Source organism: Pelobates fuscus, chromosome 12, assembly GCF_036172605.1.
Source record: "Pelobates fuscus isolate aPelFus1 chromosome 12, aPelFus1.pri, whole genome shotgun sequence".
Taxonomy (NCBI): Eukaryota; Metazoa; Chordata; class Amphibia; order Anura; family Pelobatidae; genus Pelobates; species Pelobates fuscus.
The window spans coordinates 82872256-82944344 of record NC_086328.1 but is presented as its reverse complement, the minus strand read 5'-3'; positions in this window follow the sequence as shown (position 1 = coordinate 82944344).

Below are 72089 nucleotides of genomic sequence, written 5' to 3'. Positions count from 1 at the left end.
AGTTTTGACCTGATTATTAGAGATAAAAATATTAAGATCTAAAAAGTCTATAGAAGTAGAGCTAACATTTTTAGTCAATTTAATCCCCCAATTATTAAGATTAAGTTAATTTAAAAAAGTAATAAAATCATTCTCCGTTCCTTTCCATACCATAAAAACATCATCTATGTACCTTTTATAGAGGACCAGGTTTGCCCCAAATTCATGTCCCTGGTATACAAACATCTTCCCCCAGAAGGACATGAATAAATTAGCGTAACTCGGGGCAAACCTGGTCCCCATAGCTGTACCACGTATTTGAAGATAAAAATCATTTTGAAACCAAAAATAATTATTGGTTAAAATCATTAAAATCCCTTTAGTTAAAAACTCAACTTGTGCTTCTGTAAATTCTCTGGACTGTTTGAGATAAACTTCTACAGCTTCAAGTCCCTTTTGGTGTTCTATGATGGTATACAAACTTGTCACATCACATGTGACTAAAAGATATCCTTCTTACCACTTAAAATCATCCAGGATATTTAAAAGACTCATAGAGTCCTTCAAATAAGCTGGACAAGATTTTACCAGTGGTTGTAAAAAATAATCTATATATTGAGATAACTGTGTTAAAACTGAATCTATTCCTGAAACTATTGGTATACCGGGTGGGTTTTCTAAGCTTTTATGGATTTTAGGTAGAACATAGATTACCAGTATTTTCGGATGTTCTACTTTCAGGAAAGAATATTAATTTTTATTTAAAACATTATTGTCAATTCCTTCTTTAAGAAAATCATGAAATTTAGCTATTATCTCCATAGTGGGATTTTTTTTTCAATTTTCTTAATGGCCTGTCTTTCCTTAAAGGTTAGATTCTGTTCATATTTAGTTAGAGGTTTTATTTTATACAGTTCTTCCAAACATGCTTTTTCGAACACCCTCATACTTTGAGTTTTTAAAAACTGGGGATAAAAATTAGATTTTTTCTTAAAATTTGTGCGTTTTGTTATATTCTCTTCTCTATTTATATCTTCAACTACTTCTTCAATTTTCTCTTGAAAACATTTTTTAAGACATAATTTTCTAGTAAACTGGTTAATATCGATAAAAGCTTCAAATTTATTTATTGGGCAACTCGGTGCATATTTAAATCCCTTAGTTAAAACTCTTATTTGTGTCGGGGATAAGCTTACTTTAGATAAATTAAAAACTTTTATCTCATTACTATATTTTTCTTTTTCTGACTTATCTCTCCCTCCTCTATTTCCTCTTCTAGTATTCTTTGTCTTTTTGGTGTTTTGAAGGTTTCTTCTCCCCTCCTCCTTTGATCTAAAAAAATATCCTCATCATTTTCATTTCTCAGTTTTTCAAATCTGTTCCTAGTTGGAATACGGAAGGACATATCTTCAATTCTATGATCTCTATCACATTGTAATTCCCTTCTTGGTTTTGGATCAGATTTGGGTGAAGTTCTTTGGGATGTTTTAGGTCTAGTTGATCTATCCATCTGGGGGCATTTTAAATTCTTTATTTTTCTTGTGCATATGATAATCACAAGCGTGCAGAGCCACAACAGCATCTGCTCGCGTTTACAAGACATTTCAAGATTGTGGCATTGTAATTGGCACATTTTTAGATAGTTATGCACTAACAGGTTGAGAAACATTGCTTTATGTGATATAACATATTAAGCAGATTAAGCATAGTAGAATGCATTTCATAGATTAATGGAAGTGATTCAACTTTATCATGTAAAAATAGTTTTATAACATGCTAAACAGTGCTTAACTTGTGAGTGGGGGGTCCACTGGGTACGTATTGTATGACTATATAGGAAATTACTTTTCACCCAGAAACAGGATGTGGTATGGTCTTAGTCGGTCGTGTGTTGTGGGTAACACATTAGATTAGTGCGACCGGTCATTTCGCATATTATATCGAGTGTAAAAGTTAATATGAAAATTAAAGTGTAATGTCCACTAAGATTAAGATTAAGTGTGATCATGTATTGTCTGTGTTCCTTGTATGATAGCTGTTTATCTTACAGATCATATTATACATCCAGCGTGTGCGCAAAACCTCATTTTCTTTTATCCAATTCTGCATTCTGTGTTTTTAAGGTGACTAAACACTGGTTTGGTTTTAGACGCACTGGGATTTATTGTTTTAATTGATTACATATTGTTTAGCGCCATTTTACCCATTTTCTGTGTGTGTATATTTTCTGGTCACCTGGTGTTAAAGGCTGCTTACTGCGATACGTCACTTTTTGAATCTAGGAATCACTGGTTCAAGTCCGCAATACAAAAATTTATGTGTGAAGAACCTCATGTGGAAGAAGAATTGATTTTAAGTGATAATTTAGATCTTATGATTGATCAATTAGAAAAAATGTTGGGCAGAGAAATTAAGGTAAAATGGGAAGTATTTACACTTGAAAAATATCTCAAGGATAAAATAACACAGAGAGGATTGAGATTTACCAAATTCCCTACCTTCGACGTAGAAAATGACAAATTTATGAATATTTGGACATCTGCCATTTTCGATAACAATGATAAATATCATCATAACACAAAGAAAGGAAGATCTTAAAGAACTTGATGTAAACATTAACAAATTACGGACCCAATTAGAACCCTTTGTTGGCACTAGAGATTTTGAAATGTTGTCCGAAAGGGTAAAACTTAATCTTGCGAAATTGGAAAATTCTATAATTTTGAATAAAAAAAAGAAATTCAAAAGAGATACAGATGATTACACAAATAATAGGGTGAGAAGAATTCCTAAAAATCATAAAAGAGATCAAAGTCATCCTAGAATTTTACCAAATAATCAGAGATATGAAAAAAGAAATTATAAAACTCAATTTTATGAGAGTAAAATTTATAAACCATATAATCAGCATGGTCAACAGAAGACTAAAACTCCAGCTAGGGCTGAAAGTAGGACATACTCTAGTGCAGTACAAAGAGGATTAAAAAGCCCCCAGATGGATAGATCAACTAGACCTAAAACATCCCAAAGAACTTCACCCAAATCTGATCCAAAACCAAGAAGGGAATTATGATGTGATAGAGATCATAGAATTGAAGAAAAGTCCTTCCGTATTCCAACCAGGAACAGATTTGAAAAACTGAGAAATAAAAATGATGAGGAAATTTTTTTAGATCAAAGGAGGAGGGGAGAAGAAACCTTCAAAACACCAAAAAGACAAAGAATACTAGAAAAGGAAATAGAGGAGGGAGAGATAAGTCAGAAAAAGAAAAAGATAGTAATGAGATAAAAGTTTTTTTTTTTTCAATCTTTGTTTTATTGAGGCATATTAGGTTTCGGGTACAGAATAAAGAAGGGAAGCCAAAGCAATGCCGAAGACATCCTGCATCGCCTCGAGGAAATCTTCCTCCGGTTCTGGGAAAGGCTGGACCAGCGTACGCAGACAGCACAGACCGACTCACGATCCAAGCCATGCGCCGGTGAGTTGGGGCACAAGCAGCAGGGAGAGAGGAGGGTGTCCTCGGGCAAAGTGATTTCACAACCACGCACCCCTACTCCACGTAGCCCACCTGGGCTGAAGGCCACCAGGGCTAAAGCCCGAAAGCATCTACCACAGCAGCGGAGGTCCCAGCGCCGTAAATGGCAGCAAAACATCAGACCCCCCAGCACTCCCACAAGAGGAGGAAACTCGGACTCTGGCAGTCACCGGGTTTGTGGCACAATGATGCAGGCCTGCTCACCAGCCTGGGGCTGGAGGATCACCTCTCCCCACACCCGCACAGTAGAGGCCTTACACAGCCAGCCGGCGTGCACCAGCGTTTCCCCAGAGTCGACTGCCAACCGCGAGAGGCACATTCCTGCACTGGGTATAGGCTGAGACCGACTATCCGACTGAGGACAGGCCGTAATTGCACTTGGAGGGCATGATTGCGGCAGCTGCGGCATGGGATCTTGATCCACGCAACTTACAACTGTAACTACATAGACAATGGGACTCAGGAACCTCATGAACTCTGAGTTTGCCCAGACGCTCAGATAACCTAGCTTGATTTGTATAACACAAAGTCTAACACGTTGGATTACAGGACACAGCCAATAACTTTTCGTTTAATCTGTTTCATATCTGTGTTGTCTAGTGTGTTAAGTTTCAGTATGCTATAGTATACCTTGACTAGCTAGCCGGCTCGACTAAAATGCAAAGTACTTGCATGCTGTACAGACATGTGGGTTCAACCTGTGTTTCATGGTTTGCCTCTTATGTTTATTACCAGCTTCAAATCAGTCAGACTACGAGTGTTCTAGTTTTTGTTATTACAGATGAGTCAACCGCTCCATGTCTCATATAACCTATATACAAATGTTGATGTTTTTACCGTTTTTCTCTGATTTAGTGTTCATCTTATACTCCCATGTCGCCATCACTCATTTAAGCAATTTATTATGATAGCTGTAGCTATAGCATGCACCTAGCTTGTATAGTTAATGTAACTTTTCCCAGGGGTCTACAGTGTGATACCCAGTGTGTACTTAAGCAGAATTGACACGAATATTCGCATCCGAACCCTACCAAGCTTGTAACCTAACTTTAACGCTAATTTAAGCGACCACTCCGTCAGCGATGTATAGCCTGTTCAACGTGTTTCACATAATCGTTGTTTTAGGTTGATTCTTAACATAATTGGTTTAGTATACGCTTCTGTTCAAAATCATATAAAAATACAAAATGAGGCATGTTTATCTCGGAAATGTAAATAACATTGTTACAGCTGTATTAACCCTCATCTTTTGTGGAAAACTTTTGCATTTCCCTTTCTCTATTCTGTACCCTTCATATATGCCTTAATAAAACAAAGATTGACAAAAAAAAAAAAAAGAAAGATGGTTATACGTCTGCCTAGTCTGCTGAATTTCGAGTTAGCTTAGTTTTAGTCTGGATGCAGTAGCAGTCCAAAATATTTACCCCCAGTAATATGCCTATTTGAGTAAGTCAGGGGTGCGTCTCATGCGATTACAGCAGAAGTACACTGGAAAATGCCACCTGGTGGCTGCATGAATTAATTACACAACTTAAATAACTAGTAAAAACGTAAGTGTAGTAATCGGTAACGCAAAACATGAGGACTATCGTATCCCTTAAGTAGGTTGCTGGGGTAATATTGCGCCATGTTGTAAATGTCCGTCAGCTTGTGTTCTGGCCCATTATTTCTGAAATCTTGGAACCATTCAGCAGATTCCGGTCAGGATCAAGGTTGGTGTTGGACGGAGGGATGGTCGGTTGTTCAGCAGCGGAGGTGTCAGGTGGGTAAACGTGGAGGAGGATCGAGTGCGGTGTGAAGCTTCACCCCAGCTCCAGGCTTTACATTGGGCCCACACCTCGTGTCCACAGACTCGGGTACCTCTCGGGGCCGGGTCTTTCCCATTGTGGGCGCTGTGGAGGGCCCTGATGGTTCTCCGCCGCCGCCGGCGGTCGACCCTCCTGCGGTGTGGTCGGTGTTTTGGAGAGATTCTCCTGTTGGGCCCCTGCCTAGAAGGGCACTCCGCCAGTGAGTATGTGGCGGCCATGTCCGGGGTCTGCCCTCTCCGGCTCGCGGCCTCCCGCTTCCCCACTACTGCAGATTGGTTGGGGGTTCGTTGTACTTGCCGCTGCTCCAGTTTCTCCCAGAAGCTGTTCAACAGAGCATCCAGGCGTTCGTGAAGGGGCTGAGTGGATGCAGGCTCTGCGTTAAGGGTTGTGGTCGCCATTTTGCGGTATACAGCTTGCTGGTGCAGAACATGCTGTGGAGTGTCGTCGTTTTTTGCATCGTCTGTGTGCTGATGATACATGCTGATGGGGACCGGGATAACCCCCGCCGGTCCTGTGGGGGGGAGGGAGGTCCGATACTGCTGTGATACTGCTGTGAGGTTTGGTGAGCTGGGAGAGTGGCCGTCTCTCTCCAGCTCTGCGAAATGTAGGCCTCGGCCCTCCGGTTCAGCATCACAGCGGGCATGTAGGTTTTCAAGGTGTCCCCCGGTACCCCTGCCCCTGTGTAACAAGGCAAGGTGAACTGGGGTGCAGGAATTGTCGATTACCCACTGATTTCTGCCGAAAACCGGGCTCAGGCTCAGGAGCTCTCAGTAAACGTGTCTGTTCAGCTCCCCGGTCAGGCTCCGTCCCCCCCATGAGATAAAAGTTTTTAATTTATCTAAAGTAAGCTTATCCCCGACACAATTAAGAGTTTTAACTAAGGGATTTAAATATGCACCGAGTTGCCCAATAAATAAATTTGAAGCTTTTAACGATATTAACCAGTTTACTAGAAAATTATGTCTTAAAAAATGTTTTCAAGAGAAAATTGAAGAAGTAGTTGAAGATATAAATAGAGAAGAGAATATAACAAAACACACAAATTTTAAGAAAAAATCTAATTTTTATCCCCAGTTTTTAAAAACTCAAAGTATGAGGGTGTTCGAAAAAGCATGTTTGGAAGAACTGTATAAAATAAAACCTCTAACTAAATATGAACAGAATCTAACCTTTAAGGAAAGACAGGCCATTAAGGAGTTGAAACAAAATAGTTTTATTGTAATAAAACCGGCCGATAAGGGTGGAGGTGTGGTTATTATGGATAAGGATATATACTTAAATGAAATTAAAAGACAGCTTAATGAAGTAGATACATACAGAAAATTGAAAAAAGAATCCCACTATGGAGATAATAGCTAAATTTCATGATTTTCTTAAAGAAGGAATTGACAATAATGTTTTAAATAAAAATGAATATTCTTTCCTGAAAGTAGAACATCCGAAAATACTGGTAATCTATGTTCTACCTAAAATCCATAAAAGCTTAGAAAACCCACCCGGTAGACCAATAGTTTCAGGAATAGATTCAGTTTTAACACAGTTATCTCAATATATAGATTATTTTTTACAACCACTGGTAAAATCTTGTCCAGCAAGATTTGAAGGACTCTATGAGTCTTTTAAATATCCTGGATGATTTTAAGTGGGAAGAAGGATATCTTTTAGTCACATGTGATGTGACAAGTTTGTATACCATCATAGAACACCAAAAGGGACTTGAAGCTGTAGAAGTTTATCTCAAACAGTCCAGAGAATTTACAGAAGCACAAGTTGAGTTTTTAACTAAAGGGATTTTAATGATTTTAACCAATAATTATTTTTGGTTTCAAAATGATTTTTATCTTCAAATACGTGGTACAGCTATGGGGACCAGGTTTGCCCCGAGTTACGCTAATTTATTCATGTCCTTCTGGGGGAAGATGTTTGTATACCAGGGACATGAATTTGGGGCAAACCTGGTCCTCTATAAAAGGTACATAGATGGGCCGAACGGTCGCACATCAGGAGTGCTCCTCTCAAAATAAGCCTAAATTAAGCCAAAAATCTGCGCTGAGCCCTAAAACAGCCTGCCTTTCCACACCAGAGACGAGGGCCCAGCACGATAACAAAACTTAAACGAGACCGCGGCTGAAACCAGCGACGAGAACCCGGGGATCGATCTGAGGCCTACAAGCGGCCTACTCAGCTGGCACGGGGGAAACGGCCGACCCCTCTGCGGACTGCTGCCGACCTAGTTGGAGGTCTCCCCAACACACTCTCTCCCCCCCCCCCCTGCCGGAGGGGGATATCCCGGCACACAGCTCACAACTCGGGTGCACGGCACCAACTCAAGCATACCTGCACCGTCGGTCCGGCAAAACACAACATGGCGGACGCCACATGCCAGACAGTACAGGGTCCCCCACTGCTGCCACTCTCAGAACGGCTGGACCGCCTGCTTGCCGACTTCTGGGCCAAGCTCTCAGCCCAGAGGAGCACACCAGCGGAGGCACCAGCGACAATCAACCCACAGGTTGCCGTGCTGCAGCACAAGGCAACAGGAAGGAGCCAAACTACAATTTGGAAGGCTGGGAGGAGAAGGAGGCAAACTCAACACAAGCCTCAGAGGGTCGGCAACAGACCACTGGCGGTGAGTCAAACGACTGAAAAGCGACAAACCCCGGGACTGCCTACCCAGACCCCCCCTTCCCACACTGAGACCACTATATTTCCTGGGAGAAAACACCCTGACAGGGGCTCCCCGATTCACAGGCACAACCCAGCCCGATACATCTACACACGGGAGCAGGAGTGCGAAGGGGAACATCCCAATACCCAACAAGAGGTAGAGGCTTCCAACCAACGCAAGCACCACAGTCCCTACCACATTAAACGGGTACACAACGTGCTTACCACAAGACAAGGGACCTGTACTGCTGTGCACTCGGACTGCATACCGGCAGGAAGATGGAGGGGCCCCGAGAGGAGGGATCCACAAGCAAGCCATCACGCCAGCTACACCCTCACAGCATCTGGAGTCGGGTGAAGGACCCGGACTGGACACTAAGCACCGTGAGCGCCAAGCTGAGCAGTATATGGCCTCACGTAATGTCATGATAAGGATACATTAGCGGTTATTAACCCTTACTGTTTCAGCCTATACCGTTTCCTCTACTCATACGGTCAATTGCATGTAAAACATAACTATGATAAAAGCCTAAGTCTTAGTAACACACAACAATGTACCACTACTCAATTGCCACACTATGCAAATGCTTGCTATGTATTGTCTCTCTAGCTAATCAAGTGTGATAGAGTAATTGCATGCCTACCAGCTTAGTCAGAACGCACTCGGACTGCCGGGGATGGGACTTGGTGTCCAGTCTAATCTAGCATGTACCCTACGAATACCACTCGCTGTTTTTTCTACTATGACCTCACATACTACTTATTTACTATATGCCTAAGTTTTGCCTAGCCCACTGTTACTCTCTAATAGTCTATCAGAATAGGCATTGATACTAGCTACAACACGCTTTTGTTACACGACACGTTAACACAATTAAAAAATGAAGCATCATCACTCAGGAAATGTAATTTTTCAAGCAAACGATGTACTTACCCTTTAATGTAATCAGTTTTTGCATTTCCCTATCTTTGTTTCTGTACCCCATCTAATATGCTTCAATAAAAGAAAGATTGACAAAAAAAAAAAAGGTACATAGATGATGTTTTTATGGTATGGAAAGGAACGGAGAATGATTTGATTACTTTTTTAAATTAACTTAATCTTAATAATTGGGGGATTAAATTGACTAAAAATGTTAGCTCTACTTCTATAGACTTTTTAGATCTTAATATTTTTATCTCTAATAATCAGGTCAAAACTAGGACTTTTTTTTAACCAAGTTGATATTAATAGTTTTATTGACACTAAAAGTTGTCATCATGACCCTTGGCTGCAGAACATACCAAAAGGACAATTTTTACTCTTGAAACGCAATTGTAGAGAACAAAAAGATTTTAATGAACAATCTGAATTTTTGAAAAAACATTTTTTACAAAAGGGTTATAAGGAAGATAAACTTGAGAGGAGTCTTAAAAATGTTGACGCTACTAAAAGGTCTGAGCTGCTTAAATATAAAGAAAAGAAAGAGACATTAAAATCATATCAAATTCCCTTTATTTTTAATTATTCAAGTAATATCGTTTTTTTTTAAAAAAAAGACTATTAGTAAAAACTGGCATCTTCTTCATCAAGAGTATGATATTAAAGAATTTTTGGGCGATAAACCAAAATTCATTTTTAGAGGTGCTAGGAATTTAAAGCAAATTTTAACTTCTGGTTTTATTAATGGTGAAGAAAAACAGACATTTATAGAGGACTGGTCAAAGAAACAAAAAGGTTTTTTCCATTGTGGAAATTGCAACGCTTGTAAGAGCACCAGGGTTAGTAAAAGAAAAAAAGAAACCTTTTTATCATCTGTAACTAAGAAGCAATATTCTGTATGCTCTTTTATCTCTTGTGAATCAAAACATGTTATTTATTTGCTACAATGTCAGTGTGGTCTACAGTATATAGGGAAAACATCTAGATCATTAAAAATACGTGTGAATGAACATATTAGAACTATAAAAAAAGGTTTTCCTAACACAGTGTATCTAAACATTTTTTAGAAGTACATCAGTCAAATCCAAAAGATTTAGAATTCATGGCCATTCAAAAAGTCTCAAATAATTGGAGAGGGGGGAATAGTGCTTTAAATCTTAGTAAAAATGAAAGCTCTTGGATTTTTGATTTACAAACCCTGTACCCGAGAGGTCTAAATCTAGATTTTGATATAGGTCCTATTTTATAAGCTGTTTATTTTTATTTGTAAATGAGTGTTTTTATAGATTTATTTTTATATATATAATTTTAAGTATATTTTAATTGTTATTTGTGTGCATTTTATATTTTTAGATACATGAATCTTTCACTAAAACATTCTATTTTCTCTTTTTTCCTATATTTCTAAAATTTGGACTTAATATGGATTTTTGGTTATTAACCAATAGTATTGTAAGAACATTCTGTTCCCCTTATTATTCCGATAAAAAACGGAAGTGACGCCTGCCTTAAGCGATATTGAAAGTGCTGTATGCAGGTACCGAAGGACGGAAGTGACGTTGTGTGGAACCAGTAAACGGAAGTGACGTATCGGCACGAATACCGGAAGTCACGTGAGCGGCAACAAGTATCTGAACCGCACGGCCATTACGAGGAGGTCGACTCTCATAGTTTGCATGGACATAGGACGCCATATTGGGAGGGAATAGATACCGGAACTCCCATATATGGCAATGAGGGGTTCCTGATTGTATCCAGACGAAATTTGATGTCCGTTTCTGGTGGGACCAGTCTGCACAGAGCACTTTTCTGGGAATATTCTATGTGCTTTTACAGTAGAGAGCCGACTTATATGGCTCTCTAAAGTGTGAGTGCTCCAAGTTATTCTTTATATATAAATATATTTTTTTTTTTTGTCAATCTGTATTTTATTGAGGCATATTAGATGGGGTACAGAATAAAGAGAGGAAAGTTTCCAATACGAATACAGTATAGGGATCAATAACAATGGCATCTAACATTCCCTTAGCATCAATACCTCTATTTTATATATAATGATTTAGAGTCGCTTTTGTAAGCAGGTTTAGTCTATATGCAATTGAATTCGCTTAACGTTAACTAGTTGCGAGGGATTAGGTGTGCAAACTTTGAACAGAATAAATGCGCAGGTTCAGTATTTCCATGTCGCGCAAAATAAAGTAAAATAATAGGAACACGCTTACACATTAAATGATAAATTGCTTGCATAGATGGTGATAACATGCTAGAACATGAACAAGCTAATGCGGTTGCCCGGACTATAAATGGCGTACGTGTGCTATGAGCTTACTGTGTAGCCAAAACGCTTTACTTATTAGCGCTGCTGCGTAGAATCTGGGGGCTATTCCCATGGCTATGTGGGCTGTTGGCATCAGGCAAGGAGGTGTTGTTTATTAGTGGCTGTGTGTGTGGGCCGGTTAGCTAAACATGGAGGCGTGTATGTGGTAGCACCATTATGTCACTAAGTGCAGGCCCAGGAACATCAAACTGCGGGATCAATACGGACAAAAATTACGAATCGTACAGGGCTTGAACTAATATGACCCCACCACCAAATTGGGAGTCTCCAGGATGCTGCGCACACAGTAGTCGCTATGTAGTAAATGAAGGCAAGTGCAGCTTAATGTAATAGCGGTAGCTTCTGCGAGTTTAAGATTATGCATTTAACCAAGTAAACATTAACGTGATAAGAGCAGGAGAGACAACATATACATATCAGTCAAAGGTAAGGGCGCCGTGTTGGTTCTTGCAGGTGGCAGACCCGGAAGGTGCAGAGAGGGCTGGAGAATGTCCATCATGTCTCATGAAAGGTGAGTAAGGCAGTGTCGGGGCTCTGGTGTCGCAATTCCTGTCAGGATACATAAAGTCCCAGTGGGCTACTCAGCCGATGTCCCCTGTGGTAGGCCGCTGTAGATGTACAGCTGGTAGGTTGAACAGTCCCATGTGCAGCGTAAATCTGGCCCTCCACTTTGATGTTCGGAAGCCGGGGAGTCTGTGTCAATAGGAACTAGAGGCTGGTGTGTACTCAAGTGTTCTATATGGTGCGGGTGTGTGCTCGCTGTCGCCTCCCGAGCTGACCCCAGGGTGTGGGGATAGTTTCAACCTCACCCGACTCCCGTGGTTGGCAGTTGTGAAGCAGTCGCTTGGTCTTCCTGTAGGTCATTCAGGCGAGAGGATAGTGGTGGCTCCATGCTCAGGTCAGGAGGGAGCTCAGAGGTCTCTGCGGCTCTGTTGACGAAGACGGAGCTACGTGTGCTGTGGCAAACCCCGCTCCAGCCCCGGGCCACTTGGAAGGGCCGCATCTGTGTGCCACAGACTCGGGTATGCAGTGCAGCCGGGTCTTCCCCTTTATGGGCGCTACGGAGGGCTCCGGTGGTGAAACGCCGCCTGCGGCGCGTGGTCCTCCGGCGTTGTGGGCGATGCTGTGGGGGTATACCCCATTTGGCCTTCGGCCCAGGTGGACAGATAGCCTGGGTGGCGTGTGCTCCAGGACGGAATCTGCCCGAGCGGGGTTCGCTCGGCCCCTTCTTTTTGGCCTCTCTCTTCTCCCGTACGTGCTCTGGCGGTTGCAGTGCCATGCGCTGCTCCAGTCTTTCCCAAAAGCGCCGGAAGGCCTCATCTATCCGTCGGAGGGAGCGCACAGTCGGGTCCTCGTTAGGGTCCGTCTGTAGAGGCGCCATTTGTGGTGTGGCCTGTATGCGAGATCCGTCTCGCAGCGGGCTCGATTCTTCACGCGAGGTGAAAGTGTAGGCAATAGCTTGTTGCTGAGTCGCTTGGTCACCGGTGCAGGTTGGGGTGGACCGGGATAACCCCCGCCGGTCCTGGGGGGGGGAACAGGGCTCCATTCAGGCTTGGGAGGGCACTAGGTCGCACAGCGCGGTGGATCGGCCGCCTCACCCGTCCGGCGATACGGCTAGGCCTCACTCCCCGTATCTTCGACGGACGCTCCGTGCACCCGTGGGTTGCAGTCCCGGGGCACCTCGGTTGGGTCCTGAGGAGAGCAGATCAGGCTCCAGTCGTTTTTACGTTTCCTGGCTGGCTGGAGTGCGATTATGTCGGCTAGAAAGAGGATTGAGCTCGGAGCTCTCACGAAGCACGTCCAGCCGCCATAAATTTGTTTTTTACATATTGCCCTATGATAGCTGTTTATGTTACAGATCATATTATACATCCAGCGTGTGCGCAAAACCTCCTTTTCTTTTATCCAATAAAGGAGTTATAGCTTGAGCATACATACAGATTAAGTGTTGGCAATAGTACGTTACAAGTATGAAACATTTGCATAATACTAGAAAGAGAAACATGAGAGTTAACTCCTGAGTAGTGCGGCCTCATTTTGAAAAAATTTCAAGGGTAAATCACCATGAAAGTAACTAGTTAGGTCATGCATTAAGTACTGTGGTACATTTAAGCGAGGCTAACTGGTCAGCAGTATTCAGAACACACAAGTAATCAATAGTTGTAAGGAATCTCAGGGCAAATCAGGCATCACGTGGCACTGTGCGTTGAGGGTCTGGCTAAGTGTTTTAGAAGTAATGTTATAGCTGTGGTTAAGTAATAGTGTGTAAGTGGGGCCCCATGCTAGGTAAACAAGATTAAAAAAAAACACATGTACAAACTGTAGAGAACTGTGTTAGGTAAGCTCTAATAATCATAGGCATTGGTATACTGTGCAACAGACAGGTATTGCAATGGTAAGACAGGATCATGTCGGAAGGATGTCTTATTGGCCGGCAACGTGTTGTCAGTCCCAGACCCAGGTGGTTACGCACAGTCCATGCCGAAACAGGTGAATGCAGTCCTGAGGTATTGCTGGGCAAGGGCATTGTGTGGTTACCTTCCAGCCCCAGGTCGTGTTGTGGGCCCGCATCATGACACCACAGACTCGGGGGCTCGTGACAGAGTCCAAGTCCTTCCTTGAGGGGATGTGACAGAGTCTGCTGGTTGTTTGGCGCCGCCTGCTGCAAGGGGTCTTCTGCCTTCGTGGTCTATGCGGCTGGTGAGTTCCTTGGTTGGCCCTTGGCCTAGGTGGGCCATGCTTGCGAGGTACTGTGGCTTGTTGGGTGCTTGCACCCAAAGGAGTTACACTCGCCCTGTGCCCATCTCCTATTTGTGCTTCCACCTCACCTTGAGCCAGTGCCATCCCGGTCCGTGCTTCCAATTGTGCCCAGAAGTAGGTAAAAATCTCGTCCAGATGTTGCTCCAAGCTGGCATGTGGGTCCGGCGCATCCGGTGATTGTCGTTGCTTGGATGAGGGAGGCCTGTCCTCCATTTTGAATGTGAGCATAGCAGCCTGGACCCACACAGTGGCTGACGTCTGTAAATGACAGAGGTAAGTGGGTTCAAGCAGTTGGGACCGGGATAACCCCACGGCAGGGGTGTATTTAGCCCAAAGCAAACTAGGCATTTGCCTTGGGCGGCACTATTAAGGGGACGGCAAAAAATGCTGCCCTCAAATGCCCACTGAGGCATCCCCTGTGCTTCCCCTGTTGGGGGAGGCAAGAGCTGACCTGCTTGCCAGCTAATAGAGACACCCACCCTCCGGCGGGCGGGCGGCTTCCCATCCGAGGCGGTGAGGGAGCTGTGATCTCTCTGCTCTGCTCCCTCGCGCGCCGTTTACTGATGCAGTGGATGCTGGAATATGACGTCATTCCGGCTCCCAGCATCAGTAGACAGCCCGCGAGGAAGCAGAGCAGAGAAGCAGATGGGAAGCCGTCTGCCTCACAGCAGCCCCACTGGACCCCAGGGACGGATCCACGCCAGCTCTCCAGGTAGGGGGGCTGGGTGGAACATTTTTAATTACATTATTAAGTTGTGAGTGTGTATGTGTGTGTATGTCTGTGAATATATGTGTGTCTCTGTGACTGTGTGTATGTGTCTGTGAGTGTGTGTATGTCTGTGAGTGTAAATGTGAGTGAGTGTGAGTGTGTGTGTGTCTGTGAGTGCATGTGTGTGTGTCTGTGAGTGCATGTGTGTGTGTCTGTGTTCATGTTTGTGAGAGTCTGATTGTGTGACTATCAGTGTGTCTGACAATGAGTGTCAGTGTGTGTCTGTCAGTGTGCGTGTGTGTCTGTCAATGAATGAGTGTGTCAGTGAATTTGTGTGTGTCAAATCAGTGAGTCTGTGTTTGTCATTGAGTGTATGTGTGTGACTGTTAGTGTGTATCTGCCAATGTGTGTCTGTCAATAAATGTGTGTCAAATCAGTGTGTTCTACTGTCAGTGACGTGTGTATGTCGGTCATTGTGTGTGTGACTGTCAGTGTGTATTTGCCAGTTTGTGTCTGTCAGTGAATGTGTGTGTCAGAGTGTGTGCTTAAAGGGACACTATATGAGCCCAGACCACTTCAACTCATTGAAGTGGTCTGGGTGCAGTATCCCAATCTCTTTAACCCAGAAACTGCAATAATTACCTTGAGGGGTTAACTCCACCTCTAGTGACTGTCTACCAGACAGCCACTAGAGGGACTTCAGAATTGATGCAATGCTTTCCTATGGGGAAGCCTAATGCAAGCGCAGAGGAGGAGCTTGATGCAGCACCGACTCTACCATGCTGTCCACCGGGGGGCTTTGGTATCTTTCTGCATTATTCTGCTTCCTGACTCTCTTGCCTGGATGGAGCAGTGCTGATCCACCTGCAGCCCCTTTTCAATTAGGGTCAGCTGCTCCTAATCAACAGGCTGTAAAAGCCAGCTCTGCCTGAGACCTAGTATCTGGTCATTTTGTTTGTTTGTTTTTTCCTGACGGATCTTTGCTACTCTGCTGACTGATTTCCTGGACTCTTACCTCTGCCTGCTTTACCAACTACGTTTCTCTGCTGCCAGCCCTGACATCAGCCTCTCGTCTGACCCTGCCTTTGGCTTTCCTCTGTGACCAACATATCCAAAAATTACCCAGATCAGCTCAGAGGTTCAGGAATTTTATGAAAGTCACTTTTTGACCGACTGCAGGCATGGTCCCATGCCCAAAACACATGCCCAAAACAGTTCCAGAGAATGAGAGCTTGCGGTCATTCTAGTTCGATAGTTTGAAAACGAACATACTACCGAACAGAGTCAATAGTCTTACCCTGGAGCTTGTTCCCCTCATCCAGTTGAATAGAATTGAACGCAGGCAATGATGGAAGTCCAGCGGTGTTCGGGAGTTTCTGTATCCAATTTAGTTCCATGAGATTCATGCCCAGACACCGCTGCCTGCGTTCATGCGAACAAGGTGGGCGCCATCTTGTGGTTGTCCATAGGAATTGCGGCCACCCAGACGAACAATTAGAACACTGCGGTGAGAAACGTTCCAAGTTGTTAATAGGTTTTTTAAAATGCTCCAGTGTGGTCTCTGGTTCGTGCAGTTGTAAGGTAATTTGAAGTGCCGCTTCGAAAATTCGAAGTGTGGCCATACAAGTCTAAAAAGGCACACACAGTGGTTTTAATCAGGGTTTAACACAGGGGCCATAGTCACAGGGTAGGAGGCTGGCAAACAGCCCCCTCCATAAACCAGTGGCGATTATTAGAGAAGCTCCGGTCTGCAGGAACGAGTGGTCAGGCAGTGTACCCCGATTTTTGGCTCCAGACTCGAGAGCTTGTGTTGAGCACATCTCCGCTCAACAGTCAGGCTCCGCCCCCCTTCTTATCCTTTTCTAATAGAAGTGGATGCCTCTGAGACATAGGTTGGAACTGTTTCTGAGAAACCACTACATCCATTGTGGCGTTTCCACTGAGCGGTACGGTTCGATTCGGTACACTATTTTGAGTGTTTCCATTATGAAAGTGGCCCATACAACCGAACCGAACCGCACCATTACTGGGTCCCCTTCAGATGAAGGTCCGTAGGAAATGGTATGGTATGGTTAGGGCGGAGCTACTAGCATCACACTATACAATCCATCCATTGGCGGACATGAAACCGTCAATGCTCACGACAAATGACATGCTAGGCATTTGGTCTAAACCTCACATGCCCCCTGTCGGTCCGACTTGCAGTGGAAATGCTCACCTAAATAGGATGGACCATTCTAACCTTTCCAAACTGTACCGACCCGAACCGTTCCGCTCAGTGGAAACGAGGCATAAGTGTGGTTTTCTCTAAAATAAACTGTAGAAAGTTACTAACCATAATACAGTGAGGGGAAAAAAGTATTTGATACCCTGCTGATTTTGAATGTTTGTCCGCTGACAAAGAAATGATCAGTCCAGGGGAGGGCTGTCAGTATTAGGCCTGGGGGGCAAAAGTCAAGTGGCCCATTGCACCACCAAATCAGTTCACCATCCATGCCCACCTTTTCCTGGTTGTATAACGGATATTGATGTTATACTAATCAGTAGCTCTTTGCCATACCTGCTCCTTCACGGCTCTGACTTTCAATGTTGTCAGAGCGCAGGCTGAGAATCTCTGAGCCTGTGCTCTGACTCACTAACTGAGCACCGGAACCACGAGGGAGAGGATATGATCTGACTGCACCTACTGCTGGTGCACACCAGTGGACCACCAGCGAATCGTTTAAATTAAATATGCTGGTGTACCCAACTTGTGAGCTGTGTTGGCCGCCGGGCGCCTCTATTGTCATGGCACCCTGCTTGACCACACAGCTTGCACACCCCAACGGCTGGCCCTGCCGACATACACTGATGTAACTACTTAGACAGCCCTCAATATTAATACAGACATCAGAGTAAACACCAATAAACAGTGGAAACAGAGCTGATCCCCCAAATGTATAAAGATTTGCTTAGTGGATTTATTGTAAGATTAAATCATGCCTCCTCCTCTCCCTCTCCCATGCGCTGCTCTGTAGGCTGGGAGGAAGTGAAGAGTAATCACATTCTCCCAGCACAGCGCCACCTGTGGCCTGCATGGGGAACAGCTGTTTAATGTAATGCTTGCAGGACAGCCAGCTGCCGCAGAACCTCTTTGTTCCCGTCTCTGCAAAGGGCTCCAGGCACTGCTTGTTGTGAGTGTGAGCCACTGTAAATTAGGGGCAGAGGGCACTTGCACTGCGGTAAAGACGGGTCTGGGCAGGAGGAGAGTGCAGTGCAATCAGTGCACTCCCCTCCTGTGGGTCTCCAGTAGACTGGTGCACCTGCCCAGGATCAGAGCCGGTGCAAGGATTTTTGCCGCCCTAGACAAAATAAAAATTTGCCGCCCCCCCATGTGACATCACAATGCCCCACCCATATGATAACGCCAGTGCTGCACACAGTGTGTGTTTACATTAAAAAGCCTGCAGGGACCAGCTATAGACACCAGAACCACTTCATTAAGCTATAGTGTCCATTTAATGTGAGGTAAATTATAGATTAGTGTCACTAATAATATACTAGATTGCCTACTTACAACCAGATGAGGATGATGATGGGCTGCAGTTTGGCTCCACTGGTCTGGTGTAGAATAGGATCTCTGGAGGCTGTTTGCAACTGTGGTCACAAAATTCAATGTTCTGGGAGAATTGGAAGCAGCTCCATTTTTTGGGGCCCCTTACACAGCTCAAGGTCTGGGCCCCAGGGCCTGACGGTGAGTATGCCCATAAGGCCCACTCATAAGTCCACTTATATGTTCCACCCACCCATGAGTTCGCTCACAGGGAGTGGAGTGTGTAGGGGATGTGTTATGTGTTATTGTAGATGATCTAATATATGTGTGCTTATGGTATGTAGTGTATAGGGATACCAGTTTGTGCAGGTGATGCAGTGTGTTTGTGTGTAGTGGAAGCAGTGTGTATTTGTGTATAAGGGATGTATTATGTGTTTCTGGTTGTGTGTGAGGGATGCATTGTGTGAATCTGTGTTTGTATGCATAAGGGATGCAAGGTGTGTGTCTGTATGTGTGTGCATTGAGTGTAAGAGATGCATTGTGTTTCTGTGTGTATGTAAGAAAAGCAGTGTGTTTGTGTGTGTTTGCATTGTCTGTTTCTGTGTATGTGTGCAAAGGATGCATTGTCTTTGTGTGTAAGGGTTGCATTGTGTGTGTGTGTGTAATGGATGCATTGTGTGTTTCTCTGTGTGTAAGGGAAGCATGTTGTGTTTCTGTGTATGTATAGGGATACATTGTGTGTTTCTCTGTATGTATAGGGATGCATTGTGTGTTTCTGTGTATGTATAGGGATGCATTGTGTGTGTGTGTGTGTGTGTGTGCGCATAGTGTGAAAGAGCTCCCTGTCTTGCCCCCTGTCCTATAGAGCTGTCCCTTCTGTCCCTTAGAGCTCTTCCCTACCCTCCCTTAGCGGTCTCTTCTCACACTCACCCACCCTCCCTGTGCTCTTCTCATCGCCCCTCCACCCTCCCTGTGTTCTCCTCACCCCCCCGTGTTCTTCTTACCCCCTCCTCCCTGTGTTCTTCTTACTCCCCCCTTCTTCTTCTTACCCCCTCTTCTCCTTCTTCTTACACCCCTTCTTCTTACCCCCCTTCTTCTTACCCCCTTCTTCTGCTTACTCCCCTCCCTTCCCCCCCTCTTTTTCTTATCTCCCCTCCTTCTTACCCCCTCTTCTTACTCCCCTTCCCCCTCTTCTTCTTACTCCCCCTCCCCCTCTTCTTCTTACTTCCCCTTCTTCTTCTTACCCCCCTCTTTTTCTTATCTCCCCTCCTTCTTACTCACCCCCTTCTTTTTCTTATCTCCCCTCCTTCTTACTCCCCCACCTCCCCTCTTACTCCCCTCTTACTCCCCCCTCTTCTTATTCCCCCTCCCCTCTTCTTACTCCCCCACCTCCCCTCTTAATCCCCCTCCTCCCCTCTTACTCCCCCTCCTCCCCTCTTACTCCCCCTCCCCTCTTCTTACTCCCCCTCCCCTCTTCTTACTCCCCCTCCCCTCCTCTTACTCCCCCATCCCCTCTTAATCCCCCCTCACTCTCCCCCTCTTCTCACTCTCTCCCCTCCTCTCCTCTTACTCCCCCTCCTCCCCTTCTTACTCCCCCCATCCCCCTTCTTACTCCCCCTCCCCTTCTTACTCCCCCCTCTTCTTACTCCCCCCTCCCCTCTTCTTACTCCCCCACCTCCCCTCTTACTCCCCTCCCCTCTTCTTACTCCCCCCTCTTCTTATTCCCCCTCCCCTCTTCTTACTCCCCCACCTCCCCTCTTAATCCCCCTCCTCCCCTCTTACTCCCCCTCCTCCCCTCTTACTCCCCCTCCCCTCTTCTTACTCCCCCTCCCCTCTTCTTACTCCCCCTCCCCTCTTCTTACCCTCCCTCCCCTCTTCTTACCCCCTCCCCTCTTCTTATTCCCCCCTCCCCTCTTCTTACTCCCCCTCCCTTCTTCTTACTCCCCCCTCCCCTCTTCTTACTCCCCCTCCCTCTCTTCTTCTTACTCCCCCCTCCCCTCTTACTCCCCCCTCCCCTCTTACTCCCCCTCCCCTCTTCTTACTCCACCTCCCCTCTTCTTACTCCCCCCCCTCTTACTCCCCCTCCCCTCTTCTTACTCCCCCCTCCCCTTTTACTCCCCCTCCCCTCTTCTTACTCCCCCCTCCCCTCTTACTCCCCCCGCCCCTCTTCTTACTACCCCTCCCTTCTTCTTACTCCCCCTCCCCTCTTCTTACCCCCTTCTTCTTACTTCCCCTTCTTCTTACTCCCCCTCCCCTCTTCTTACTCCCCACCTCCTCTTATTCCCCCTCCCCTCTTCTTACTTCCCCCCTCACTCTCCCCCTCCCCTCTTACTCTCCCCCTCCCCTCTTCTTACTCCCCCACTCCCTCCCCCCCTCTTCTTACTCTCCCCCTTCCCTCTTCTTACTCCCCCCTCCTCTTACTCCCCCCTCCCCTCTTAATCCCCCCTCACTCTCCCCCTCTTCTCACTCTCCCCCCTCCCCTCCTCTTACTCCCCCTCCCCTCTTCTTACTTCCCCCCTCACTCTCCCCCTCCCCTCCTTACTCCCCCCTCCCCTCTTCTTACCCCCTCCCTCTCCTTACTCCCCCACTCCCTCTCCCCCTCTTCTTACTCTCCCCCTCCCCTCTTCTTACTCCCCCCTCCCCTCCTCTTACTCCCCCCTCCCCCTCTTAATCCCCCCTCACTCTCCCCCTCTTCTCACCCTCCCCCCTCCTCTCCTCTTACTCCCCCTCCTCCCCTTCTTACTCCCCCCATCCCCCTTCTTACTCCCCCCTCCCCCCTTCTTACTCCCCCCACCCCCCTTCTTACTCCCCCTCCCCTCTTCTTACTCCCCCACCTCCCCTCTTACTCCCCTCCCCTCTTCTTACTCCCCCCCTCTTCTTATTCCCCCTCCCCTCTTCTTACTCCCCCACCTCCCCTCTTAATCCCCCTCCTCCCCTCTTACTCCCCCTCCCCTCTTCTTACTCCCCCCTCCCCTCTTCTTACCCTCCCTCCCCTCTTCTTACCCCCCTCCCCTCTTCTTATTCCCCCCCTCCCCTCTTCTTACTCCCCCCTCCCCTCTTCTTACCCTCCCTCCCCTCTTCGTACCCCCCCTCCCCTCTTCTTACCCCCCTCTTCTTATTCCCCCCCTCCCCTCTTCTTACCCCCTCCCTTGTAGCGTGGCCGAGCTGCTCTCCGGTCCGCGGTGCCCGGCCAGAGTGATAGGAAGGTGCACGCTCAGTGTGCACTTCCTGTCAGTCCGGCCGGTTACAGGAAACACAAACTCCGTGCGGAACAGGAGTTTCTGTTTCCTGTAACCGGCCGGACTGACAGGAAGTGCACACTCAGAGCTGACAGGAAGTGCACTTTACAGAGCGCTCAGGCGGCTGCAGCATTTAAAGGACCGGCCCGCCGTGGCCGGTCCTAAAAGAATTTCGGGCGGCCTGGGGGGCAATTGCCTCCCTGTCCCCCGGCCCAGCCTGCCCCTGGATCAGTCTATGGAAGTTACATAAGCTCTTCTACTGCTGTCCACGGTTCGGCCACTGTCAGGAACACAGTTTAGTGGACGGAGCCCAAGATGCAGATAGATGCTGAAGGCAAAGAACCAAGTTTGCAGTACCAAAGGATTAGATGAAGAGAGTAGTCGGGGAAATCAAAGGTCAGGACAGGCGGCACAGATTCAGAAGCGATGATACAGGCAAGGGTCAAAATCAGGAACAGGATCAGGATCAGGATACAACAGGAGAGTCTCTGAAGGTCTTTACACAATCAGGAGCACAGTACAACTGAGCAAAGAGTGAAGAGTGTGTGCAACTTAAATAGGGAAAGTGGGTGGTCTTGTGTCAGGATTCCTTAGAGACCCAACACGCAGGATGTACTAGACATGTTCGTCAACCAACGCCAGTCCCCTTGAAGGGACTGTAGAAGGGAGAACAAGAGGATTAAAACCATAATTAAGGAAAAATAGACTGTAACTAGTGGTTTTACATATGAGATTGTTATGGGCGAATTCAGCCCACGGTATCATTTCATCCCAATTATCTTGTTCTGATACAAGCATCTCAAATATTGTTATAGTATCTGGTTGGTACATTCAGATGCTCCATTGGACTGAGGGTGATAAGCAAATGAAAAACAGAGTTTGAGTTGAGCACAGAACGCTCTCCAAAATCGGGAGACAAACTGGGAACCCCTATCAGATATTATTTCCTTCGGGATGCCATGCAATCTAAAGACCTCTCTTACAAACATGTTGGCTAATTCAGGTGAAGGTAACTTGGATTTGGATTTTTCAGCTTGTTCTGCTATTTTTCGTGTGAGATTGAAAATACACTGCAATACCAGCACCGGCCTTTAGGTGTGGATGGATAATGGCAGGGATAGGAAGCTACATCTTTTCCCTACAGATCAGGTAAGTGAGGGATGGGGGCAGCCTACAGATCTGGTAAGTGAAGGATGGGGGCAGACTACAGATCTGGTAAGTGAGGGATGGGGGGGAAGCCTACAGATCAGGGAAATGAGGGATGGGGGATCCACCTACAGATCAGGGAAGTGAGGGGCGGGGGGGCAGCCTACAGATCAGGTAAGTAAGGGATTGGGGGGTCAGTCTACAGATCAGGTAAGTGAGGGATGGGGGCAGCCTACAGATCAGGTAAGTGAGGGATGGGGGGGTCAGCCTACAGATCAGGTAAGTGAGGGATGGGGGGGGGTCAGCCTACAGATCAGGTAAGTGAGGGATGGAGGGGGCAGCCTACAGATCAAGTACGTGAGGGATGGGGCAGCCTACAGATCAAGTAAGTGAGGGATGGGGGGATCCACCTACAGATCAGGTAAGTTAGAGATGAGGGGATCCACCTACAGATCAGGTAAGTGAGGGCTGGGGGGGAGAGACAGCCAATAGATCAGGTAAGTGAGGGATGGGGGAGACAGCCTACAGGAAGGGTCAGCAAGGAGCAGGAAGGTAAAGTAAGAGAAGGAGCAGAAAAGAGAAGGGACAGAAAAGAGCAGGAAGGGACATCAAGGAGCAGAAAGGGGCAGCAAAGAGCTGGAAGGGACAGCAAGGAGCATAAAGGTAAAGTAGGAGCAGGAAGGGGCAGCAAGGAGCAGGGAGGGACAGCAAGGAGCTGGAAGGTAAAGCAGCACAAATGTAAAGTAGAAGGAGCAGAAAGGAACAGAAATGAGCAGAAAGTATCAGCAAGGATCTGGAAAGGACAGCAATGAGCAGGAAGGGACAGAAGGAACACAAAGGTAAAGTGGAAGAAGGAACAGAAATGAGCTGGAAGGCACATCAAGGAGCAGAAAGGGTCAGCAATGAGCTGGAAATGGCAGAAGGAGCACAAATGTAAAGTAGGAGAAGGAGCAGCAAGGAGCAGGAAGGTTCTGCAAAGAGCAGAAAGGGACAAAAGGAGCACACGGGTAAAGGAGCAGAAAGAATCAGGAGCACAAAGGTAAAGTAGGAGAAGGAGCAAAAAGGAATATAAATGAGCAGGAAAGGTCAATAAGGAGCAGAAAGGGGCAGCAGAAGCAGGAAAAGACAGAAGGAGCACAAAGGTGAAGGAGCAGAAGAATCAGAAGGAGCACAAAGGTAAAGGAGGAGAAGGAGCAGAAAGAAAACAGAAGTGTAAGTAAGGAGCAGGAAGAGTCAGCAAGAAGTTGGAATGATCAGCAAGGAGCAGGAAGGGTCTGCAAGGAGCAGAAATGGGCAGCAAGGAGCAGAAAGGGGCAGCAAGGAGCAGGAAGGGACAAAAGGAGCACAAAGAATCAGAAGGAGCACAAAGGTAAAGTAAGAGAAGGAGCAGAAAGGGGCAGCAAGGAGCAGGAAGGGTTTGCAAAGATCAGAAAGGGACATAAGGAGCTTAAAGGTAAAGCAGGAGAAGGAGCAGAAAGGAGAAGGAACAGAAATGAGCAGAAAGGGTCAGCAATAAGCTGGGAGGGGCAGAATGAGCACAAAGGTAAAGTAGGATAAGGAGCAGAATGAGCAAGAAGGGTAAGTAAGGAGCAGGAATGGACAGCAAAAAGGAGGAAGGGTCTGCAAGGAGCAGGAAGGGTCTGCAAGGAGCAGAAAGTGGCAGCAAGGAGCAGAAAGGGACAGAAGGAGCACAAAGGTAAAGTAGGAGAAGGAGCAGCAAGGAGCTGGAAGGGTCAGAAAGGAGCAGAAAGGGTCAGCAAGGAGCAGGAAGGGTCTGCAAGGAGCAGGAAGGGGCTGCAAGGAGCAGAAAGGGAAAGAAGAAGCACAAAGGTAAAGGAGCAGAAAAAATCAGAAGGATCACAAAGGTAAAGTAGGAGAAGGAGCAGAAAGGGTCAGCAAGGAGTTGGAGGAGGCAGCAAGGAGCACAAAGGCAAAGTAGAAGAAGGAGCAGAAAGGAATAGAAATGAGCAGGAAGGGTCAGCAAGGAACAGAAAGGGGCAGTAGAAGCAGGAAAAGACAGAAGGAGCACAAAGGTGAAGGAGCAGAAAGAAACAGGAAGGGACGGCAAGAAGCAGAAAGGGCAGCAAGGGGCAGAAGAAGCAAAATGGTAAAGGAGGAGAAGGTGAAGAACCCGGGGAAGCAAGGAGCAGAAAGGGTCAGCAAGGAACTGGAAATGGCAGTAAGGAGCAGGAAGGGTCATAAGGAGCACAAAGGTAAAGTAGGAGAAGGAGCAGAAAGGAGAATGAACCGAAATGAGCAGGAAGGGACATCAAGGGGCAGAAAGGGTCAGCAATGAGCTGGAAGGGGCAGAAGGAGCACAAAGGTAAAGTAGGATAAGGAGCAGAAATAAGCAGGAAGGGTAAGCAAAGAGCAGGAAGGGTCAGCAAGAAGCAGGAATGGTCAGTAAGAAGGGGGAAGGGTCTGCAAGGAGCAGGAAGGGTCTGCAAGGAGCAAAAAGGGGCAGCAAAAAGCAGAAATGGGGCAGCAAGGAGCAGGAAGGGACAGAAGGAGCACGAAGGAGAAGAAAAGGAGATTGGAGCAGGAAGGACAAGTGAAGTGAACCCTCCACTTTATTCTGGACACCACATCATAAGGCTTTGTTACCTGGGCCTGGCAGGGAAACTTTAGACCTTCTCATCTCCCCAGGTAAAAAAAAAAAAATATCAGTGTTAATGTGTTCACTTTTATTTACTGAGTGTCAGGAAGCACAGAGTGCCACTGGGTAGAGGTGTTGCTGATTGGCTAAAGTGGTCAGCTGGCACTCTAAGCCAATCAGTAGCTCCCCATTCATAAAAAAGTAAAACATTTTTATGAACCGGGAACTAGCGATTGGCTTAGAGTGTCAACTGACCACTCTAGCCAATCTGCAGCACCCATGCCTGACGTCAATCTGCACTTCCTCCGTTTCAGAAGTCATACACCACTGAGTGACCTAGAGATCTGGAGCTGGAGGAAGCCTTTGGGGTTAAACCATTTGAGGAAAGAGATCACCTAGGGGCTTCCTGGCATCACAGCATTTTCATTTAGATGAAGTTGTTATGGTGACCAGAATGTTCCTTTAATTTGCTTAAAGGAACACTATAGTGTCAGGAATACAAACATGTATTCCTGACACCGTAGTTGTGAAAATGCTATTCACCCTGGCTTTATGTGACAATGACTATGCTCCTTCCCTTTCATGACACTGTCAAAAAGGGAACAAGCATGGATGTTATTACAATTATGCCCCCACCCGGAAAAATTCCTGCGGACGCCCGTGTTCGCAAGTGGTATAAAGTGTGCCATTTTGGAAAATCTGTCTATTACAGTCAATATAATCGGTTTTCTTATTAGATAGAGGTAATTCCACAATAAAATCTATCACTATGCTAACCCAAGGTTTAGTTGGTATATGTAAAGGTTGTAACAATCCACACGGAAGTGTGTGTGGTTGTTTATTCCTAGAATAGGTATCACATGCCAGTATTTAGTCTAACGTCTTTCTGCAAGGAGGGCCACCAATACTCTGTGGCTATCAGAGAGTACGTTTTCTTCATACCAGTATGACCAACGGTTTTACTGTCATGATGATATGCAAGTATTTCCTGTTGATGTTCTGAAGGAAGATATCGTTTTTCAAGAGGTGTCGAGTTGGGGGCCTGATTCTGTTTGGATATTATGTTGTCAATAAGTTCAGAATGTATAGTGAGGTTGGTTTGTGCTATGATATTGGAGTTTGGTATAACAGTAGACAAATCTGTTATACATAAAGTAGATAGATGGTGGCACTTGTGCAGAGGTCAGGAAAAAGACCGGTGGACCAGTGTCACGATGCCCTGTAATAACTCTCCCAGAAGGGAATAACCCTTAATTGAAAGTAAATAGGAGGAAAGGAGGGGACTAGAGAAAGTCCCTGAGGCGGAGAGTTATAGTGAAAATGGGGAGTCCCTACCTTTAATAATCCTAAGGGGAAAAAACAAACAATAGGGAAAGAATAGGACAGGTAAAACAAAGGTAAGGGGTAATACTAGCAAACAAGGGACAAATAGTGTCACAGGTCCTCCTTAAAATTGGGAGGTTACCTGATGATGTCCTCGGCTAGATAGGCTCCCCTTAACCCTAATGGAGGGATCTGAGCTGGTAGGTAGAGCTTGCTACGAACGGAGGAGCAGTAAAGGGAAAAATCCTCTACCAGGGGACACACACAAGGTCCCAATGTAAACCTTAACAGGACTACTGAATGGAGAGGACTGGCCCTAAATACCTCGGCACTATATGAGGACCACTAGTGCCTACTGTGACCAGAGTCCCTATAGCTCCCCCAGACCAAAGCCCTTGTAGTGCAGAGCAGCGAGAGACCTCTAAAGAGGGACACACAAGATCCCAAGTAACCTAAGCAGGAACGCTGAGGGAAGAGGTCTAAACCTAAGTACCTCGGCACTATATAGGAGCAACTAGTGCCTACTATAACCAGAGACCTCTAAAGGGGGACACACAAAATCCCAAATAGCCTAAGCAGGAACGCTGAGGGAAGAGGTCTGAACCTAAGTACCTCGGCACTATCTAGGAGCAACTAGTGCCTACTATAACCAGGAACCCTGCCTGTCCTAATAGCTAAAAATAAATTAAATTAAATTAATAAATCAAATCCATTAGTGCTACCAAAAGGAGTGTAAATAAATTATAAAGTGAGTCTAGCTCGACGCGCGTTTCGGCGTGTCAGCACGCCGTCGTCAGGAGCAATGAACTGTTTAGATTCCCAGTGCTGGTTTAAATACCTCTCTGTATAATTGTTCCGTAAGTGTTGACGGCTGTGTGTACCACGTGGTCCGCCGTCCTAACTCGGTGCTCATTGGTCTGATCCTGGTGCTAATACCTCCTCTCTATGGTAATTGGACTGACTCGTTTACGTTCCCTCCTCTTGCTAGCCGCGTCATATGACGCGGTCTCAATCAGGCGAGGGGAGGAGTGGGGCTTCCATTCATTGGTGCTCGGCCCTCCTGTCATCTTTCGGACCTGCCCCATTAGCGTCATATGACGCGGTGCTCGGCATAAGCCGTGAGTGCTAGTAATGGGGCAGTGGGCGAGGTGAAGGAGTGATTTAACCCCTGCAGCATTAATCTTAAGGCTGTATATGGTGGTCAGTTTATACTGTGTATAAGAGAGGTACTGGGTGTTTATGGTGCTGAATGCATCCATAAAAAAGCGACCAGAATGTGATCAGTGCTATGTACCATCTATGGAACAAATAATGGTAACAAGGTGTAACATCTATAGTGATGGTTATAGAGTAACAGAGGTATATCCATGAGGGAATCAGCACACAACATCCCTTAGTAACAATATATATACAAGGTTTACGTGTGTATTATTTACAGTGACTAAGTTTGTGTCCCACAACAGGACTGGTGGGAATCACCATTATTAAAACATCCAAAAATGAGAGGATGATGGAGAAGACATTAGAGGAAGGCTGAGAAGGAAAACCCCTCATTCAGACCTGCCGGGGAGAGGGTTTTGAGTTTATAAATCCAGTAGGATTCACGTTGTCTAAGTTTCGTGTCCCAATCCCCCTTCCGTTGAGTCTGTGGAATATATTCAATCCCTATGAATTTTAGCTTATTTGCCGAGTTTTGATGATGGATTTTCAAATGACGTGAGATTGGTGTTTCCAGGTGTCTTCTGACTGAGTTGACGTGTTCCCTGATTCTCAGTTTAAAGGGTCTGAACGTTTTGCCCACATATTTCATACCGCATGGACAGGTGAGTAGGTAGATTACCCCTTCTGTCCTGCAGTTAAAAAATGAGTGTACGGGAAAAGTTTCCTTGTTGTTGCTGTCCGTAAAATTCTTGGACTTTAAATTGATGAATTGACATGCACTGCAATGTCCACATCTGTACGTCCCCTTGGGTAGGTAATTGTTCCCTCCTTTCTTTAGGGGGGCAAGATGGCTCTGTACCAAGGTGTCACGGAGATTTTTACCCCTGCGTGCCGTTACAGAGGGGAAGGTGGTGACTACCTGTTTGATCTGAGAGTCAGAAGTCAGAATGGGCCAGTACCGCTTAAGGGTGCTCATCATAAAATCCCAACCTGCATCATAGGTGGCAATGCAGCGGATTAGTTTTTGATCTTGCCCTAGCGTCTTGTTGTCAGTCAAGAGGGACTCGCGTTCAGTGCTGATTGCTCGGCTATAGGCCTTGCGTAAGACCCTATTGGGGTAACCCTTGTCCTTAAAAGCACGTCTGAGTTCCCATGCTTTGACCTTGAAGTCGTCCACAGAAGAACAGTTTCGCCTTAATCTTAGGTATTGCCCTATTGGTATGCCAGCTTTGAGGGGGCGAGGATGATGGCTATGCCAATTCAAAAGGCTGTTGGTAGCTGTGTGCTTTCTGAAGAGGGTTGTTACGATGGCCCCTTCGGAAATGGATATAGTAATGTCCAGAAAATTAAGTTGTTTCCCCCCTATCTCACTGGTGAATTTGAGATTAAGATCATTCTTATTTAAAAGGTTTACAAAGGTTTGGAAATCTTGTGCAGTGCCGGTCCAGATAATGAGCACGTCATCTATATAGCGCTGTTATACAACCTGTTTGCGGTTCATGTTGGCATGATAGAGCATCACCCTTAGTATTTTTAGCCCCTGGTCTATAAGTCAAGATATAGTTGAATCTCGCATAGAAAAGAGACCAGTGTGCTTGTCTAGCGGTTAACCTCTTAGCTTCTCCCAAGTAAGCAAGGTTATGATCGGTAAGTATCATAAAAGGGCCTGTATGATGGCTAACAGTTCCCTATCGCCTATTTTATACCTTCTTTCAGTTTCTGTTAGTTTCTTAGAATAGAAACCAAAGGGATGGAAAGGTTGGTCTGGACTCTTCCTCTGAGATAATACTGCTCCTACCCAGGTTTCAAAAGCATCAACTTCGAGCAAATAGGGTAGGGTGGGATCAGGATGGACTAGAATAGGGGCAGAGGAAAAGACAATTTCAAGGATTCAAAGGCCCTTGTCATAGAAGTTATTGGGGCTATAATAATTAGAGATACCAATAAACCTTTGTATGGCTTTAAGCCCACTAGGTAGTGGCCAGTGTAATATGGATTCTAATTTCTTAGGATCCATCGAAAAGCCTTTCTTAGACATCACATAACCCAAGAAACTGATTTGCTTTTGGTCGAAAAGGCATTTCTCCAATTTACCGTATAAACCATTATATACCAAACGGGTTAATACTTTTTGGACATGATTGTGATGTGACTCAGTGCTTTTGGAATAGATCAGGATATTGGCCAGATACACAATCACACATTTAGGCAAGAAATCCCTCAAAACATTGTTTATGAGATCCTGGAAGACAGCCTGTGCATTACATAGCCCAAAAGGCATCACTGTATATTCATAATGACCGTGTCTTTTGTTATATTTCTGTTATTAGAGGTATAGGATAGGTGTTTCTGACCGTGATCTTGTTTAACCCTTGATAATCAATGCATGGTCTGAGGTCTCCTTTTTTCGAAACAAAGAAGAATCCAGCCCCTGCCGGGGAAGATGATTTTCTGATAAACCCCTTCCTTAGATTTTCCTTTATATACTCTTCCAGTACCTCATTCTCCTTCATGGAAAGAGGATATACGGTACCCCTAGGTGGCATAGTGCCAGGTAAATGTTCTATAGGACAGTCATAAGTCATATGAGGTGGTAAGATTTCAACTTTTCCTTTGTCGAATACCTCTTTGACACTAAGGTATGGTATTTCAGTAGACAAAGGAGGCATGGTTGGAATATGAATTAGAAGAACTGGTCTAACCTTATGTGACGAGAGCAATCTCGCCACATTGCATTGGAGAAGCCTGGCTGCCCGCCTGCTGCCTTTGGACTATGGCCCTGGGAGATTGGGCCCTTTAAAAACAGTATTCGGCCATACCAGAGTGTATGTCACTCATTCTGGCCCTTTAAATACAGTGGGGTCATTTGGTACTTGCCCTGTGTGAGCTGTGGTAACCCAGATAGCTATGCCATGGAGCCTATTCGTGTGATTAAAGACTTTGGCTCTATGGCGATTAAACTGTATTCGGTTGGTCTGAGTGCCATTCACCTAATAATGTGCACTCAGACCTGAGCTATCTGGGGATATGTGAAATGTCTGTGTGTTATGTGTAAAATGTGACTTTATGTATTTTAAAGAGTTTTATGTTGTTTTGCAACCATGTGGTTAATGGAGTCTGCCTCTAGTCCTGGATAATTTGATTACTTCTCCAATTATCTCCAGGGCAGAAGGGATGAAACCAGGATGCATTGTGGGGATGTTTTTTTGCCATGCTGCCAGGGGTTTTAAAAGATACTTTACTAACTTTTGAACCCCTGGTCTGATTCATGCCAATTTTTAATATGTTGTTCCCCTGAATGGATTGATTGTGGATATGGATTTTTATGTGAATGTGATGTATGGTTTTAGAGTTATGAAAGTTGGGTAAAAAGTATGTTTTAACTGTATGTATAATGGGATTATGTGTCACACTAAGGGGAGGGGATGTGTGGGTTGCACCCGTGATACTATTGGTTATTTTATGCCTCCCCCTGGGTGTGGCCTGTATGTGTTCACTTGTAATAAAAACCAGGCTGGGTGTGCCAGCACCTCAGACCACTGCTTGACCCTCAACACGGAGCCTTGTCTCGTTCTTGGGGGGATTCACTGTATGCTGTTGGAGATCGATTGCTAGGAGTGTAAGCTGATGTCTGCTTTTCCTGTTCGTCTGCTAGCAGCTATTCGTGAGGTTCCAGTTTGGAGTGCTATTTTGTATCCAGTTCTGGAATTTGGTGTTCTGCAGTAGCTGTGCCTGTCTCTCAGAAAGGGGCATATCGCCAAAACGGATTTTAACCCCTTGTCTGCTGAAACGGTCCGTTACACCTTAGTCACACATTCTCAGATACAGTTGTTATTCCATGATATCACTTCACCACTCTCCCAGTCTATAGAGGGATTATGTCTCTTTAACCAAGAAAACGCTAGAACAAAAGGAAATGCAGGAGAGGAAATGACTTGCAATATGATAAGTTCTTTTTTTGTAGGATTCCTACGTGCATCTGTAAGGGTATAGTTTCATGAGAGATCATAGGATTCTGTAGGGGTCTAACATCTATGGCCTCAACTGCCAGGGGTGTATCCCTTAACCTTTTTGGGATAGAATGATTTTCTGCAAAAGAGTGATCAAAAACACTCTCAGCAGCACCCGAGTCCAGTAAAGCTAATGCATGTAATACATAAGTCTCCCAGATCAACGTTATGGGAATAGGAAGCCTATGCTAGTCTCCAAGATCAACGTTATGGGAATAAGAAGCCTATGTTTGATTATAGTAGATAAGGAGGACGTAGGTGACACACCCAAGGCCTGTCCTCCAACAGGACTTAGATGCGGGAGTTTTCCGGCCTACTAGGGCATGTTAAGCGGAGGTGTCCCCTTTTTCCGCAGAATAGACATAACCCTACTCTTCTACGGTACTGCTTCTCTGCCTCGGTTAATCGAGTTGCTCCTAACTGCATGGGTTCTGACAAGGCTAGGGCCATAGAGTCTGCAATACTGAATGAAGGGGCTAGTCTTATTTGAGATCAGATCCTCTAGGTTTCGTGGTAGTTCCCTGGTAGCAACGTCGTCCAGAATGGTATCTGAGAGCCCATTTAAAAACATGCCAACAAAGGCCTGATTATTCCATCTCACCTCTGCCGCCAAAGATCTAGACTCTAGAGCGTATCGACTTACGACTTGCTCCCTTGTTTAAGATAGAAAAGGGACCGGGGCTGCATTAGCCTTACGGCCAGGAGGATCAAAAGTTCTCAAGAAAGCATCAATAAACGCTACATAATTATATACCAGGGGTTATCATTCTCCCATAAGGGGTTTGCCCAGATTAAGGCTTTATCTATCTTTATCTATTATCTGATATAACAAAACCTATTTTTGCTCTGTCAGTGGGATTTGCTCTTGGTTGTAGCTCAAAATGAATTCTTATTTGGTTTAGGAAACCACAACAAGCCTCTGGTGCTCCTCCGTAATGTAAAGGAGAAGTTACATGAGAGGTGGTACCGTAAGGTGCCACTTTCATCCCTGTGGATACAGGAGCTACGATGGGCGTTTGAGCTTTTGCTGGTTGAACAACAGAATGTGCCAACAAGGTTTGCAAAGCGAGAGCCATTTGGTCCATCCTATGGTCCATCTCTTCAAACCTGTCATCATAAGAGAGCCTTCGAGGACTTACACCTGCAAGGTCCATCTGGGCCTGTTGTAATGTCAGGATTCCTTAGAGACCCAACAGGCAGGATGTAATAGGAAAACGTATACGGGGCCGGACTTAACGTTAGACAGATAAAGAATGGTCGGGGACAAGTCAAGGGAGCCAGAAGTCACAGAATCAAGGAATACAAGCCAAATCAAGGGAACCAGAAGCACAGTAGCGAGATACCAAAGCCGGGTGAGGAATACATAAATGAGAATAGTCAGAATGCCAAGATCAAAACACAAGATACACTGAAAAGCAAAGCACTATTGGGAACTGTGAGTAGAACCACAACAGGGCAAAGAGCTATGGTTGAATCTGCCTTTTGTAGGCTTGATTTTTAAATGTGAAGCCACGCGCCCAAAACGTCTGAGTTTTAAAGTTTTGGTGGGCCGTGAAATCATTTGCATCATGACGTTGCGCATGCACCGCCTCATAAGAAGGGGCGGAGCTTAAGCGGCCGGCGTTGGAACTGCTGGAGGTAAGCCTAGTAGAGTGGAGAGTTTCCCTCATCTCCTGAAAGGATTCCCCAACCAAGGCAAGCATGGCATCGTGTTTATTGAGGTTCCACCCTGGTCTCCACTTCCTGTACCTTTAAAAGGCTCTGTGTCGGCGCCCACTCCCTTTGATTCGCCTGAAGTTCTTCCTTCTGTGTGGTCGCACATGGAAGCAGCAGCGTTCTCATGAACAGACTTCTTTCTGTATCTGGTAAGGGGCGTTCATGTGAACAGAGGTGCTGTTCGCATGAACGTGAGCAGTCGGTGTAACGGATCACCTGGCACCCTGACTGGGTACCTCCGTTGATGGATCCTAGCGCTTCTTGAAGATGCCAAGCACTCTGGCTGACACCACAACCACCTCAGGCCGAACCTCTCTTCCTTCAGAGCGAAGCAGGAACGAGCTCTTAAAAGAGCTTAGGAGTGATTATAGCAAGGGAATATGCAGAGCATAGCAATCCTTTGTAGCAGATTCCCCCAATAAGAGACAGGACTCCAAATTGAGAGTGAAGTAGAACTGTGTAAAACTTTATTTTACTTGGGACTAGCCCATATGGTCATTACATTAACATTGCTGTGAAAACTCAATAAAATTAGAAACAGTCAAATCATAGCAGGCAACATCATAGCAGGCAACATATGCCTGTGAGATAATTAGTTTAAGAGGTGGATGTCACAACCCTCTCTCAGACATAGAGATGCCAGAGCTGTGTATATAAACCTGCATTGTTCCCAATAGAGGATGTTATTCTCCCCAGAAAAAGACACACAAAGGGGCTAGAGGGGAATAAGAGGCAGGCAAAGGGGCTGGAGGGAGGAAAGAGACACACAAAGGGGACTTGTAAGCACACGCAAAGGGAAAAAAACAAGGGATAAGATATAGTAAAGGGGAGTGTAAAACACATGGAGCAGCTGAGAGGATACATTAGACACATAGAAGGGCTGGGGATGGAATGAGACACATGGAGGGGGTTGGGGGGGTTAATGAGAAACATGGAGGGAGGGGCTGGTGGGGGGGAATGAGACATACTTTGGAATTGATAATTGTTTTTAAGCATAGTTTTATTTTTTTGTATACATGGGATGTATATGGTACAGGTATCAATTTACAACGCTGTTAATAATAATATATATTTGATGCTTGGATCGAGAAGTGAATGATTTGGACCATAATATTTATTTAGCTTACTCTAATGGAGTGCACTTGTAATAGTAAAGAGTATAGTCTTGACTAATAGTGCATTCACAACTACATGGAGAGTTATAATTTTATAACATGACAGGAGGCTTCATATTTGCTTAAGTCTCTCTTTACTAGAACTCCACAGCAGCACAGTAACACAGTGTCACATCCCGTTCCATGCTGCGGATCATTCTGCTGATGGCTTCTGGTATCCAGTACTCTTTTTACTATCCTTGCTTAGTTTTTCTTGGTTTTTCTGGTGTTTTATTCCACGTCTGGTTTTCCTTATGCTGGGTTTTCTGTGTTCATTCCATTATTCCGTCCCTGGAATTCCCAGTCTCCTGGATTCATTTATATGTTTGTTTTATGTTGCCACACCCGTTTGTTTTCCATTTTCCTTTTGTTTCAGTCTGGACCTGCAGCAGTGTTTCAAGTCTCTGCCCTTTCTTGCAGGTAAGTGCTATTGTGGTTTAGTATGGTTCTTTTAGCGAACATTAGGCAGTGTAGGACCTGCCGGATATGGGGTACATTGGCGTTGTGGCAGGCTTATGCAATGTATGATCATATAATGTAACTAAATCCCCATACTTTTCATATATAGTGCTTATTTATGTCTCCTCTTGTTTTGCCTATTATGTCTTGTCTTGTTTTAGTTTGTATTCACAGTCCATGTACAGTTCTGTCATGTCCTGCCCCTGTTTAGCTAATGTTCCTTTATGTATTGTGTACATGTTCTGGGTTTAGCTTCCTATCCTTCTCTGGTTTGTGATTCTACTAGTTCTGTCTTGTTCTCATGTTTGGTGACTATCCTAGCTTTGCCTTGTTTCTAGTACTGGATATATCTCAGCATATGTCTGCTCTGGCTTCCACTAGCTGCTACAGATACTTGGTTTGTGGCCGCACAAACGCTGGTGCTTCGGGATCGAGCCCCATGGGCGGAGAGGTGAGGGCGGACCGGCCACGTGAGAGCGGCTGCTCCTGGCCTTTTTCTCATCTCCCCTCCTCAGGGGACATCTGACACACTGTTTGATGTTTGGCCAGCCACCATTCCTCATCCTTAATGTCTTTATTTGTTGCAGTTGTATATTCTTTGTTGAGAGTAGTTTGTGCATCTGATTTATAAGTGGGAGGCCCACCCAGGGGGTATCCATCTCCCCTAGCACTTGGGCCTTCCCTTGCCTGCCAGTCTTCTGGTTTTGGTATGACATATTGCTACAGAAATTAGCACCTCTCTGCTGCCCATCCCAGGGCTCTGGCCTACCCTTAGCTGTGCCCCCTATTGGCCTACTTTGTCTGTGACCCCTATTGGCCTGCTTTGTCTGTGCTGACTGATTGGCCTGCTTTGTCTGTTCCCCTTGATTTGAACTGCGCTGTCTGTGCCATTACCTAGGAAGCCCGGCCTGGCTATTTCCATACCAACGCTTGTGCCTTGCATGCACTGTCCAGCTTGCCTCTGCCACTATATTGGGGTGTTGCCCCGGTTATTCTGCTGGTGACACTTGTCCTCTGTGCCTCCTAGGTGTCAAATTACTAAAGACTCCCCGGCTATAGAGCCCTCTATGCAAGAGCAGAGCTTGCAGGCTATAATCAATGTGGCAGTGTCCGCCTCCGTGGAAAAAGCCCTATCCAGGGCTCTCCCGCAAGCACCGCAAGATTGGGGCTCTAGAGGGACCCCTCACACAGCAGATGACTCGGCTGAGTCAGACTCTCCAAGGAGAGATCAGGCAAGGGCGCACAAGCGCTATTGGAAGGGTGAAGGCCCTGAACCATGCTCCCAGGAGGGTAAGGCCCGGCGAAGCGACAGGGGCCAGTGCTCTTGGACTCGTCTACCCGGCACAGACGCCTCTCGGACGAAGGGGAGCAGGACAACCCCCCTACCCATGGCCATCCTGGACGAATGGCACGCGAACTAGTCACCCTTGGATGAGGAGGACGGTTGGGGCGAAGACCCCATGTGGCCCCATGAGTCTGGGGAAGCTCCCGCAGAAAGAGCGCTGACCTCCTTACTGGACGACAATGTCTACTTGGACGCTACGGGCGAAGCCTTGTTTGACCCTCAGTTCATCAGACACCCCAGATCCTCCGAATGGTCGTTGCCCGACCACCTGGCACAGTTCATGTATTACTGGGTCCGCAGGCCTCTGTACTGGGAAGTGCGCAGGAGATTACGGGCGGAATGCCCCAGTCCCGTACTACCGGATAAGGTTGCCATGGCCCCGGAACTCAACCCCATGGTCTCCACATACATGACGCGTACCGGACCCTAAAAAAGAGGTCGAGCGCAGCCTCCATCTGGCGCAGGATAAACTGCTGGACATGCTGAGCCCCCTGGCCAGAATTCTCATGCTTGCAGACAAGGCTTTTTCACAGGGTGCTGCCCTAGACCCAGCTTCCATTCGGGACTGGGCTCTGTGCTCTATTTGCCTTCTGGGCAATACTAATGTTGCGCTCTGTACGGAGCGTAGAAAGGCTCCATGCAGAGCGCAACTTTCCTCCTTCATATGGACGTCAAACTCTCGGACTTAGGGTCGAAGGTCTCCTCTTCGGGGAAGCCTTCATCAAAGAGCTTCACAAACATGTGAATGTATTCACCTCCCTGAGCAAGGCTCAGACCTCAATGAAGAGGGTCTTGCACCCACAGAGCTCCCGGGTTTTTGGCAGGGCTGGACAACAGTGGGGTTGTGTCGCCAGCCTATTCTGGCCATCTGGTCACCGAGGATCCCATGGACCGTCCTTCTTCCCATCCTACCACTCACGGTCCTGCAACCCTCAAAGGTCAGACAGAGGGAAAGGGAGCCGAGGCCGTGGGCTAGCAAGGATGTCAACAGGTGAGAACAGTTACTACCAGTTTGCCTCCATCTCTGTTGCATGCGGGCAGATTGTTTCACTGCATGGACAGGTGGCGGGGGTGTCCTCAGATGCGTGTTTGCTTGAAACTGTTCGGGGCTATGTCATAGATTTTCACTCTCCGCCGACACAGGTTCACCCTCCCCGGTTCCCATGTCCTCAAAGGTGCAGCAGTCCCTGATAGATGCAGAGATTCAAGCCCTTTTCTAAAATGGTGTGGTCCAGTGGGCGCCGGACGATGGAGGTTTCGTCAGCTCTATATTTCTGGTGAGAAAAAAGTCTGTGGATTTCCGCCCGCTGGTCAATCTGAGAAGCCTGAACGCCTTTGTGATTTACCATCATTTCAAGATGGAAGGCATTCATATCCTGCGGGACCTCCTCCGCCCAGGAGATTGGTTCACGAGACTGGACCTGAAGGACGCCTACCAAGTGCCAACGGTTTCTCTGTTTGCTCTGGAAGGGCAGACCTTGCCAATTCACCTGTCTCCCTTTTGGCCTCAGCTCGGCTCCCTGGCCAAACTATTGAAACCAATGATGGCACGCCTTTGATCTGAGGGCTTCCATTGTATCATCTACCTGGACGATCGGCTGATTTTTTGCGAGGAGCCCTCCAGGCTAAAGTGTCAGACGCGCTCTGTGGTCTCCTTATTCGAGTCCCTGGGTTTCGTGAACAACCGGGAAAAGTCATCCCTCTCTCCGTCGCAGGTAATCGAGTTCTTGGGTTTTGAAATAGACACAAGGGAGTGCCTCCTACACCTTCCTCCGTCCAAGGTCTCGACCATTCAGAAGGAGATACCGAGGATTCTACCTCAGGACCGGATCCCACTGAGGATGTTGGCACACGTGGTGGGCCTCCTCTCCGCATCGATCCAGGCGATCTAACCAGGTCCCCTTCACTACAGGGCCATGCAGCGCTTGAAGGCCAATTCCCTCCGCAGGAGACCCTCCTACGACCAACTGATTCCCCTCACTCCGGATGTCAAGACCAAACTGCGCTGGTGGCTACTCCACATGTCGTCCTGGAAAGGCAAGGCGATTTTCGGACTGAACCCGGATTTCATACTGGAGTTGGACGCAAGCCTTTGGGCTTGGGGGCCACCTGCGCAATCAGTTCCACGGGAGGAACATGGTCGGAGATGGAGTCGAAGTTCCACATAAACTACCTGGAACTGATTGCGGGATCATTCGCTATCTGGAGCCTGGCGAGCCACCTTTCCGATTGCTGCGTTCCATTGTATCATCTACCTGGACGATCGGCTGATTTTTTGCGAGGAGCCCTCCAGGCTAAAGTGTCAGACGCGCTCTGTGGTCTCCTTATTCGAGTCCCTGGGTTTCGTGAACAACCGGGAAAAGTCATCCCTCTCTCCGTCGCAGGTAATCGAGTTCTTGGGTTTTGAAATAGACACAAGGGAGTGCCTCCTACACCTTCCTCAGTCCAAGGTCTCGACCATTCAGAAGGAGATACCGAGGATTCTATCTCAGGACCGGATCCCACTGAGGATGTTGGCACACGTGGTGGGCCTCCTCTCCGCATCGATCCAGGCGATCTAACCAGGTCCCCTTCACTACAGGGCCATGCAGCGCTTGAAGGCCAATTCCCTCCGCAGGAGACCCTCCTACGACCAACTGATTCCCCTCACTCCGGATGTCAAGACCGAACTGCGCTGGTGGCTACTCCACATGTCGTCCTGGAAAGGCAAGGCGATTTTCGGACTGAACCCGGATTTCATACTGGAGTTGGACGCAAGCCTTTGGGCTTGGGGGCCACCTGCGCAATCAGTTCCACGGGAGGAACATGGTCGGAGATGGAGTCGAAGTTCCACATAAACTACCTGGAACTGATTGCGGGATCATTCGCTATCTGGAGCCTGGCGAGCCACCTTTCCGATTGCTGCGTTCTTCTCAAATGGACAACATCCCTTTACAGCTCCTGTAGCCAGTGTTCTGAACTTCCTCTTGCACCTGTTTGACCTGGGGCGCTCGTATCGTTCAGTTAACGTGGCAAGGTCGGCGATTTCGGCAGCTCATGTACTGCTCCAAGGTTTCCCCATTGGTCCCTCCGTCAGCTTTTCGGCTAAATTCACTCTATTACTATGCCGAATTTCTATCCGACGGGTCTCTGACATTCAGGCTTTCGATATCAACGCTTTTTCCTTCTCCCCGGAGGGAGTCACCTTAGTTTCTAGACGTACTAAGTCGGACTCTACGGGTATCTTCTACCTGTATTTCTGCGACTCGCTTAAACTCTGTGTGGTGGCGGCATTGTCTCGTTATGTGACACTTACTTCTCCACTTCACACTTCCAGTTCCGGTCAATTATTGATTCTTATGTTAGACCTCACAAGCCAATCTCTTCTCTTACTCTGGCACGGTGGATTAAATGGTTGTTGCCCTTGACGGGTGTGAATTCGACCTTCGGAGAACATTCAGTTAGAGGCGCGGCGGCCTCGGGCGCCATCTCTGGGACATCCTACGTTTGGCTGACTGGTTCCGGGAAGACACCTTCCGTCAGTTTTATTTCAGACTGGCGGATCATGCTTCTTTTCCCTTGCTTTTTGAGCGTTAAAACAGCAAATATGAAGCCTCCTGTCATGTTATAAAATTGTAGATTATACTAGCTTTATTGTAACTATAATCTTAATTTTATGAATGACAGGGGGCGAATATTTCCCTCCCAGTTTCACCCTACCCTTGTTTTGTGTTTTTTTTTTTTTTTTTATTGATCATTTTATTTTGACCGCCTCTGGTTGATAGTTTGTTCTTCAGACTTATGTTTAGGTATGTCAGATGTTTTCCCTTCCTGAGGGAAGCCGGGGTGAGATTGTTATGGATATTGTACTGTCTGTAGTTGATTATGGGGACTTCATGTTTTCACAGTACATTTAATTCACTAACCAGAGTTTTCGACTCATTTAAGTTTAATGGTTCATCTACGGATCCACGTTCAGTTTTCTTCTTCTGGAGGAGGGTCATCGGTTGGCTTCGTTTGGATTCTACTACCACTGCTATATGGATATGTTTGTTCCTGTTATTTGTTTTTTGTCGCAGCTTGAAATAGGAAGTAGTTGGTTGGGAGGGGACTTTTATTGTTCCTTACTTTTTTCTGATTGGTTGTTTTCTCTCTATGTTAATGTTCTGCTGTGGAGTTCTAGTAAAGAGAGACTAAAGCAAATACTCGCCTCCTGTCATTAATAAAATTAAGATTATAGGAACACTAAAGCTAGTATAATCTACAATTGTATATATGCTTAAATTATGTTTTGTAACAATTTTTTTTGAAACAACATTATTTCAGTGATTTTCTCTAATTATGCATTGGAATATAACGTTACATTTGTCCTAATATAAAATGGAAGTTAGCATTTTTCTTAGTAGTTATATCTAACAAAATCAATGCCGCTTAGTTATTTGCTATTACAACAAAGACACAATACATAACAGGATTAGCTGGTATTAGGAATTTCTGCATTCCTTAATTATTGCTTACAAATTATGTTGGGATTTGGATTATCGCATTACTTCACCCATCATTATAATGGCAGGTTTCGTTTATGTGCCATTTTGCTCTACTTTGTCATCAATAAGCATAACATGTTATAGATTCTGTTATTTGAATTTACTGTACTTCTTAGATTTTATTTATCAATTATGCTGGGATTCAAACTACTGTATTACCCTATATATCTACATTTTTGTTCCATATAACGCAACAACAGATGAGATAATGCAATTTTTAGTTGATGTAGCACTGTGTTTCATTCTGTAGCCCAGTGGTTACCAAACTTTTCAGGTTCAAGGCTATACTATTTAAATATTTTTTCAAGGCACCCCAAGTCGAAACATAGTTGTTGTATATCTCTATACCACTGTGGCATATACTGGTGCTATAGTATAATGTATAGTTTTGGTGTTTGATTGAAGGGGGGCTTGTATATAATTTTTTTGAACAGTCAATAAACTGTGCCAACAGATTATTGTTCTTTTCAATTTCAGTCAAAGGGCTTAAAGGAACACTATAGGGTCAGGAACACAAACATGTATTCCTGACCCTATAGTGTTAAAACCACCATCTTTCCCCCCTGGTCCCCTCCTGCCTCCCTAAATATAGTATAATCTTACTTGTATTCAAGTCTGGAGCTGCTTGCTTTGTCCCTGTTTCTTTTTGACCTGATCCAATCATGATGCTTCCCCATAGGATTGGCTGAGACTGTCAAGAAGGCTGATCAGGGGCAGACCCAGCACAATTCAAACATAGCCCTGGCCAATCAGCATCTCATCATAGATATGAATTTAAACTGCATTTAAAATAAACTGCAAATCTAAATTTAAAGAAAACATTGGAAGCTAATATATGTCAAAGAAAGTTAAAGGACAGAAAAGGGGTTAAACCTAATTTAGGAAAAATAAACAAGAACGAAGATACTGTCCTAGATTGAGAATAGATCATAAAACATAACTTTTAATAATAATAATTAGTAAATAAAAATACACACTTAACTGAATAAATCTAAATATGTGAACAAAAATAAGTGAGGAAATAAGATGCAAATCTAAAGTGCAATTTCCATTCACATTTGTGTACAAAAGTGTTTAAAGTTCTTATTGTGCCACATTTCACTGCAATATATATATAGTTCAATATGAAAGAGAAAAACAAACATGTAGTGTAGTACTGTATATACACCACATATAAGCAGATCCAGATATTTATATAGCACTCACAAACGTTGAGCAGGTTACAGACTGATCAGGCTATATGCGCTTGGGTATATAACCAATATCCAGTCTTAGCTGCAAACAAGACGGTGGACAGCCGAGATCCAGTTGAACAAATTTTATTCTATTTAAAATCAACAAGGCACATCTTAAAACCCCTTTACCTCACCAGTACCACAGATAAGCTTCCAAAAGTGCTCAGGGATTCCCCGGCCGGGATTCCCCGGCCGGGATTCCCCGGCCGGGATTCCCCGGCCGGGATTCCCCGGCTATTGCGCTCGTACCGGTAGGCGGAGTTTGTGAGGTCCTCAATACGACGTGATTGCGAATATACAGTATTACACTATATGTTTTTCTCTCTCATGTTGAACTTCATATATTGCTTGTATTACATCTTTTTATATACAGTATGAAATTTGGCACAATAAGCACTTTAAAGCCATCACAAAACTCCAACCACACCCTCTTACCGATGGGCACACCATGTCACTCCTTCACTCCTTCTTTCTTCTGTCCACCTCTCTGAGTATGCGCCATTAGACAACTAGATAAATTACTGGAACACAACACACACATGATTAAGCACTGACAGAAGTCACCCTCGGTGCACATTTACGAAGCATCGTGCACACGGGGGGCGACTCCACTCGAGCTGATTACACTCACTAGCAACCGCAAAGGGGACAACTCAAGAGTATGCACTACCAGAGTATTTAAAGTAGAAACAAGGGATGTGTTGAATCGGGGTTGCGAGCCCCACATTGTGTTCCGACCTTGTCCAAAGACGTAGGCAGTGGTGTCACACGGTGGGGCGTGACTCTTTATACACAAGCCCTAGCCCTAGCACAACCCCAACAATTTACCCCTACTGACAAGTATGGTGAACACAACGGCAGCCTATGCAGCAGAGTCTCACAGCAGAATAATGCAATCCATGGTAACAGATGCTAAAGGGTGAACCCAGAGTGTAACATGCATGACACACTGGGACAGATAGAGATGCGTAAACTCAGTACCGTACCCAAATAGTACCACAAATACCAGTATATTACCGTGTCACGAATTAACCTCCCACATGACCATACTGAACTTCACGCTGATGATACCATACAGGCCTTGTATCTCACACAGCTATGTTGGGGATCTGCGTGTCCCATTGAATACTCTTGCTATCTTGGTACATTTTATCCTCATAACCTTCATTACATCAATTAAAAAGATTTTTAAAAAAAATATATAAGTGACGTATGCCCCACAAGGGGTTAGAGTCCTTAAAAAGGTGTCGGTTATGTAGTGTGGCGGACGGAGTACTTGAATGACAGTATTTATGTGCCAATAAAACCTGTTATGTTGGGTGCTCTGTCTGCTACACTGTCTGGTTGACATTACCCTTCTATATGGGAGGTACTGATCCAACCAGCTGATATATTTATATCCTATTATTTATTGAATATATTTTTACAATCTTATTTTTATCCTCAAGTTCCATTTGATTAACACAATAGGCACCTAATACGTATACTTGGAAATAAGCCTGCTTCAAATTTGGAGGGATGGAGGTGGTTTATGGGGTGTATCTTATTTATTTTTTCCTTCTCTCTCTTTCTCATCTTTCCCCTTTCCTTCTCATGATTCCTTTCTACCCTTGAATCTTTAAAGGGACACTCCAGGCACCCAGACCACTTCTGCCCATTGGAGTGGTCTGGGTGCCAACTCCCACTACTCCTAACCCTGCAACTGTAAATATTGCAGTTTTTTATAAACTGCAATAATTACCTTGCAGGGTTAACTCCACCTCTAGTGGCTGTCTACTAGACAGCCACTAGAGGTCACTTCCTCCTTCATAGCACAGGAAACCTGTGCTAGCGCGTCGCTGGACGTCCTCACGCTGTGTGAAAGCATTGAAATTATTGCCGCGCATGCGCATTAGGTCTCCTCGGCCGGTAATACAGAGGAGGAGCGGCGCGGAGGAGGAGACAGCGACGAGGGACATCGCCGCTGCCTCAGGTAAGTGACTGAAGGGGTTTTCACCCCTTCAGTAGCCGGGGATTGGTGGGTGGGAGGGAGAGGGACCCTCCAGTGTCAGGAAAACAGATTGTTTTCCTGGCACTGGAGATTCCCTTTAAGCAAACATTATTACGGATTGATTGCGAAAAACTTATTTCACAAATTCACTGTATTATAATATATTGTAATATCAGATGACTATGGACCAGTTTGTGAAGTGTTATGTACGTATTTCCCTATGATGTCATACACCTTTTCCTAAGGCTAAAATGTTTGATATTTGTACTTTTTGAACTTTATTATTTCCTTCAACAAAAATCATTAAATCCCACAAGTTGGGATTTTTGCACAAGATTGTATAAACACTATTCTTGTTGTTAAGCATTTTGATTGAAATTGAAAAGCACAATAATCTGTTGGCACAGTTTTAAAGGCACATCGCACTTTATTTTTTTGACTGTTTGGTATTTAGTGTTTTTAGAGCTAATACACTTATAAAGTGCTGCTAAGTTATATATTTGTTAAGGTATTGTATATTTTAGAGAATTTAGTGCCCTATATACTTGTTAGTTTTGTTTTTTGTATATACATTTTCTGCTTTAATACAGGGGTGTGTTTGTTTGTAATGTTTGCATTTGATTGCAGGGGTGTGTTTGGATGTAACGATTGCTTTTAAATGCTGGTGTACATTTGTGCGTAGTATTGGTGTTTGAGAGAAGGGGTACGTTTGTATATAATTTTGGAGTTTGAATTCAGGAGTGTGTTTGTATCTAATATTTGTGTTAGATTGCAGGAGTGTATGTATGTTGTGCTAATGTTTGATTGCTTGGATGTATGCACATACACTACCACACACATACTTACTCAGATATACATAAACATTAACAGATACATATAAATACATAACACATACACACACATAACTACACACACCGACACATGCTTACACTGGCATATACACACACAGAAACATGCACCCTGACACACCGATACATGCACCCTGACACATACAAACACTGCTTTGGTCTAAGGGATCTAGCCAGGATCGTATCCTTTTTGTTGGCCTTTTCATAAAAGGTCCTCTTAGACCACAGAATAGACCTGGCCGTATCTTCGATAAGCAGGTTTCGAATCGATCTACGGACCTTACACAACTGTGGCAGTATGTCCACTGTGGGGTTTGTTTTGTGTCGCTGTTCTAAAGAACGCAACGATTTCAAGAGCGTACTCAATTACTGCATTTCATGTTTCTTTTTGACGGTCGCCAGTCGTATGAGAGTCCCCCGTATAACTGCTTTGTGAGCAGCCCATATGGTACCAGGGGTCAGGTCCTCCGTGACGTTCCTGAGAAAGAAGTCCTGTAGGTCCCTGCGAACGGTTGTAACTATGTTGGGGTCCTGTAGGAGAGGGGTATTCAGCCTCCAGAACCATGAAGAGGCAGTACAGAGATTGCCCAACGTCAGGAAAATATCGGTGTGGACTGACCTCATGATGGACCCTACAGTCACACCAGTGGTTCATCCCATGCCGACATTATTAACTAATAAATAATCGATTCGGGAATACATATTGTGGGTTGCCGAATGAAATGTATAGTCCAAGTCCCCAAGGCGATGTGCCCTTGAGACATCGACCAGACCCGTACGCTGCATAAAGTTATGGACCAGTCTATCCTGTCCACCTCTGCCTTGTGAATGTTGTAAGCCACTTTGTGAGCTTCTATTGGCTGCAGGACACGGCACAGCATTAAAATTCCCCCCAACTATCAGCATACCATGCGACAGGGTTTGAATATTGGTAGCCATATCTTCCCAGAAACCTGAGTCAGGAGCGTTCAGAGAATAGATATTGACTAAATGAATTTGATACCGGAGAAACTGACGGAAGCCAAGCACAGAGAGATGGACACAGGTTTCTTCAGGAAGGAAGAGATTCTTTATTGGATCACCGATCAGGACTCAGAGGGACTAATGTCACCAAAATACAGCAAGTCCTGAGCCCCGGACAATAGTGCAGGCTCCTTATATAGGCACATAACTCCTCCCATATTAAGCTCCACCCGCACATTCTCTTGACCAATCAATACAAATAAAAATTAACTTCCTGCTTGACCGCATGGCTTGTCCAGCACAATGGAGGAGGGGAATACTACATCCTGTATTCTTGCACATGCTCCGTACACTACTTTTTTTTTTTTTTTATATTCTTTATTTTTCTTTGCAAGACAGCAGATACATATCATACATAAAAGCAACAACACAGAACGGAAATACGGTATGATGGTGTGCAACTATGTAATGTTAATGGTATTCCATGATAACCTCTTTCGTGACGACGCACTGTGCATGTGTGTCACATTCCAATGTCCATGCTCGTCCAATATGGTGTTGCCCATAATTGCCAGTCCTGATAAAGCGATCTTAAGTATCGCTGTACATCTCGCAAAGTGTTTTTAGTTTTTTTTAAATCTTAAAACAACAAGATATAACAAGGAACTATCGTAATGTAGTCACAATACTATGCAACTAAGGGAGTTATGAATAATCGCATTTGCATCTCTAGCTGTGCGGCAAGCCCCCCATAACCCCGGCGGCTGCAAGTAAACCCTTATGCTGGTCTCATAAGATAGTTCAAAATATCGTGATTTCAAAGGTAGGAAAGAAGGTAAGTTTCCTCGAAGATTCGAGGAAAAGGAGATATGCAGATATAAAGAGGGGAGAAAAAAGAAAGGAGAAAGGGAAGGAAAAAAGGGAGGGAAGGCGAGTGGGGATGAGGCGGATTATGGGGAGGAGGTCGGTCCGAGCAGCACCTCTGTTCCAGTAACGATAATAGGGAAGGGGGAGTGATCCCCCTCCACCAGCTATCTGTCCTAGGCGTCACTGTGAGCAATCGCTCTGCGACATAAGATACATGTGGGACGGTGGGAGTCCAAACCCCCCGACTTCGTTAGTGTGGCGGGGTTTTAATCATGAACAATCTTGTCTGGTTACATCTCAGTCGTTAGCTATGCTGTTAACCCACGGGTCCCAGATCTTTTCGAATTTCCTGATAGTCCCCCTAACCTGAGCCGTCAGTTTATCCATCAGATATGTGTCCTTTATTTTATGTTTTGTGAATGCTAAGGTGGGGGTGTCGCTCTGTAGCCACGTTTGCGCTAAGGCTCGCCTTGCGGCTAGGGTTATTCTGTGGAGGAGGGTCTGTTCTGTTCGTGACCAATTCTCTAGGGATCTCGATAACAGGAATACCCACGGGTCTGGCTCCACCACCCTGTCAAATACATCTCCTAATAACGTCGCTATTTTCTTCCAGTATATCTGCACTATCGGGCATTCCCACCACATATGAATATACGTACCCTTCTGGCCGCAGCCTCTCCAGCATACGTCCGTCGGAACCTTTCCCATGCGGAAAAGTGTCGCCGGGGTGGCATACCATCGGAAAAGGGTCTTATACGATTGTTCTTGCAGGGTTACACACACTGAAGAGGCCGCGGCTGCTTCCCAAATTTCTTGCCACTCAGCTCCTTCTAACACTTCGTTTAAGTCCGCTTCCCATTGATCAGTGTATTTTATGGTCCCCCATTCCGAGGTGTGGGTACTCAGGTGTGCGTATATGCAGGAGATGAGTCCTCTCGGAAACTGTTCCCTGGAGCATATCTTCTCGAAGAACGTAAAGGGCATCTGTGCCGCTCGTTTGATCCTGGCAGCTCGGGCATAATCCCGAAGTTGAATATAACGGAAGTAGTCAAAGGGCTTCAGCGGGGTCCTGCCGTTCAAATCCTCGAAGGAGATCATAGACTGATTAACATATAGATGATGCAGTCTCTGCAGTCCCGCGGTTTCCAAGCCTTTAAAGTCTCGGGCCCGCATACCTGGAGGGAAATCTCTATTTCTCATGTACGGAGTCATCGGGGATAAAGCGGCAGTCAGGTCATGTTTAAGGGCGTTCGTGTCCCAGACCTTCAAGGAGGTCTGAACCGCTTGGCACGGGACTCTGTCTAGGGGTCTAAATTCTTTTGGGGTCCATATGAGGAATTGGGGGAGGTCCGGGTTCAACAAAGAGGATTCTAAGTCCACCCACCGCCTCTCGTCAGGGGGTGTATGCCACAACGCAATCTGGGCTAATTGGGCCGCCACATAGTAATAATAAAGATTTGGCAGCCCCAGGCCCCCCCTCTCTTTCGCCCTGTAAAGTATATTTCGCGACGTCCTATGTTTCCTGTTGTGCCAGATAAACCTACCGATTGCCTGTTGGAGCGGCCCCAAGCTGGATTTGGTCAAGTGTATCGGGAGGGCTTGAAAGAGAAAAAGTATCCGAGGCAAGATATTCATTTTTACCGAATGAATCCTCCCGATCCACGAAATTGGTTTATCTACCCACACCTCCAGGTCACGCATTAATTGTCTAATTAGGGGCACGTAGTTCTGTTGGTGTAGCAGGGAGGAGTCGGCTGTTAGCCAGATGCCTAAGTATTTAATATGATCCCTCACCACTTGGACGTTAAATACTCTCCCGATGTGCGTAATCTCGGCATCGCTCATCCCTATGGGGAGTGCGGACGACTTGTGGAGGTTAACCTTGTAACCGGCCACCACGTTGTAATCTGCCAATATCCTCTGCAGGGCTGTCATTGACTTCAACGGAGCCGTCAATGACAGTAGTACGTCATCGGCGAAGCCCGAGATTACGTATTCCTGTCCCCGTATCGCGATGCCCTCGATCTCTGGGGTGGTGCGTATCTTTTGCATGAGAGGTTCCAATGATAGGACGAATAGCAGCGGCGACAGGGGACAGCCCTGTCTCGTGCCGTTGCTCAGCGGGAATGGGATCGACCTCGCTCCCGTTATCCTAACCTGTGCCCTGACATTAGTGTATAAGGCTTGTATTGTCGTGATAAAACGATCCGGCATCCCGAATTGACGCAGTGTTTCGAATAGGAACGGCCATTTAACTCTGTCGAACGCTTTTTCAGCGTCCAGTGATAGCATCAACGTCGGGATCTGTAGTCGAGCTTGTCTCTCTATGAGATCGATGTTTCGTCTCGTATTCTCGAACAACTGCCTCCCCGGCACGAAGCCCACCTGGTCTGGATGGACCAGGCTAGTGAGGATCGGGTTCAATCTGATCGCTAACACCTTCGCTAGGATCTTGGAATCATGGTTAATTAAAGATATCGGGCGGAAATTCTCCAGGAGGGAGTCATCCTTTCCTGGTTTTGGCAGTAAGACAATATTCGCAAGGGACATATCTCGATCCGTGATCCCCCCGTCTTGGAGGTCATTAAACCATGACTCGAGGTGGGGTACCAGTTCTTCCCGGAAAGTCTTATAGTAGCTTCCGTCGAAGCCGTCCGGACCAGGTGCCTTATTGCTCTTCAGAGTTGATATCGCTGCGTCTATCTCCTCCGTCGATATCTGGCTACTAAGGGTGGTCGCATCGGCTTCGCTCAGTGTCGGGAGATGGATCCCCGATAGGAAACCACGAATCTCTTCCATACGTTTTTGAGGTTCCGTGTCTTCACCTCTGGAGTGGTTGTATAGGTCAGAGTAAAATTCTGAGAATATTTTGGCGATATCATTGGGATCCGTCCGGTATGCTCCCGCAGCATCTTTAATCCTTGTAATATGCGTGTTCCGCGGGCGCGGCCTGAGGGATCTTGCCAACAAGGTGTCCATTTTATTAGCCTTCTCATAAAAGGACCGCCGAGACCACAAGACAGCTCTCGTGGTATCCTCCATAAGTAAGTCGCGAATACTGTGCCTCAACTCTTGTACTGTGTCCAAGTTGGTCCGTGTGGGATCCGACTTGTGTCTCTGTTCCGCCGATCTCAGAGCGCTCAACTGCGATGCCAGCAATTGGGTTTTCCGGCGTTTCTTTAAGGTCGCTTCCCTGATGAGTATTCCCCGAATGACAGATTTATGTGCCGCCCATATTACGGCTTTAGATACCCCCGATGCGGCTTCTCTAAGGAAGTAGTCGGCCAGTTCCCTGCGTACAATTTCAACTATCTCCGGGTCCCTCAACAGGGAATTATTTAGTCTCCACGTCCATGGAGTTGCCGCGCTCAGTTTGTCCAGGGTAATGGAGACATCCGCGTGGTCCGACCAGGATATGGATCCCACCGTGGAGTCCACAATCCTAGAAACAGTCTGGGGGTTGACCAGGAACAAGTCGATCCTGGAATACGTGTTATGGGGCTGTGAATAAAACGTGTAGTCGTTCGTGTCCGGGTGCTGGGCTCTCCAGATGTCGATAAGGCCCGACTGTTGTATAAACGTATGAAGCAGCTTGTCCTGGCCTCCTCTTCTATGGGACCGTGGGAGTCCTCTGCATGGCCCCCTGTCTGCCGCCGGGGATGGGGCTGCATTAAAGTCTCCGCCCACTATCACCATACCATTCGGGAGTGTAGTGACAACTTTGGCGAGGTCTGCCCAAAACTCTTTGGAAGGGTCGTTAGGAGCGTAAACATTGGAGATGTGGATCGTGTGGGAGAACAGGGAACCTGACAGGTGTACACTACGTCCTGCTGGGTCTGTACTAACTCTATGGATGCTAATCGGGCATCTCCGATGCACTAGGATGGCGACGCCATTCCTCTTGTTGAGGGCTCTCGCTTCAAAGGTGGTGTTATAAGTGTGGTCTTTAAGTGCGAATTTGGCCGATCTGGGAAGATGTGTCTCCTGTATAAGAGCTATATCCGGGTCTAAACGTTTAAGTTCCCTAAATAAGAGCCGCCTTTTTTTGGGTGCGTTTAGGCCCTTTACATTAAGTGAAACCAGTTTAATGGGCATGTGTCAAACTATGGTGGACCGCTATGTATAGGCCGTGTCTCGTCCCCGTGTCTTGTCTATGATTTTGGACCGCCTCCTCCCGCCACCCCCTACGAGATAAAAGAGGGAGAAGGGGCAAGGGAGTGGAGAGTGGGGTAAAGGGAAAATAGAAGAGGGTTAGAGAAAGTGATAGAATAACTTTGTACAGAAATCGCCTGGTCTTACCCACAGCCAGGCCACGTTGGGGTAAATGTCCCATTCCCCCCAGCGCCTGGTAAGAAAGCCCTGGAGCAGAAGGGACATGGACCAGCCAATGCGGGCACTGTCCAGTGCCAGCTTGCATCTAAAGAGATAAACTCCTCACCCTGGGTGACAAGAGCCCATGCCCGAGGCCTCAGCCTGGCAAAAATGCAATTATTCATAAAAAAAAACATATAAGATAGAGGCATATGACCTATAACCATGTGCGTTACTTTAAGGTATGCAGGAGAGGAAAATAAAGCATCAGTCATCCACATCTTTATACCAAACACATTCCAAACGCCACAACAGTATACATTTTTATAGCAGCGGAACGAGAAGGCCTGACATTCATGAAAACCGCTGCACATTTAAAGATTCGGTGCTTACAGCAGTACTCTAGACAAATCATGAGGCAAACATAATCTATAGCCGAAATGGGGAAAAAACATTCAGTGTTCAGTCCTGAAGGGACTGGACTAGATGGGAAATCACGTTATATTAATTGTGCTGCCAGTAATTCGCTAGCGTGGCGGAGGATCCGCCGTTTAGGAGCGCAATCCCATGGAGCACAACCGAGCCGGCCAGACATCCCCCACGCAGATTAGCATACGAGAAGCCTGCCACCGGCTCAGCCGCCCAGGGAACAGCGCGTCTGGACACCAGCAGTAATACACACTTTGTTACGCATTCCCCCTAGCGATCATTTGGAGGTCCCCGATCGGGGAGACAGACCTCTCGCGGCGGCGGTGGCAGCAGCGATTAAGCGATACAGGGGGACACGGTGATATCCGGAGACAGTGTATCTATACGTGATAGAGGGGAAACGCTTCAATCCCAAGTGCCCCGACCCCCCTGGACCGGCTTGCCCCTCAACCCTCCCCGTGACTCATAGGAAGCAGCCGCCCCCTAACGGACCCCCGTGTTAAAATTACAATCAGTATAATAAGGATCCGGGCCTGAAAAGCACCTCTTAGAAAACCGGCTCTAAGTTTGTTAGCCCGGGGTGTCAGGCCACTGCCCCCGCTCCCCGCTCCCCCACCCCCGGCCTGTGACCCCTTCGACTCGAATTCCACATGCCCCTTCCCCGAGAACCAAGCAGCGTTGGGAATACCCCAGCGCATCCCTTGAGGTTTGGGCCTGTTAAATGACCGCAAATACTGCGTACTATCGAGCGTGAGAGCCCCAACTTCCGCTCGGTTGCTATCCTGCCCCCACCCGTCCGACGAAGGGAGAGGACAAGAGAATATACAAACCCAAAAAATACATACGTTAAACACGTTTAAACACTGAACAAGCATGAGCATAAACATGGTCGAAACATTGCAAGGGTGTAGAAACTTTGAAGTCTCAGTCTACTAACGACCCCCAGGCCTCCATACGTGGGGGCAGCCCGGTGGGAATAAAACCAGCGGGTGGAGGGTTCCCCCCACCGAGGCCTTCCCCCCCCCAAAAAAAAGATGAAAAAGGTTGCTGCACCGGCCAGAGACCCTCCGACCCAAACAATGCCCCCCCGTGCAGGCAACCGGTAACCTAAACTCTCACCCCTAACCCACCCAAAGACGGGCTCCGGCGGCCCTGGTGCGCCCCACCCATTTGCCAAGCGCCCCTCCTAAAAATAGCAAAAAAAGGGGGAGAGAGTAAAAAAAAAAAAAAAAAAAAAATATAAGTTGGCTCTCTACTCATTGGGGCCCCCCAGGCTTAGCCCGTCGCCCGCAAGAGACCCCCCAACGGTCCTTCACCTACCCAGCCAATAATGCAGGCGGGATCTCACCGCCGACCGCTAACCCATCTGGCCTCGGTCGCCTGCCGAGTACCATTCTCGTGGGAGGGGTCGGAGCTCCTCTACCGCCGGGGGTAACGCCGCTGCCTCGAGGCCATCCTGGATCCCCACGCTCCGCAAGAAGGCAACCGGATCTCCTTCCGGGTACAGGGTTCTAGTGCGCCCGTCCCGGAATGCAAGTAGACGAAAAGGGAAGCCCCAAGCGTACCGCACTTTATTTTTCTGGAGGAGTTCTGTCACCGGCCGCCACCGCCTCCGTTTTTGCAGAGTCTCCGGTGTCAAATCCTGGTAAAGGGTAAGTTCAATACCGCCATGTCTGATGGGGGCCTCACGCCCGCGTCTCATAAGGGCTTCTTTCGTTTGAAAGAACATGAATTTAATGATAATGTCTCTGGGGCGTTTATCATCCGCACGTTGTTGCCTCAGTGCCCTATGTGCCCGCTCGATATGCCAGTGGGAGTCAGGGATCTCGGGGAGAAGCGGCCTCAGTATCTCCAGAACGACCTCCATGAGGGGGCCTTCACCCTCCTTCTCTGGCAGACCCCGCAGTCGAATATTGTTCCTGCGGGATCTGTTCCCCATGTCATCCAGGGCAGCTTCCGCCATAGACAGTCGCGCGGTCAGCGTGTTAATGTGAGCTGTAGCAGTGTTGTGAGCCAGGACCGTGGACTCAACCCGCGTTTCCAGCTCGGTCGTTCTCGCGCCCAGGGCGCATATTTCCGCTTTAATTTCTTTCGTGTTTCTGGCGATTTCGGTGGCTAGGTAGCTACGCACCTCCGCCAGATTTGCCAATATCTGTGCGGCACTAGTGTCTGAGACCTCCGACGTCGCCGCCATTCCAGGGCTGGAAGGTGAGTGGGACACTCGCGGGCTCACCCGTCCGCCATCTTGAGGCGTGGATCTCATGGCGCGGGAGGCCGCGAACATTTCAGAGACTGTGTTGACCTGTTCCGTCTGCTTTTTGGGCTGTTTTTTCAGGGTCCGCTTCTCCATGTCCGTTTCCCCGGTAGCACCCCAGGTTTCTCTGTGAGTTTATGTGCTAAAATAAGCTATTGGCTGTGTGGTCCCAGCGGAGCTTCACATGGAGACGTCCATCTTGCTCCGGCTGTAAACCACGCCCCCTCGCTCCGTACACTACTGATCGTATCTTGCCTCGTGCAACCAACTGATCGATACGTCAGCATATGCACGTACACATGCCACGTGGTAATCTCGGCCTACTAAATTTATTTTTACCGAGATTCCACCACATTCCCCCCTTTGATGCCTCTTAATATTTCACAATTACTTGAGGCATCACTTAACCTTGGTTTGCATACACCGCAAGTTACCTTGAACCAGACCAGACTTATCTTATGATGTGAATCTTCAACACTCATCTTCCTGCATTGGTTCTCCCTGATCTAGAGCCTTATATTTATAAATTGCCATTATCTGTGCAGCAGCCTTCCTCTCTGCTATATTTTCTATCAGGCTTTGCACAGACCTAACTACTAAGGGTATAAGACACGGCAGGAGTAGACACAACATTAAAATTAGTAGGACTCCACCTACCACTGCCTTAAGCCCTCCAAACCACTCATACCAGCTACCAAACCAACTACTTGGATTATACCCTTTCCATACCTGAGTAGGCACATGCGCTAGTTTAACCATATGGCTAGTAAGCTCAGCTATTGCTTGCCCTTCGTCATCTATTTGAAGACAGCAATTGCTCAGGTTAAACTTCCCACATACACCTCCCTCTACTGCCAAAAGGTAATCCAAGGCTAATCTATTTTGGTATACTGCTGTCCTCATCCTGGTATTGTGCTTCGCTAGAAGATTGAGCGCTTGTGATGTCTCGTTAGTAATGATCTCAACCACTGCCTGTAATCTTATAATACGGTTGAGCATATAAATTGGGGTTCTATAACCAAAGGTACCATCCTCTGCCCACGTGGCTGGCCCATAGTAATCTATAATACGCTGGGGAGGCCATTCATTATCTTCCCAGGCGCCTATCTCTATGGGTCCCCTTTTCTTCCTATGATTCACATCATACACTTTAACACCTAAAGTCTCACCTGTTTCAATAGGTAACAAGAAGAAGGATGGTTTGAGCATACCCAACACACATGCCCCTTCCCAGTCCTGTGGCAACTCCGAATAGGCTTTCTTACGACAGATCCAGTACAAATTTGCTGGGGCTCTCCAGTTAGATGTGATGGATAAATCAAACCACACATCCTTTAAATTGGCGTATCTAGCAAACGGGTTAGATGGTTCTGAGACATTTGAAGCCGACCACCAAGTTGTATTCTTTGTATCATCATCATAAGCTTTTTGCCCTAGACAAGTTAATTCTCCTACAGAAGTATTATACATCATTCCTTTCCTTGCTATGCAAACATAACCTATGATGGAGGTCTTTAAATCTCCACTCAGATTTACCTCTAACACTCATATGATAATCGGCTTGTGTAGATATTAATTGGTCAACTGCCTCAGAACCGGACATTACCTCTTTTGCTTCCCAAGGCCATTGGTCTCCCATGTTAGTACCTCCACACACATAGCAGTTGGTAACATTAAGACTACCGGCAATACTTTCAGCTAAATCAATAAACAGGTTTTTAGCATTATGGGGGATCTTATTATCTATGCTCATCTCTTCATAGAAGGAATGGTATACTTGGTGAGTCTGGGAGGATACCGTATCAGTCTCTATCCCTATAAACAATACTGTCCCAGGATCTAAACCCGTCCCATATATTTGAAACCCAAATAAATTACCATATTTATCTAAGAACTTGTCGGGGTTATTTATAAGTATATGGACTGGATTGCATTCCATAGACTTACAGTATGGACTAGTAGGCAACTTATTCACAATCATGTCCTTGTCTACTGTCTGTCCCCAAGTTGCCCACCCCACACAAGACCAATATGGGCAAAAGTTATAATCTCTATTTGGGCATCTAGGACTCACATACTTATTTTTACTACTGGGACAAATATATTTATCGTTAGACCCATACGTCCTCTCCCATCTAAGATCCCCACATACATTCCACGGCTTTCTACCACTTGATATCGCTTTACACGCATCAAATAGCAGAACACCCGAAGAATATACGGATTCTAATACCGTCTTATTAATTAGGGTCCCCTGAGGATCTCCATTCCTGAGAGTCAACCAAATTGTACGAGGTTGATACTCTGGACTGAAGCACTTAGGTTCTCCTACTCCTAAATGGCACACACTATATTCTATATTTAAGTATCTACATCTTGATACATCTCCTTTACACTCGTATTGCGAATGCCAAATTAGGGTTTGGGAAATATGGTTACCTGTTCTTGTAGTCTTAATGCATACCTCACAGCTAGGAGTGTCGGTACCTCTACCTTCCTGAATATAAAAATACACATATAAAAACATTATTAAGAATACATCTTTCGTCGTCATCCTCAGTCTTCGTCCGTGCGAAGGCACCTCAGCTTCCAGGATGTAAGGGCTGCAGGGAATGGAGTTCTGCTCGTCTTCACAGGGGTCCCTTCGGGACTTTTCCTGGCTTATACACTATACGTCGGTGAGCGGACAGGCTTTATTATGGCCTTCTCACTCACTTACCAAATCTCTGAAACAATAAAATTTGTAATCCACAAGGTTCCTCGTCACTCCGACTGAGTCGTGCGCTTTAACCGGATCTTGCAGGGATTCTCTGGATCTGCTGTAGCTTGCCAAGAATCGACTGCTGCTGGTTTAACCCTGGAGTGATGTATCCACGGAGTCACTTCGGCTACTTTTATCGCTGTAGGGGTAGACAAAAGAACAACATAAGGACCTCTCCACTTGGGCCCTAACGGTACATTATTCCACTCTTTAATCCACACTTGGTCTCCTGGGTGGTAACTATGAACTGGGGGATAAATATTCACAGGTAATCTATCTTGTACCCATTTCTGTACCTCCTCCATAGTCTTACCCAACTCTACAACCTGCTGCCGGGTAATTCCTTCTCCCAACTGACTCAAATCCCCCCTTAAGTTACCAAGTACGGGAGGTGGTCGCCCATACATGATTTCAAAAGGAGAGAGGCCCATCCTTCTGGTAGGTGTACTGCGGATTCGCAATAGAGCTATGGGCAAGAGAACGTTCCACTTAAGTTGGGTTTCCTGAGACATTTTAGCCAACTGATTCTTAATAGTTCTATTCATTCTCTCTACCTTACCAGAACTCTGGGGTCTATATGCCGTATGAAGCCTCCACTTTATACCAAGCATATGAGTCAGTTGTTGTAGGCACCGATGAACAAAAGCTGGACCATTGTCCGATCCTATAGAGCAGGGTAGTCCATATCGGGGTATTATTTCTCGTAGCAGGAATCTCACAACTTCGCCTGCTTTCTCTGTACGAGTAGGACATGCTTCTACCCAGCCTGAATAGGTACACACAACTACCAGCAGGTAGCAATGTCCACCAGATTTAGGCATTACTGTATAGTCAATTTGTAAATCGGACATGGGGAGTCCCCCCATAAACTGGACTCCTGGTGGCTTTACTGGTCCTTGCCTTGCATTATTTTTAGCACACGTTACACATCTCCGTACAATGGCCTGAGTCAAGTTGGACAATCTTGGTATGTAGAAATGTTTCCTGAGAGATTCTTCTGTGCTGTCTCTCCCAGAATGTGTCCCGTTGTGATAGTTTTGGACAATTTCTACCGCTAGTGATACTGGAATGACTATTCTTCCATCTTCTAACTGATACCATTTGTTCTCCAAATATTTTCCAGGTTCAGTCTTTAACCACTCCTCTTCTTGAGCTGTATAAACTGGAGTCCATTGAGACAGTGGAGTTGGTATAAGAGCAGCTATATGCCCCACATACTCTTGTCTTCCCGATTCAGCGGCACGCTTAGCTGCACTATCTGCCATCCGATTTCCTTTAGTTACATCACCATCTCCTCTCAGATGCGCTCGACAATGTATAATACCGACTTCTTTCGGCTCCCACACTGCTTCCAATAGTTGTAGGATTTCAGCTGCGTACTTGATTTCTTTGCCTTCTGAATTCAATAGTCCTCTTTCTTTATACAAAGCTCCGTGGGCATGAGTGGTTAAAAACGCATACTTGGAGTCCGTGTAGATGTTCACTCTTAAACCTTCAGCCAATTGTAACGCTCGTGTCAGTGCTATCAATTCTGCCTTTTGTGCTGATGTTCCTTTTGCCAGTGGCAGAGCTTCTATCACCTTGTCTATCGTTGTTACTGCATATCCTGCATAGCGGATCCCTTCTTTCACATAGCTACTGCCGTCAGTGTAATATTGAACATCGGGGTTCTGGATGGGAAAATCACGAAGATCTGGTCTACTTGAAAATACTTCATCCATTACTTCCAAACAATCATGTTGACTTTCAGTAGGTTGTGACAAAAGGGTAGCTGGATTTAAGGTATTTACAGTCTCTAAATGCACTCTTGGGTTTTCACACAACATTGCTTGATACTTGGTCATACGGCTGTTGCTAAACCAATGATTTCCTTTGTAATCCAACAACGTCTGTACTGCATGTGGGACTCGTACATAAAGTTCTTGACCCAGAGTGAGTTTATCGGCTTCAGCTACTAGCAGGGCGGCTGCAGCCACGGCTCTTAGACAAGGTGGAAGTCCGCTGGCCACTGCATCCAGTTGCTTAGACATGTAGGCAACAGGTCTTTGCCATGATCCCAAGTACTGTGTCAATACTCCCACAGCCATTCTTCTTTGCTCATGTACATACAGGTAGAATGGTCGTGTGTGATCAGGTAGACCTAATGCTGGGGCACTCATCAAAGCCTTCTTCACATCTTCAAATGCTGTTTGCTGTTCTTGAGTCCATAAGAAGGGGTCGTGCTCTGTACCTTTGATAGCTGCATACAGAGGTTTTGCCAGTATCGCGTAGCTGGGAATCCATATCCTACAGAAGCCTGCTGCCCCCAAGAATTCTCGCACTTGTCTTCTATTCTTGGGTATCGGTATTTGGCACACAGCTTCTTTTCTCTCTGGCCCCATAATTCTTTGACCTTCAGAGATATGGAATCCCAGATATTTGACAGTTGGCAAACACAACTGAGCCTTCTTTCTAGACACCTTGTATCCTGCCTTCCAGAGAATGTGTAGTAGATCGTGCGTTGCTTGCTGACATATTTCCTTTGTAACTGCTGCTATCAACAAGTCATCTACATATTGTAACAATACACACTCTCCTGGGATGGACTCGAAATCCAGTAGATCTTGACTTAGAGCTGAACCAAATAGGGTAGGTGAATTTTTAAACCCTTGGGGCAGTCTTGTCCAGGTCATTTGGCGTTTTGAGCCCGTTACAGCGTTTTCCCATTGGAAAGCGAAGATACATTGACTTTCTGCGGCAATTCGGAGGCAAAAGAAGGCATCTTTGAGGTCTAAGACTGTAAAGTAAGTAGCCCCGCCCGGAATTAAAGCAAGCAGGTTATATGGATTGGGTACAACTGGATGTATACTAACAACCGCATCATTGACTGCTCTCAAGTCCTGTACAGGTCGATACTCATCTGTACCAGGCTTTTGAACAGGCAGCAATGGGGTGTTCCAGGGGGAAGTACAGAATTTTAGGATACCATACCGTATGAACTTATCCAGATAAGATTGGATGTTCTTCTTAGCCTTCTGCGGGATGTGATATTGTCTTAGGCTCACTGGATAAACCCCAAGTTTTAGTTCGATTTTAATAGGTGGAATATTGCGGGCCAGTCCTGGTGGGTTGTTCTCTGCCCAAACTCCTGGTATGTTGAATAAGGATTCATCACTCCTAGGGTTTTGGATAGTCAACGCTGTATAAAGTCGACACTCTTCTTCCTTTGGTACGGATAATGTCATAATACCTGAAGGTCCATTAAACTTTAAGGATGTTGTTCCATTTGGTAGGAACGTAATCTGCGCTTGTAACTTAGATAGCATATCACGTCCCAGCAATTGGACTGGACATTCAGGCATATAAAGGAATTGATGTTTTACTACGTGGCCTCCCAATGTACAGAGTCGACTTTTAAGAACCGGTTTTGCAGCACTTCTTCCAGTTGCTCCTATTACAGTAATAGTTCTTCCAGATGGAGGAGCAACTAGGTCAGTCACCACCGAATGTTCAGCACCAGTGTCGATCATGAACGCACTCCTTTTTCCCCCTATTGATACATCGACCATAGGCTCCGCTCGACCAAGGGGGATGGAGCCCGGTCGGTATCAATAGTCCTCCATGACCGTGTCAGCCAATCCTACAAAGTCCCTTCCTTCTCTATCGCGGGACCTTTGCGCTGCTGGATAGTACCTATCTTCCCTTACACTTCCTCTGTTCCCATTACTCCCTCTATTACCATTGCTCCCTCCGGGGCCTCCTCTACCTCTCGCTCTGCCTCTAAAGTTTCCGTAACCTGTTCTAGGTCTGTCTCTCTCATACTGTTCCCTTCGTGGACACTCACTTCTCCAATGCCCTTCTTCCCTACAGTATGCGCACTGATTTCTACTCAGAGGTTCCTCATTCCACTTACTATCGCCTCTATCTGGGCCCCGTCTATCTACGCCTGCGATTGCTACCGCTAGCATATCTGCCTTTCTACGCATCTTGCGCTCTTCCTCTTTCTTACTTTCTGTTTCCCTGTTCATGTATACTTTATTCGCTACCTCCATTAGTTGAGTGATAGACATTCCTGCAAACCCTTCTAACTTCTGTAGCTTGCGCTTAATATCTCCGTAAGCTTGGCTGACAAAGGCGGAGTTTACCATTCGGGAATTATCAGCGTCTTCCGGATTAAAGGGGGTATACAAGCGGTATGCCTCCAATAATCGGTCATAAAAGACACTGGGCGCTTCATCACTTTTCTGAATCACCTCAACTGTCTTCGACATATTAATAGCTTTCTTTCCTCCGGCTTTCATGCCAGCAATTATAGCGTCTCTATAGGCTTTGAGTTGAACCATATCTGCGCCATTAACATTCCAGTCGGGATCGGTGTTAGGATAATGTGTTGCGGCCCATGCTGCCGGATTGGCTTGATTTAAAGCACGGGCTCTATCCTCTAGCGCTTTAATGGCCGCTTGGTTAATCCTTGTCCTTTCCTCATTATTAAACAATGTCATTAATAACTGCTGGCAATCAGCCCATGTCGGATTATGTGTCTGAACTATCGAGGTGAACAGATCGGTCATAGCTTGTGGTTTCTCAGTGTACGAGGAATTGTGGGTCTTCCAATTCAAGAGATCGGTAGTCGTGAACGGGACATATACGAAGACTGGGTCAGCATGTGCCATTTGACCTGCAGCATCGAGATAGGCTGACCCAGGATTCAGACGAAGAGGCATCTGATAATGCTTAAGTTGTTGGGTACCGGTCAGTTGTCTGGTTAGTATAGGGCTACGTGAAGGGGCGTCAGTTATGGGTTCCAGTCGGGGGGTAATAGGGCATGAGGATGTGGGAACTTGATTTTGGGAAAAGCTAGTAAATAGAATACTCCCAGCCGAGCTAGAAGAAGCTTGACCGGAAGTTTGAAGTGGCGCCAAATCAGGATATTCAGATCTAACGGGGGTTGGTTCTGGTTCCGGAAGGGGAGGTTTAATATGAGGGGGGGTGGATTCTGTACTGGAGGAGGAAGCGGAAGTGGGTGAGGGCAATGAGGGGAGGGGTATAGAACTTCCTGCACTCGCGTCACCTCTTCCTATAGGAAAGTAAGGGGGCGGCAAAGGGATCTCGGACTCAGGGGGCGTGTCCAAAATGGGCCTAACCACAGTCCTAGTGGACAAACAAGTCCTGGCCACCATGAGGCGACATTGCTCCTCGTGGCATATCTGAATCCATTTTGGCGAGTCGTTTACGGCCTGTCTCCAACAATCAATATATGGAAACTGTCCGTAAAGTTCAGGCCTACCTGACACAGCCACGTGTACACGCTGTATCAGGGTTGGATCCAAACCCACTCCCTAGTGCACAAAGTGACCAAACGTACAGGAGACATTTTAACCCCAAAATCACATGTTTTAAATCCCTTTTTAAAATGCTTTACCATACAACCTAAGGGATCCAAAATCGTTGACTCCGACGCGCCCATACTTATCAATGGAACGTCGTTGACAACGAATACTATGCACGCGTTCTATTCAACAGTCACACCCGTTTACTCTGGCAACAGCACCACGTGGTACGGTTACCAAGTGAAACGTACACAATAACACAATAAACACTCAGGGAATTCCCGTACACACACAGCTGTTACACCAGTCACTAAATAATCAATATTATGCCCTTTGGCGAAACTATACAGTCACCCACGCTATAATTCTCTATATATGAATTACCCGTCTATAACACACCCCAGTAACATCGTCTTTTACAAACAGCGGTTACAGTATGGTTAGCATAGGTCAAAGCACAATTTAAGGTCACAATACAATTATTAGTGGTTATGGTGTTAAACATGCAATAGACGACAATGATTAGTACTTAAATACAGTGTCAGTAAATATACAGGGTTATGGTACCGTGCACTATGATACAGCAACACACTATTAACACTCTCGCTAGACGGCTGAGCTCGCGCTATCTAACAATATATACACTTTACTAACAATCTTTAACACATTTACAATCCCAACTAAACTATTGGCCAGTACCTTGAATGGACTACCTAAAACTATGTACACCCGTTTTGGTTAGCCACACTGCCCAAGCACCACATATAGCGAACTAGAGGGCGGAATTTACAACAGAACCCTCTTAGTCTATTTACTCTATCAAAAATCTAGTGGGTTCCAAATTTACACGCCTTCCCACTTAGCCAAGATAGGTTGAGATCTAGCGAACCGAATTTACACAGACGCCGCTTAGTCTCCCGGTCCCTCCGACCTAGCGAACAAAATATACACCCTAGAACGCTAGTCTAGACAAGACACCGGTGTCCGGCTAGGGCTATTTACATAGGACCCCGCCTGACTCCAAACTAAATCAAACGGTCTTACTAAAGAGCGTTCGATTGAGCGGTGCGCCTTCGCTCCTTCCCTCCGACAGAGGGGGCAGATTCCATACACAATTCAAACCCCTTATGGGCCTACCGCACAATCGGTATACCCCTAGTGGGTCTGCCGTCTACAACAGCAGTTGTCTTACCTACTCGTTCCTGAACCTGAGTTCACACTCATCGACGGGGACACCCCAGCACTTCTTAGGTAGAGGCCGATGATCTCCTGGACAACAGACCAGTGGCGCCGAGACGAAGGGAGGTCCACGCAGAAGTTCAGGGGTGCAGCCGTAGAGAACGTGGGCAAAGACAGACTGTAACGGATCCACTGGCACCCCGACTGGGTACCTCCGTTAATAGATGCTCCTAGCGCTTCCAGAGGACTCCAAGCACTCCACCAGACACCATAAGCACCGCAGGCTGCAGCTATCTCCCTTCAGAACGAAGCAGGAACAAGCTCTTACAAGAGCTCAGTGATTATAGCAAGGGAATATGCCTAGCATAGCAATCCCTTGTAGCATATTCCCCCAATAAGAGACAGTACTCAAGTTGAGGGTAAAAATAGAACTCTCTGGCTGCTAGCTTGCAGCCCTTTTTATTAGGTGCTCCCATGAAGGGGAGGGACACACACAATAACGTACATTAACCAATCACACAATAGTTACATCCCACACATAGCCCTCCCCTCTACCTGTAAACTAATTATCTGTACACACAGGAAAATAGAATTATCATAGGTAGGGAAAATACAGTTTTTACACAACATTCATAACTCCCAAAATATACATCACATTCGCATAAAAATACATATTCACAATCAATCCATTCAGGGGAACAACATACTCAAAAATCATACGAATTGGACCAGGGGTTCAAAAGTTAGTACAAATGTGCATTTGACCTTCTGGAAGCATGGTTTTACAGGGCCCTCTATCCTGGAGACAATGGGGGGAAGTAATTCAATTATCCAGGACTAGAGGCAGACTCCATTAACCACATGGTTGCAAAACAACATAAAACACTTTAAAATACATAAAGTCACATTTTACACATAACACACAGACATTTCACATATCCCCAGATAGCTCAGGTCCGAGTGCACATTATTAGGTGAATGGCACTCAGACCAACCGAATACAGTTTAATCGCCATGGAGCCAAAGTCTTTAATCACACGAATAGGCTCCATGGCATAGCTATCTGGGTTACCACAGCTCACACAGGGCAAGTACCAAATGACCCCACTGTATTTAAAGGGCCAGAATGAGTGACATACACTCTGGTATGGCCGAATACTGTTTTTAAAGGGCCCAATCTCCCAGGGCCATAGTCCAAAGGCAGCAGGCGGGCAGCCAGGCTTCTCCAATGCAATGTGGCGAGATTGCTCTCGTCACATATCTCCCCTTTTCCAAACAGACTAACAGGGTATCTGACCTCCTGCCGGTCAGTGCCCTTGTTAGTCCAGCAGCCCACCCACAAAACAGAAACAGCAATACAGCCCACCCACAATAACTGGTTACTACACCTGGGTAGAGGAGAAATTTGTCCATGTCCAGGTGCCTCACCATGGCTGTGTGGGGGACTGGTAGGCTGCCTTGGTGGGTTGCTGAGTGGGCAGAGACCAGCGGTACTCTGTCCTGATGCCAGCACTACCACGGGAGTAGTCTGGTTGAAGCCTGGTTGCTGGAGACCGACTGTCTCCCCTTTAGCTGCACTGCTCTGCTGCTGGAGACCGACTGTCTCCCCTTTAGTTACACAGCTCTGCTGCTGGAGACCGACTGTCTCCCCTTTGGCTAAACAGTCCTGTCGTGGGGGGGCAGGACCGACCATCCCTACCCCCTGTGTGGTAAGTGCAGAGACCACGGTCCCATCTGCACCGGTGGGGGGCTTACAGTCTCCCCCTGGTACATTAAGCTGCCGCTGGGGAGAGGGGGTAACAGGCTCCTCTCCCAATAGAACACTCTGCCGCTGGGGAAAGGAGACTGGGCTCTCTATTCCCTGCACATTACGGATCCGCCGCTGGGGAGAGGTGGTAGCAAGCTCCTCTCCCATACATACTTTCCGCCTTTGTGGAGGGAGACCGACTGTCTCTCCTCCCAATACAGTGCCCTGCTGCTGGGGAAAGGAGACTGGGCTCCCTATTCCCTGCACATCAATGATCCGCTGCTGGGGAGAGGTGGTAGCAAGCTCCTCTCCCATACATACTTTCCGCCTTTGTGGAGGGAGACCGACTGTCTCTCCTCCCAATACAGTGTCCTGCTGCTGGGGGGGGAGGTCGATGCTCTCCACTTTCTGTAACTCCAGCTCTAGTTGGGGATCTGGGCCGGTTGCCCAGAATCCCTGTAGGGCCGGTGGAGAGATCTCGGTCCCATCTCCACCTGCCTGCAGGGGGTCCTCCCAGGACCAGTCTATGAGGTCCTCTACCTCGGGTACCTCTGGTTGCTGTTGGGGAGGGAGACCGGTTGTCTCTTCCTCCAATAACCCATTCTGCCGCTGGGGAGTGAGACCGACTGTCTCTCCTCCCTGTAAAACATACTGCCGCTGGGGATCTGGGCCAGGTGCCCAGCATCCCTGTAGGGCCGGTAGAGAGACCTCGGTCCCATCTCCACCGGCCCCCTCGGTTTCTTCCTCGTCCCACTCTACCTGTGGCTGGAGTTTCTCCCAACGTGCCCACTGGCCTTCCCTCAACGCCCTGTGTTGTAGGTTCCGGGTCACCATGTTCCACACGAACCGCACGTATTTCTCCTCTGGATTGGGTCCGTAAAACTTCAGGTGCAACCCTACCATCGTGCCAAACTCTAGTACGGAGTAGCTATACGTCATGCTTGCTGTAGCCACTGCTGGTTCCATTATGTTGCTGAAGATAGGGACGCTGCACAACTCCACACGTTACCGGTGTCTCTGAGCTGCTTCTCTTCGCACTAGGACACCATCCCACCGCTTGCCACCAATGTAACGGATCCACTGGCACCCCGACTGGGTACCTCCGTTAATGGATGCTCCTAGCGCTTCCAGAGGACTCCAAGCACTCCACCAGACACCATAAGCACCGCAGGCTGCAGCTATCTCCCTTCAGAACGAAGCAGGAACAAGCTCTTACAAGAGCTCAGTGATTATAGCAAGGGAATATGCCTAGCATAGCAATCCCTTGTAGCAGATTCCCCCAATAAGAGACAGGACTCAAGTTGAGGGTAAAAATAGAACTCTCTGGCTGCTAGCTTGCAGACCTTTTTATTAGGTGCTCCCATGAAGGGGAGGGACACACACAATAACGTACATTAACCAATCACACAATAGTTACATCCCACACATAGCCCTCCCCTCTACCTGTAAACTAATTATCTGTACACACAGGAAAATACAATTATCATAGGTAGGGAAAATACAGTTTTTACACAACATTCATAACTCCCAAAATATACATCACATTCGCATAAAAATACATATTCACAATCAATCCATTCAGGGGAACAACATACTCAAAAATCATACGAATTGGACCAGGGGTTCAAAAGTTAGTACAAATGTGCATTTGACCTTCTGGAAGCATGGTTTTACAGGGCCCTCTATCCTGGAGACAATGGGGGGAAGTAATTCAATTATCCAGGACTAGAGGCAGACTCCATTAACCACATGGTTGCAAAACAACATAAAACACTTTAAAATACATAAAGTCACATTTTACACATAACACACAGACATTTCACATATCCCCAGATAGCTGGGATCTGAGTGCACAAAACTACCGAATAGCGCGCAGATCCTATTCACACAGTACAATTGCCATGGAGCCAAAGTCTTTAATCACACGAATAGGCTCCATGGCATAGCTATCTGGGTTACCACAGCTCACACAGGGCAAGTACCAAATGACCCCACTGTATTTAAAGGGCCAGAATGAGTGACATACACTCTGGTATGGCCGAATACTGTTTTTAAAGGGCCCAATCTCCCAGGGCCATAGTCCAAAGGCAGCAGGCGGGCAGCCAGGCTTCTCCAATGCAATGTGGCGAGATTGCTCTCGTCACATAGACCGTCTCACGCCTCTGCCTCTCAGCTACCGTTGAACGATGAGCTTCCCGGCCAATGCACCAAATGATACCGGAGAAACTGACGGAAGCCAAGCACAGAGAGATGGACACAGGTTTCTTCAGGAAGGAAGAGATTCTTTATTGGATCACCGATCGGGACTCAGAGGGACTAATGTCACCAAAATACAGCAAGTCCTGAGCCCCGGACAATAGTGCAGGCTCCTTATATAGGCACATAACTCCTCCCATATTAAGCTCCACCCGCACATTCTCTTGACCAATCAATACAAATAAGAATTAACTTCCTGCTTGACCGCATGGCTTGTCCAGCACAATGGAGGAGGGGAATACTACATCCTGTATTCTTGCACATGCTCCGTACACTACTGATCGTATCTTGCCTCGTGCAACCAACTGATCGATACGTCAGCATATGCACGTACACATGCCACGTGGTAATCTCGGCCTACTAAATTTATTTTTACTGAGATTCCACCACAAATTATGTGCGAATAAAGGGTCCCCGACAGGATAACATATCTCCTCTGCGAGTCTATATCAGAGTTGGTTAAACGAAATGGGCACCTGGCATGAATAAGAATAGCAACTCCATTAATTTTATGGTGGGACCTAGCTTCATAGACTATTCAATATGAATGGTCACGTAAAAGAAAATTAGCATGTTTTGGCATATGTATCTCCTGTAGAAAGGCTAAAGTGCTTCAGCTCTCTAAACAAGAAGCGCCATATTTTAGGAGCATTAAGACCCTTCAAGTTCAGAGATACAATATTAAACTCCATGATTCTAACCAATTTAAATCGCTGTCACCAGCTGTCAAGAGGGTTGCGCTCCCATGGAGTGCACCGAATCCATCCACTGCCTATCTGTCTCTCAGACACACCAGAGTTTGCCACCCCCCACCCGACCCCGAGGCCCCCCAGCAACTGATAAGAAGTAGAAGAAAAAGAAAGGGAAAAGAAAAAAGACAGATAGTAGAATAAAGAGAGAACCTAAAATGTGTGGTCACCAGACCTCTTTGGGTTCATTAATTGGCACCTCTGGCTCCAACTGTACGCGCAGGAGATGCGGACTCGTAGACCGATAACTAAAAACGCGCCACCAAAATTTGTAATACCAGCGCATAATAACATCCATGATCCCACCCAGGATACAAGGGAGTATTATAACCATAGGTTACCTCCCCCACTGATACTGCCCAAAACCCACATGGCAGAGCAAGATATAGCACAGTGGTATAACATACATCTTCCGCAAAAAACACACACACAATATGGTAAGGAAGCAGCACAGGTAACACCTTGAGTGTGACATCGAGAGCCAGGCTTTATAATAATAGCATAACTTATGTACAGCAAGAGCAGGCAATAGTGAGGCCAACAGTGTGAATACTTCCAACCCTTGTCCATGCGTATGCATGGTGCATGCGCCATGTAAATTTGTGGTGCGCTAAGTGTGCGCTATACTGTGGTGTACGTGGTGACCCTCTGCTTATGATGTGTGTGATTCCAATCACTTGTGAAATTCAAGTGTGGAGACCTATGTGTGAGCATCATTGTAACATTTTAATTCCATAGTTTGTTGATGTTTGCATCATTATTTTGTGTATTCCCCTTTTTCTTTGTTTTTGCTTTTTTTGATGTATTGTTTGTTGTTTGTGTGTTTTATGTTTATCAATACAGTTCGGTTGTCAAATTGCCTGCCCCATTATTAACTCCCCATGTACAGCTAAATTCCTAATGTTGTGGTGGAATCTCGGTAAAAATAAATTTAGTAGGCCGAGATTACCACGTGGCATGTGTACGTGCATATACTGGTGTATTGGTCGGTTGGTTGCACGTGGCAAAGATACGATCAGTAGTGTACAGAGCATGTGCGAGAATACCGGATGTAGTATTCCTCTCCTCCATTGTGCTGGGCAAGCCATGCGGTCAAACAGGAAGTTAGTTCTTATTCGATTGATTGGGTAAGAGAATGTGTGGGTGGAGCTACTTATGGGTGGAGTTACATGCTTATATAAGGAGCCTACACTATTGTCCGGGGCTCAGATCTTGTTGTATTTTGGTGACATAAGTCCCTCTGAGTCCCGATCGGTGAACCGAATAAAGAATCTCTTCCTTCCTGAAGAAACCTGTGTCCATCTCTCTGTGCTTGGCTTCCGTCAGTTTCTCCGGTATCATTTGGTGCATTGGCCGGGAAGCTCATCGTTCAACGGTAGCTGAGAAGCAGAGGCGTGAGACGGTCTATCTTTGCCCACGTTCTCTACGGCTGCACCCCTGAACTTCTGCGTGGACCTCCCTACGTCTCGGCGCCACTGGTTTGTTGTCCAGTAGATCATCGGCCTCTACGTAGTAAGTGCTGGGGTGTCCCCGTCGATGAGTGTGAACTCAGGTTCAGGAACGAGGAGGTAAGACGACCGCTGTTTTAGACGGCGGACCCACTAGGGGTATTGGATACCGATTGTGCGGTAGGCCCATAAGGGGTTATTTGGAATCTGCCCCCTCCAATGGAGGGAAGGAGCGAAGGCGCACCGCTCAATTAAACGCCCTGTAGTCAGCCCGTTTAATTTTGGTTTGGAGTCAGGCGGGGTTCTGGTGTAAATAGCCCTAGCCGGACACCGGTGTCTTGTCTAGACTAGCGTTCTAGGGTGTATATTTTGTTCGCTAGGTCGGAGGGACCGGGAGACTAAGTGGCGTCTGTGTAAATTCGGTCCGCTAGATCTCAACCTATCTTGGCTAAGTGGGAAGGCGTGTAAATTTGGAACCCACTAGATTTTTGATAGAGTAAATAGACTAAAAGGGTGCTGTTGTAAATTCCGCCCTCTAGTTCGCTATATGTGGTGCTTGGGCAGTGTGGCTAACCAAAACGTATGTAGATAGTTTTAGGTAGTCCATCAAGGTACTGGCCAATAGATTAGTTGGGAATTGTATATGTGTTAAAGATTGTTGTAGTAGCGTGAATAGTGTGTAATTGTATTATAGCGCACGGTACCATAACCATGTATAATTACTGACACTGTAAATAAGTACTAATAATTGTCGTCTATGTTGTATGTTTAACACCATAACCACTACTAATTGTACTGTGACTTTAAATTGTACTTTAACCTATGCTAACCGTACTGTAACTACTGTTTGTAAAGACGATGTTACTGGGGTATGTTATAGACGGGTAATTCAAATATAGGAAATTATAGCGTGGGTGACCGTATAGTTTCGCCAAAGGGCACAGTATTAGTTACTTAGTGACTGGTGTAACAGCTGTGTGTGTACGGGAATTCCCTGAGTGTTTTGTTGTGTGCGCTTCACTTAGTAACTGTACCACGTGGTGCTGTTGCCGAGGGAACGGGTGTGACCGTTGGTAGAGTGTTTGTATAGTTTCTGTTGGAAACAACGCTCCATTGTTAAGTATGGGCGCGTCAGATTCGACGATTTTGGATCCCTTAGGATGTATGATAAAGAATTTTAAAAAGGGATATTCAGTATGTGATTTTGGGGTAAAGATGTCTCCAGCACGCTTGATTACATTGTGTAGTAGGGAATGGCCTACTTTGGTAGCCGCATGGCCACCACGTGGCAGTTTGGATCCTAATCTGGTACAGCGTGTACACGTGGCTGTATCAGGTAGGCCTGAACTTTACGGCCAGTTTCCCTATATTGATTGTTGGAGGCAGGCCGTAAAAGACTCGCCAAAATGGATCCGAGTATGCCACGAGGAACAATGTCGCCTCATGGTGGCCAGGACTCGCTTGTCCACTAAGGCCGTAATTACGCCCATTTTGGACACGCCCCCTGAGTCTGAGATCCCTATGCCGCCCCCTTACTCCTCCTCCACCGGAAGAGGAGGTGCTGCTGGAAACGCTCCTCCCCTTGCCCCGTTATCCCCACCTACTTCCTCCTCTAGCTCAGAGCCCAGCCCTCTTGTTTCAAACCCTCCCCTTCCGATACCTGCTTCCGTTAACTCCACATACCCAGATTTGGCGCCATATCTAGCTTCCGGTCAGGCTCCCCCTAGCCCGGCCCGGAATATTTTACTCACCAACCTTCCCCATAGTAAAGCTTCCCCATCCCCTTGTCTTACTACTCCTCGACCGGAACCCCTAACTGACGCATCTCTACGAAGCCCCATATTAACCCGACAACTGACCGGTACTCTCCAACCCCGACATTATCAAATGCCACTTCGATTGACTCCTGGCCCGACACACATTAACGATGACGGCCAGATACAATACGCTGATCCAGTCTTCGTTTATGTCCCTTTTACGACTACCGATCTCTTTAATTGGAAGACCCATAACTCCTCTTACACCGAAAAGCCTCAAGCCATGACAGATTTGTTTACCTCAATAGTCCAGACATACAATCCCACTTGGGCTGATTGCCAGCAATTATTAATGACATTGTTTAATAACGAGGAAAGGACTAGGATAAATCAAGCAGCAATTAAAGCGCTGGAAGAAGAGGCCCGTACACAAAATCAGGCCAACCCAGCAGCATGGGCCACAGCCCATTATCCAAACACCGATCCAAATTGGAATGTCAATGGCGCAGACATGGTTCATTTAAAAGCTTATAGGGACGCTATTATTGCTGGCATGAAAGCTGGAGGAAAGAAGGCGATTAACATGTCTAAGACGGCTGAGGTATTGCAGAAATGTGATGAATCGCCCAGTGTCTTTTATGACCGATTATTGGAGGCATACCGCTTGTATACCCCCTTTAATCCGGAGGCCCCTGAGAAATCCCAGATGGTTAACTCTGCCTTTGTCAGCCAAGCCTACGGAGATATAAAGCGCAAGCTACAAAAGTTAGAAGGGTTCGTAGGGATGTCCATAACCCAACTAATGGAGGTAGCGAATAAAGTGTATATGAACAGGGAAACAGAGACGAAGAAAGAGGAAGAGCGCAAGATGCGTAGAAAGGCAGATATGCTAGCGGTAGCGATCGCAGGCGTAGATAGAAGGGAAAAAGAGGTGTATAGGGGAGCAGATAAAGGCGATAGTAAGTGGAATAGGGAACCCCTGAGTAGGAATCAGTGCGCGTACTGTAGGGAAGAAGGGCATTGGAGAAGTGAGTGTCCACAAAGGGAACAGTATGAGAGA